The sequence below is a fragment of the Episyrphus balteatus genome, chromosome 2, assembly GCF_945859705.1.
Source record: "Episyrphus balteatus chromosome 2, idEpiBalt1.1, whole genome shotgun sequence".
Lineage (NCBI taxonomy): Eukaryota > Metazoa > Arthropoda > Insecta > Diptera > Syrphidae > Episyrphus > Episyrphus balteatus.
Window position 1 is genome coordinate 23,369,730 of NC_079135.1, and position 72,089 is coordinate 23,441,818.

The 72,089-nt window shown below is 29.6% G+C and overlaps 1 protein-coding gene and 5 non-coding genes across 6 annotated transcripts; 4 read left to right on the forward strand and 2 right to left on the reverse strand.

The window, feature by feature from the left end:
• The first annotated feature begins 3,093 nt into the window (after positions 1-3,093).
• LOC129911016 (uncharacterized) lies at positions 3,094-29,711 on the forward strand. The gene is made up of 5 exons (XM_055988657.1): positions 3,094-3,994; positions 27,971-28,429; positions 28,503-28,764; positions 28,834-29,075; positions 29,150-29,711. The coding sequence occupies exons 1-5, from the start codon at positions 3,905-3,907 to the stop codon at positions 29,357-29,359; spliced, it is 1,263 nt and encodes a 420-aa protein (XP_055844632.1). The 5' UTR covers positions 3,094-3,904; the 3' UTR covers positions 29,360-29,711.
• Positions 29,712-35,427: 5,716 nt separating this feature from the next.
• On the reverse strand, positions 35,428-35,621 carry LOC129912811 (U2 spliceosomal RNA). The gene has a single exon (XR_008771909.1). It is a non-coding gene; the product is annotated as a U2 spliceosomal RNA (small nuclear RNA).
• Positions 35,622-37,513: 1,892 nt separating this feature from the next.
• LOC129912813 (U2 spliceosomal RNA) lies at positions 37,514-37,707 on the forward strand. Its single transcript, XR_008771910.1, has one exon. It is a non-coding gene; the product is annotated as a U2 spliceosomal RNA (small nuclear RNA).
• Positions 37,708-39,263: 1,556 nt separating this feature from the next.
• Positions 39,264-39,385, forward strand: LOC129912833 (U5 spliceosomal RNA). Its single transcript, XR_008771929.1, has one exon. It is a non-coding gene; the product is annotated as a U5 spliceosomal RNA (small nuclear RNA).
• Positions 39,386-41,936: 2,551 nt separating this feature from the next.
• LOC129912814 (U2 spliceosomal RNA) lies at positions 41,937-42,130 on the forward strand. The gene has a single exon (XR_008771911.1). It is a non-coding gene; the product is annotated as a U2 spliceosomal RNA (small nuclear RNA).
• A 2,294-nt stretch (positions 42,131-44,424) lies between these two features.
• LOC129912824 (U2 spliceosomal RNA) lies at positions 44,425-44,618 on the reverse strand. The gene has a single exon (XR_008771921.1). It is a non-coding gene; the product is annotated as a U2 spliceosomal RNA (small nuclear RNA).
• Positions 44,619-72,089: the final 27,471 nt, after the last annotated feature.

Here is a 72,089-nt window from a genome sequence, read left to right on the forward strand (position 1 = left end):
CAATTTTGGAAAATTTTTATTTTCTCAAAAACGGTATGAGTTTTAAGACAAAGGTTATGTTATTTTATTTTTTTCAGAAATCCTTATTTCCTATCTCCCAAATAACTGGTTAAATTTAAACAATTTTTTTTATGCGAAAGTATTTATTTCGTCCAAATACAAATCTAAATCAAAGTTTTGAAAAGCTATATGTTTGGATTCTTAAAACAGTTTAATTTTTATTTTTACTAATTTTCAAAAACGGGACTTTGATTTTTTTTTGTACTGTTTAATGTTTATTAGCAATTATTACAATATATAGATACATATATACAGATATATGAAAAAATTAAAAAAATAAAACAAAATAATTGGTAATTATTTTTTTAAGAAACGGCTCTTACGATTTTCAATTTTTTTTTTTCTAAAAAACGCAAATTAATAATAGAAACCAGATTGCATATTTTTTTGAAGCTCAAATTCAAATTCGAATTTAACAGTTTTCTTCAAATTTTTTAATGTGAAAAGTTTAAGCAAGTTCGTACGTTCATGAATTTTATTTTAAACTGCTGCCTTGGAAAGATTTTTCTTAATTTCTTAATTTGTAGAAATATTTATCCAAATCACACCCCAGCAATTTGTATCTTCTGAAATCGGTGTTAATGCTGAGGTTTATCTTTGTTTCAAAATTCAGCCGAATACACTGAGAAAAAAAAAACAATTTTTTTAAATTTCTATCAGACTTTAGTTTTATTAGTTACAGTTGAGCGCAGTAATAATCACAAATTTTTAACAGTGAGATAGTCTTTTTTTTAATGTTTGTATTTTTTTTAAAGTTGAAACAATTTTGATTTAAGGATTTTTCACTTTGATTTTAAAATTATCGTCTATTATCGCAAAATCATTCCAAAAAATGGTTAAACAAAGAGGTTGTTGTTTATTTTAAGTTGCTTTTAGCTCAGATTAAGTACATGCTCGGGGTTGTAAAAAATCATTTTTTGAATGCATTTGTTTCCCATTACAAACTAAAAATATAAAATATTGATTGACACTTAAAACTTACAAAAAAAAAATATTTATTGCAACTAAAAAAAATGCATTAAAGAGAAATTATTGCAACTGAAAGATACTTACATTGAAAATAATATTTTTTTTTACAAGTAAAAATATTTGCATTAAAAAATAATTTTATTGCGAATAAAAAATTTTCTGCTTTGAAAATAAAATCTAAATAGCCAAAATTGTAAGAAATTCAACGAATATAAAAATTAAATATTTAATGCACACATTTTGCATTGATTTTTTTTTTCAGTGCAGAAAATTTTTTATTTGCAATAAAATTATTTTTTAATGAAAATTATTTTTACCTGTTATAAAAATTCTATTTTGAATGCACTTGCAATAATTTTTTTTTTAATTGATATTTTTACAACCCTTTTCAAAACAAAAATTGTTATAGCTTTGCAGGGATGTTTAAGGGTTTAAACAGAAGTTTAAAAATAAAAACAAAAATTTTAAAAAACTAAAAACTTTTGAGTCAGCCAACACTATACATTAGGGTGTCCGTTATTTCCCAAAGTGATGTTTTCGGGGGTGACACCCCCCAGATCGAAAGTTTAGGGCCTAAATACGGGGAATTTAGCAAAAATAAATTTTTTGGAGGTCATTAACCCGTGCCTCTAAGGTCATACTTTCCCCATACAAATTTGTATGGGAAATTTTTAACTCATACACAAAATTTTTTTCTCTCGAGTTAAATCATCTATTTTTAAAATGTGTGTTGTTTCTGGTTGGAAAATAGTTCCTTTAAAAGATTACATTCAAAATTTCCCGTTAAAAAATTTTTTTCTATTTTTTTTCGGTTTTTGAAATTATTAGCTGTTTTCGTAGTTTTTGCTTTCACCTATCACATAATTTTAAATGCAGTTTTATTGGTTTTTAATTCTTTTCAAATATTGCATTCAAAAATTTGTGCATAAATCAAAAATTTTAATTTTTTTTAATTTTTTTTTGAAATTTTTGCCGTTTTTATACGTTTAAATTTATTTTTTTTTTTCGAACTACAAAAGATATGTTTACAATTTTTTTATGGAATTTTGTTTAAAAATTATTCACCTAAAAAATGACATCAAAAAAGTTGCAAACAAGAAAGGGTAAAGTATTTAATAATATTTATTTAATATAAAAACGGCAAAAATTTCAAAAAAAATTTTAAAAAATTAAAATTTTTGATTTATGCACAAATTTTTAAATGCAATATTTGAAAAGAATTAAAAACCAATAAAACTGCATTTAAAATTATGTGATAGGTGAAAGCAAAAACTACGAAAACAGCTAATAATTTCAAATACCGAAAAAAAATATAAAAAATTTCTTAACGGGAAATTTTGAATGTAATCTTTTAAAGGAACTATTTTCCAACCAGAATCAACAAACATTTTAAAAATAGATGATTTAACTCGAAAGAAAAAAAATTTTTTGTATGAGTTAAAAATTTCCCATACAAATTTGTATGGGGAAAGTATGACCTTAGAGGCACGGGTTAATGACCCCCAAAAAATTTGTTTTTGCTAAATTCCCCGTATTTAGGCCCTAAACTTTCGATCTGGGGGGTGTCACCCCCGAAAACATCACTTTGGGAAATAACGGACACCCTACTATACATATATGTACCTCGAAATTTAAAACTTTTTCTCATATTTCATTCCAATAAGCTCCAAAAACAAATCCCTTGTTTGTATCTACTATCATCAGCTTCAGCATTTGTTGAATGGCAATACTACCCCTTTAACATAATGCACATGCACTATGCAAAATGCAGTGCATATTGCACCCTTTTCAAAAAAAAAAAAAAAAAAAATTGTAAAAAAAAGATTGACAATCGGACAGACGAAAGAGGCAGCATAAGTCGCATATGACCTATGCTGCCATCACCGTACGTACGGTCTCTCTTCGTCATTATCGTCATCGTCATTTTCATCGTCATCGTTGAGTTTTTAAGCCTGTGATGAGTGAAACTAAATAAAGAACAAATATAAAGTGAAAAAATAAAAAAAGAAAAATTATAAAAGAAAAATAAAAAAATAAAAAAAAAAAATACCCACCCGGATAGGCCGGGTCGGGAAAAACTATAACAGAAGTTCCACTCAGTAATTCGGAAAAATTATACTCATAGTGCACAGTGCATTTTTGAAAAATAAAAGTGCCCGAGTGGAATGAGAACTTCGTCAGGAAAAGTGTGGACGAGGAGGGTTGGTTTGCTGGCTTTTCTTGCTTTATGATGACGACCGACTGACGACGACGACGACGACGATGAGTTGCCTTTGCACCGCACTGTTGCTGCAGGGGGATTGAGTGAACAGTGAACACCACAGCCAGCACCACTGTGTTATGTCCATATGAACTGAAAAGTGCCTCAGCCTATGCCTGTGCTGATGAGTTTTATGTTGAACGTTGGTCTTGGGTATATTATAGAAAACCAAACCGAAACAACAACAACAAAAAAGAGCGATACGAAAACGATTGTCGACAATGTGGATTGTTGCGATGAAAACATTTCGTGTCCGATGCTTGATGTGATCGTACGGTTCCGTAAAACGCCGCTCTCTTTTTGTACCCTCTCGAAATTCAATCCCAATTCGATAAAATTTTCAAAATATTTTTTTTTTGTTACGAAAATAAACAAAGTTTTTCAAAAAATATTTCGATAACAACAAACGAAAAAGTGAAGTGATACATAAAATTTAAACGAGATTTGTCAGCAACTGTCATATATTTGTGCTGAATTAGAAGAAAAGTATTTGCTTTGTTTCTTTGGTGATCTTTGAAAGTGAGATATTTTTAAGAGTTCTGATAAAATTGTTTGATAACGAAAGAAGTGTGTGTTCTAAGAGATAAAAAGAAACAAAATAAAAACAAACAAAAAATGGGTCGACAATTTGAATATAACCGATTCAGCAACGATGAGGATATCAAACAGGAAGTTGGTGGTGCCAGTGATTGTAAACAAAAAGAGGTAGGTTATGTTTGAGAAATTTGGACTTTATAAGATTAGGTGTTTTTAGTTGAATGAAGTGCCAATAGTTCTTGAAGAGATTAGATTAAATGTGACAGGATACAAGCATGTCCTTAAGCTGATTTGTGGGTGAATAAGATTTGAAAATATTTGATGAGTCAACATAAGAACGAAGGGGAAATAATACAGGCTTTAAGTACCTACTTCTCGATATTTAATGACTAATTAGAATTCTTAATGATTGTTTAATGATTAAAAGATGATCATATTAAATACTCTAGGATTACTAACGGCAAATATTTCATTCTTTCAAGAAACTATATCAAGTTTTAAATAACTTAAATTTAGACGTTATGAAAAGAGTAAATTTATGTTATTATTTTGACCTAAATATTTGACTGCTTTCAAAACAATAAAATACTAACTGGGAGCACTTGTTGTTTTATTCAAAAGGTTTAATAACAAGGAATCGATAGTTAAACAACAAAAACCAAGTGACCATCATCGAAACGTCAGTGAAAGAGAGCTATAACACTGGTCTGCAAGGAAATCTTCCTTTAAATAAAACTATACTTTTCTAAAGGATTGACCTAGCACGTCACGTTTTTAAAATATTCCCGTTAGAAAATCTCAAAAATCCATTTTTTTGCTGTTTTCGAAGAAATATTTTGGCATAATGTAATCTTTTTCAATTGAATTTGATACGGTTTATGGAAGAACTTATTTTCTTTCAAACTCAATTTCAATCTTCTCAATATCTCTTTTCTTCTCCGAGATATCTTAATTTAAGTAAGTTTAGAAGGTTTGGCATATCTTACCATAAAGAAACTGATCTCTAAAAATTAATATATCTTTCTCTCTAGAACAAAAGTATACTTTTCTAATGGACTTTAGTGTGCTGATTTTGAATCCGAGCTCAAAAAATTTCGGCCAGCTCTGGTTTTTGAGATATAGTAGTTTTTTTGAGATTTTCTTAAAAAAAAAAACTTGATTTTGTGATACTTTAATGCAAATATCTTAAAATCCTGATGTGATAGAATTTTTTTGACTTCGGATTCTAACTCAGCATATCAAAAACTATAAGAAAAGTGTACTATTGTTTCTAGGAGAAACAAATCTGAAGCTTTACAAGGCAGTTTATCGAATAGTTTATTAAAAATAAGATATTTCTAAATAGAAAAATAGTACGTATATAAAATTACAAAACACGTAAAAATTTTGTTTAATGTTTTTTAGTTTGGTTTTCTTCACATATTTGACTTTTTAAATATAATGGGCATTGATATTTTACATTTTCCTTAATTAAGGTGCTTTTGTTCATGTAGGATTTACTAAAAAGCGAAGGATTTCGAAATGTCTGCTTTTATTGTCAATCAGTATTTTAAAAAATGAGTAAACATGAATCTAAAAGAACATATTTGAAGTCAATCGATGGGTTATATTATGAAGAATAAGTCCTCCAAATTTGAGCTCAATGCGACAAATAGTTTTAATTATATACAAGTTCAAATGAATCTAAAAAAGGGATTTTTTTTAGAAACTACTCACATTTTTCAAAAATCATATTTACAAAAATGGTACCTGATAGAATTTTTCTGATACCAGATTTAGATTCAGAAAAGTCTATAATCTTTCATAATATCAAAAAATTATTTGAAGGAGAAAAAAAAGTTAAATTTTGCAGACCAGTGTAATTTATCGTAATACTCTAGATTTTTATATGGTAGGAATATAATTCATTTTCGGATACCTACACATTTAAGCTTGTTTGTGTTGTAGTAACTTTTGAGCGATGTTACTGAAGAAAAATATATTCTAATATAGCATTGATTAAGTTGAGACAATATGGTCACTAGTAATACAAAATTCCGGTAGAGGACGCAGTCGAAAAAGTTTTTGAAAACCCACATAAGCGTTTGGAAGATCATGTTCATACACAAATTCCTTCTTTTATGACCAAAAATAATGGTATCTATGTTATATTACGATTTCGGAATAGCTTAATTTTCTCGAAAACAGCTCCAACGAGTTTAAACAAATTTATGATGAAACATTTTTTTATCTCCCTAACTTAAAGTTCAGTTCCAACGATTTTATAACATTGGTAAACAAAATTTCAAAAAAATAGTTTTTGAATTTTTACATTGATTGTTTTAAATTTTTTTGCTTTAGTTTTTTGATTAATAAACTGCTAAAAAAAGGTACATCAACTTAATTTTTTTAATAAAAATTTAAAATTAAAAAAAATAGTTTTAACTATTTTAAGTTTTTTAACTAACTCCAATATACACGGTTTCTTTTTACTGCCTCTGAAATATTTCGTCAGATACCTAGTTTACAGGTAGGGGACAAAAGAGATTCTTTCAACGCTACCTCATTTGTTGTGTTGTGATAAGTAGGTATGATGTTGTGAAGGAACAGATGAACATACATACTAACCCTTCTTAAATGGAATAAAAAAATAAAATGCACGACTGGGTCGCACGTACTTGCTCTTGTAGTTCAAAGCATCTTTATCTTAAATATCTATTGGAAATTTAAGATTTTGTGAAGAAAAAAAAAATAAAAACAAAAAAAAAAAATCGAAAGTTAAAAAAGTTCACTTTTTTAAAAAAATTTTGAAAAAATTTTTTTTTAATTTTTTATTACATTTTACACTTCAATACCTATGATGTCTGTAAATTTTGAAAAAATTGACTTATGCTTTGATGAAATATATGAACTTAAAAAACATGTCAATTTTTGAAAAACGGCAACGCCATATTTCCGCTCTTGGCATTTTTTGAGAAAAACTAAAAACGCAGTTTTGTTGGAATCAATAAGAGTACTGCGCACACCAAATTTAAACGAAATCGTTAGAGCCGTTTTTGAGAAATTTGAAATACCTCGAAAACGTTATATGGGAGATATGCGTTAAATTGGAGATATTAAAAAAATAAAAAAAACGAACCTAGGGAATTACATAAAAATAATCTGTACCAAGTTTCAAGCAAATCCATCCACCCGTTTAGGCCCTAGCTCGATGTACAGATGGACGCACAGACGCACAGACGCACAGACCGACGGACGGCATGACGAAAACCACTTTTTTGATCTTCTCCATCATCGTAATGTTGGTTTTGATTAAAACCTCGATTTTTTTTTTCTACACGAAACCAATACTTGCCCTATAGAGCAAGTAATAAAATGCACGACTGCGGTCGCACGTACCTGCTCTTATGCTAAAAGTAACTCTAATGTTAAAGCTTTTAATTCAAGAAAAACCGTTTTAAACTATGATTTACAAAAAACCAAGTATGCCATTTTATTACTTGCATAAAAAGGTATTTTTACCGACTTCCAAAAAGGAGGAGGTATTCAATTCGTCTGTTTTTTTTTTTTTTTTTTTTTTTTTTTTTTTTTTTTTTATGTTTGTTACCGCATAACTTTGGACTGAGTGAATCAATTTTGATAATTCTTTTTGTATTGGAAAGCTGGTGGCTGCAGTTTCATTTCAATTTCGTTCACTTTTAGCCATAGGAACTATTTTAAAAACAAAAAAACCCAGTTTTGATCCATGGAAGTCGGTTTTGTTTTTTTGCTAAAAATGATTATTAGAAAAAAATTTTCCAAAATCGTTAGAGCCGTTTTTTTAAAAAATAATTTTTTATATATAAAATATTTCTAACATTTTTGAAAAAAAAAGTTGGTATGCCATTTTAAAGAAATAATTAATTAACACATAAAAACGAAATTTCAAAATTTTTCACCAACCCGTTTTCAAAAAATTGATTTTTCAAAAAAAAATTTTGAAATATTTTTTAAAAATGCACTTTTTGAAAATTTTCTAAAATTTTAATATTACCTTTATCTAAACGTTTTTGTATAATTTAATTTTTTACGAGATATTACGAAACCAAAAAAGCCGTTCTATGACAGGTACCCGTTAATAACCGTACAAAAAATATTTTTTTTATTTCAAAAGTTGGCTCTTATGTGTAATACTACACACAAAAATTTTAATCAAAATCGTTAGAGCCGTTTTTGAAATAATTAAACTTTTCTATTTCCGTTATATGGCAGGTACCGTTAGTTTTGGTCATAAAAAAAAATTTCAATTGCTCCTGTAGGGAATCACCAAAAACTGCTAACTACCAAGTTTGAAGAAAATCATTTCACTCGTTTAGGCTCTAGCTCGAGGTATATACAGACAGACAGACAGACAGAATTGCCGGACCCACTTTTTATGCATTCTCCATCATCATAATGTCATGTAAAATTGTTATCTCGAGTTCGATTTTTTTTACGAATCCTAAACTTGCCCTATAGTACCTATACCGCACCAACACAGCTACAACTCCCCCTGAAATTTAATATTTGTCTGCCAAGAAATTGCCGTGCAAATGATTTTTGACATTAAAAAGCGTAAAATGCACCACTGTGTGACGCCTCAATAAACGAACAGGAAAGTTTTGCAAATATGTAAGTTGTAAGTATGTTTTCTATGAGTGAAGCAGTTTACGTTATATAATAGAATAATTCTTTTAAAAAATTGGAGGAGATGTTTCATCTTGCCATATTTTTCCTCATAACGCTTCATTTAGTCCTTAAATAAAAAAAAATTCGAAACTTGTCGCATAAAAATTGTTTAAAAATAAAATTTTTATTCGTAGTGATTGCATGACGAATTTCGTCACGGAAATTGAAAAAACGCTTTTTTTTGTACTCTTTTTAATTTCAGTTTAGTAAAATCTAGACAGATATTATTGTGAAAGACGAAAATTAATTATTTTTGCCTATTTTTTTAATTTTTTGAAAAAAATTAGTACGAAATTCAATGTTTTCGAAAAACTTAAAAAAGGAACTTTCGAACCACAGTTTTCAGCTTATAATAAAAATACTGTATTTTAAATTATATAAGAAAAGTCATTTTAATAGTTCAAGAGCAAATGTTCTTAAAGTTAAATTCGTTTACTTAAATAAAATGTGCCCAAATAACCTGACATTCCCCTAAATAAAAATTAATACATTTTACATAAATCTTGATCTTAAATTTGAAAATTGATTTTAAATTGTTTCTTACAGGTATTTATCTGCCTACACAAGCTTAATCCTACACAAAAAATATATATTTTTCAAACATAAAACACATAAATTATTGTTTTCTTTTTTACAAAAAAAAAAAAAATAAATTTTTCGTTAAAATTTTAAACAAAAATATTCTACTCCATTTAAAATGCATTTAACAAAAAAGTAGATCAAGATTTCCTTGAGAAAAAAAAAGAAAACAACCAATAAATTAAAGCTCTTTATCAATTTTAATTATAATTTACCGAGGGTCGATGTATTTGATCATAATTCATTTTCGTAATGGGTGGGAATTGGAATACATTTTTTTTTTTTAATTTTTGGGTGGCAATCATAAAATTATTACATCTTCATTTGCCAGAAATGAAATTCAACTTAATTTATATAATTGAATTATCATCAGGCTTAAAAGGGGCACCCATCAAGTGACCTATTCATGTCATTGTGTCATTTAAATTCATCGATGGTGGTAATAATATTTAAATAAAGTTCATATCGGCAAATGAAAGCTTATTACAAAGAACACAAATAAATGATATAGAATTGAATTTGATAACAATATTTATGTAATTTATGAACAAAACAAAATATGTATATGAATGATTTACATTGATTGCTTGTTTACTTTTGTGTCGTAAATATTTGATTTATTATCATTTTTTTTTTTTTGTTTGATTTACAGCGACGACGCCAGTGGTGGTTTGATAGTGTAACAAGGGCTTATCTGGCGCGACAGTTATTGTTTTAAAGTACACATTACACATTTATGTTGTTTATGACAGGCTTTTACTTTAGATGGAAAATAAATCCTGGAATTTCATTTTCATTGTCTATGACACACACAAAATAATGGAAACAAACGAAACAAAACAATTGTATAAATAATTTTATCAGTCAATGCTCCTTTTTCCAACTTTATGAGTGGATTTTATGTCATTTACAAAAATTTCATTTAATTATTTTACATTTACTGATCTTTTGTGTCTAAAAGAGGAAAACAAAAAATATACAAATGAAGCAAATGTTATAATTTAGCCAAAAAATAAATTCCTTGTTTAAATCAGGGTTATAAAAAATCATTTCTTTTAATGAATTTGTAAAAAATAAAAAAAAGTGCATTAAAAATAATATTTACTGTAACTGAATAAAAAAAAATGAAAAAACAAATTTATTGCAACTAAAAATATTTTGCATTAAAAAAAAATGTTTATTGCAACTGAAATATATTTTGAATTAAAAAAAAAATTCAATTCAAAATGTGTGCATTAATTTTTTTTTTTAATTCGTCGAATTTCTTACAAAATTTTTAATTTTTGCAATTCATTTTTTTAAATTCAAAATATTTTTATTTGAAAAAAAAAATTTATTTCAGTTAGAATAAATATTTTTTTTGATTAATTTTTTTTTTAATTTATTTATACAACTCTGGTTCAAATATTAGTGGAGTAACTAAAGCTAAAAAAAATGGCAATATTAGGGAACCCGGCCGAGCAGCTTAGATTTTGATGATCTTTTTTCAAACATAGGTAATTAATAATACTTTAAAGTCTATAGATTAAAAATTGCCAGTGTTGCCGTTTTGATTTTTTAAATTTAATTGAAGATTTTTGTGAACAAAAAAATTTTGCTTAAATTTCATAAATTAATTGATGCTAAAAGATTTTTTAGAAAATTCAAGGACAAAAAATATATGATAGTGAGGGACAATCTTCCATCGTTCAAGCGATAGATGCAATTTTCTTATTAATTGACTTCAAACACAAAAAAAAATATTTGAACATAACGGCAACACTTACAATATTTAAAAATACATTTTTAAAAAGCTAGAAGCTTAGTAATATTTGTAAAATTTAAAATTATGTTAATTGAATAAAGGGCTTTTGAAAGAATGGTAATTGAACTCAGAAAAAATTGTTGACAAAATTTTAACATGTTGTTTTTAAAACTTTTTCGTAATTTAAAATGCATTTTTTTTTCAAATTTGTTTGGCCACATTTATTATGATTTGAAATTATGAAAGGAAATGTCAATATGTATTACGGTTTATGAAAAAAAAAAAAAATAAAAAATATTTCATTTTTGAAGAACTTTTTTTAATAGAAGTTTTAAAAAAAAATTTAACTTATTTATTTTTAAATATAAAGTTATTTTTTATTCATTTAATAATTTAATAACCTTCACTGTTGAAAGTTAAATAGCAAAAGTTTAAAGTTCTCATTTGCCAAAGTCTTTGAGAAAATTAATTATTTCAATGCAAAAATTTAGTTTTTATCAAAAAAATCCAATGAAATTGAAGTAATTTTTATTTATTTTTTTTTTTTTTCAAAATTGTAATGTACATATATTACCTTTTCCTCTTCGGAATTCAACTGATAATATTTAAGGCCAAACAGTTTTTTAAAAATAAATTCATATTTTGCTACGAAAAAGTTTGAAAGAAAAACATTTAAAATTTTTTGATAACGTTTTTTTTTCCAAAATTCGGAGCTGAGGACCATTCTTTCCAAAACTCTTGATTAAATTTAGTGGATTTAAATTTTGACAGATAGAAATGAGGTTCTGGCTTTTTAAAAACGTGTCTGTAAATATTGTAGGTGTTGCCGTTGTGTTCAAAATATTTTTTTTTTGTGTTTGAAGTCAGTTTTTGAGAAAATTGCATTGTCCCTTTTCCGATATATTTTTTTTTCCTTGAATTGGCTAGAGAATCTTTTGCTATCATTTGTTTTTTCAAATTTAAGCAGCAAAAATGGTTTTGTTAAAAAAAAAATTTAATTTTAGTTTTAAAAAACAATACGGCAACTTCGGCATTTTTTAATCTATAGACTTTAAAGTATTTTTAATTGCCTAAGTTTGAAAAAAATCGTCAAAATCTGAGCTGTTCGGCCGGGTTCCCTAAAATTTGCTTTAGTTACTCTACTATAAAGCTTATTTGTGTTCTTGATTCAAGAGCTGTGACATGACCTTGGTAGCCTGTCTTCATATTGCTTCAAACCAAATACCGCCACCCTATTTCAATTTTCTTTTTCATTGTAATATTATTCAAATCATTTCTAATTTAAAAGTTCGTAGTTCAAGTCCTTGAATATAATTTCTTGACAAAAGAACCCTTAAAAAATCATATCAAACTCAAACTGCACACTTAATCAAACATACATTGGGTAAGATGGCATTGTTAGCTATTTAATTCCATGCAAGGTATAAAGCTTTCACATAACATTTCACATTGACTTCATCAAGTGTCAACATTTACGTTAAAAAAAATATACCTACTTGCCCACCTCATTATTTTTTTATTCCACGAAAACAAATGTTACCCCTAATTCAGTTTGATTCATTAGCGTTCAACAGCCCATCAATTAATTTCCAACTCAACTCACACTTTATTCAAATATTTAAACACAAGCGATATAACAATTCCACTCAAAAAGAAAATGAGAATTAAATCCTTTCATCAATCATTTGAGTTTGTAGAAATAAGAACAAACAAAAAAAAAATCTGAAAAAAACTGCTAAAATAATACCCCAAATAGCGATGACATCGCATTTCAATTGTGTTTTTGAAAAATTTAAAACAAAAGAAAAAGTTAAATAAATATAAGAAAAGAAAAAAGAAATTAAAGTAAAGAGCTTAACAATATCGGAAACCAGACTGTTGACATTGCATTGGCTTCACATTCGTGTAGAGAAAATTAAGGTCTAGGAATTATATATTGGCGGACGAATGGAAGGATTTTTTTTTTCTTTTTCTTCTTTTTGTTTGTCTGTCGTTTTTTCTATTAATACTCTGCCATGTTTTATTTTTGTATTTAAAAGTGTAAACCAACTCATTTTTTTTTTATTTTTACATTTGCATGCCAAGAAAATAACGCCTAGGATTATTTGCCATAGACACGCCATCGTCATAGCCATCACTTCAAACAAAATACCCCCTTCTCCCCTATTTACTTGTTTCTCATAGACTAACTTTTAAGTGGCCAGCGTGTCTGTGCTTCAAAATACTACCTACCACGACAACAATGTTAATAAGTTTCAAATCAATTATGTTTATTTTTTTTCTTTTATAAAGTGTTAATTATACGACTTTTGAAAGGACAAAAATAACTCCCACTTTCTCTCTCTCCCGCAGTCTTTTACCACGCCATTTTCATCACCACTATTATTTTATTTCCTAATAAAAAAAATTTTGATTATAGGAAAAACTTTAGTAAAGCAATTATCGGTATTCAGTGTAAAGTCCCTTTAAATGTGCCCATAAAATATATTTTTTTGACTTTTAGTTAGAAGATTTTTTTTTGTATTCCCTCTGGGATGATCATAAAAAAAGACCCAATTCGTATTAAGTTAACACCGATTACGCCCACATAAGTTAAGTGTTTGAATATATGGAAATGGAGAATGACAGAAATGAAATAAATTAAAATAAATATTTCATAATAGAACATGAGCATTTTCTTGGAGGTTATACAAGATATTAGGTGAGACACACGCCACAGTGGGACAATGATTTCTTAAAATAAGGACTAAATATAAAGAATTGGAATAGACTTAAAGGGAATACTTCGTTTTTCCTATTCCTATTGGCGAGTTGATAAATTTGTTCCAACTTCGACACATGGCTGTCCCACTGTATGTGACTAAAGAAATTTACACACTGACGATTGATATACTTTGAACTGGTGAAATCAGACAAGAAAACAAGATCCAATAGCACACATTACTGACACTTTTAATTGAATTGTTTTTTAGAAAATCGTGTCTGTCACTTCTCATTAACACTGTCGACAGAAAGACACCTATAATACGACGTACATAGTTCTGTCTGCTTTGATCTATCAGTGGTAGGTTAGATTTTCTTTTTTTTTCTACTTTTCATGTTGCAACAAAGTATTAAGAACTGATGAATGAGTGGATCCAATTGATACAGTAGCAGAAGCTGACCCAAATTATTGCCCATTTTATTGGAAGATATTCAGGTTGCGTTTACAGTTCTAAAACATAAAACAAATTTCCAAATAAAGCATAATTGGCAAATTGAATTCGTCTTAAAAATGATTTTGGAAAAGTTAGGTCCTCACATTGGGCGCCATATAACACTAATATTAATTTTAAATTCAATCTAGAAAAATCGTTTCAAAATGTCTTTACAAAAAAAAGAAATATATATAAATATGTATATTCGCATTGGGCGCCATTTAAAATCAACATTTCAAGATATGTATTAATTTAGTTGACAATTCAGGATAACAAAAATCATTTCTACCAGATGATCTCAAAATTCGTTTTGAAACTTTAATTGGGAAACATTCGAAATATTTTATCTTCACGTTGGGCGCCATTTGGAACTTGGTTCTTAGTGTGCTATTCTCGTTTTTAATTCGGTGTTAAAAAATAATCATTACTTTTAGCTGGAGTCAGAAAACAGACAATTTGGTTAGTCGAATCCACCTTAAATACAATTTAGTTTATGAAGTTGCGGCTCAATGTTGGGCGCCATCAAGACTTACATTATGTCCTAATTTTGATTTAAGTTTGAGACACAGGGTACAAGTACACTAAAAAGATGTATTAAACTAAATTGGCAAATAAAATCCGGATAGAAAATATTTTCTGAATTAACCAGCTCTTAACCAGGATCTGTCAATGTAATGCAAGATAATGAATTGATAGATTTATCAGAAATTTGATAAATTGCGAAATAACAAATCACAACAAAAACATTACTGTTAAAAAAAGAGCCAAGTTCTCCTATGTTGAAGTTATGCTGGCACAAAAAGTACTGAAATGTAAAAGTGTACCAAGTTCTAAAGCTTGGCTTTAAATTTGTACAAGTAAAATGTTGATTGTTTACTTGGCAATTTTTCAAATAGCTATAAAAATTGGTAATTTAAATAAAAATTGTCAAGAGAACAATCAACATTTTATTTATACAAATTTAAAGCCAAGCTTTAGAACTTGGTACACTTTTACATTTCAGTACTTTTTGTGCCAGCATAACTTCAACAAAGGAGAACTTGGCTCTTTTTTTAAAAGTAATGTTTTTGTTGTGATTTCACTACTTTTTGCAAGGTTTTGCTGTAGAACTTAAAATCTCTGTAATTGATGAACACTCAGAGAAAATGGGCCTTGTCTAAAACTCTCAATTAAAAATTTTTCTTTTGTTTAAACTACCAGGTCTACCATTCTACCAAATTTTAAGGTTCTACGGCAGTTAGAAATGCTCTATAATATTTGATGAAAATTCAGCAGAAATGGGCGGTTGCCACGCCCCCTATCCAAAATTCTCAAATTTTAGATTTTTTTATTTGGTATAACTTACTAGCTTTACCATTCTACCAAGTTTCAAGATTCTACGATAATCAGAAGTGCTCTAAAAAATTTGATAAAATTTAGTGAAAATGGGCGGTTACCACGCCCCCTGGCTAAAATTCTCAAATATAAAATTTTTTCCTTTATATAAACTACCAGCTCTACCATTCCACCAAATTTCAAGATTCTACGATAGTCAGAAGTGCTCTATAATATTTGATGAAAATTCAGCGGAAATGGGCGGTTGCCACGCCCCCTGGCTGAAATTCTCAGATTTTAAATTTTTTTCTTTGTATAACATACCAATTCTACCATTCTACCAAATTTCAAGGTTCTACGATAGTCAGAAGTGCTCTATGATAATTGATGAAAATTCGGCGAAAATGGGCGGTTTCCACGCCCCCTGAATTGAAAATCTCAAATTTTTGATTTTTTCCTTTGTATACACCACAAGTCCTATCACTATGTAAAATTTCAAGTTTCTACGATAGCGGGAAGTTCTCCATAATTTTGATGATCTGTCAGTGAGTCAGTTACGGTTTTCGCGATTTTTGAAGTCCTATATCTCAGAAACTACTTACATATCGTAAGAATCTGAAATTTTGTGAGGAATTTGGGTTCAGCCAGCTCAACAAATGTAGCGAGTTTGAATATTCTGGCATCTTTGGTGTGGAAGTTAGAGGGGGGTCGAAAATGGCCTGAGTTGTTTCCTGTAAATAAGGGTGTAGTGCCAAAGTTGCTAGAGAACTTGGCTGGGCACTACCGTGCCCCTTGATTAGTTTGAAGAAACTTTTCCCCCAAGCCACTTTAAATCAACACACTAATACTTATATGTAATTCAAGTTTGAAATTTAGAATAAAAAAGTCACAAATGATGATATAACCAAAAATCAAAAATACTTTCATAAAATATAAAACATTTACCTCCACACGTTGGGCGCCATCTAGAAAGTCTTTAGACGGAGTCCGTCAGCTTAGTTCGTAAATCAAATAATTTTGAAAATAAATTACTTGACTCCACTATGAGCCACCATATAAAAAGTCTTCTATCTAGTTTGAGATTCTGCCACTATAAGTGAAAAATTCAAATCTGTGTTGAAATATGTATTTTATGGAAAAAATTATTTAAGAACCGTAAATTCACGTTAAGCACGACTTAAAACAAATATTTTAAAATGATATTCACCTAGCAATCCAACATAAAAATTCATTATTATTTGACCTGATAGCAGGAACTTAGATCGGCTAAATTGGTAAACCTTCAAATTTTTTCTTTACGTTGGGCGCCATATTAAACCTCCATCTCTAGATGTAAAAACCTTTGTAATGAGATTTTATGATGGATTGATTCTCTGAGAAAGAAAAATTCCCACGTTGGGCGCCAATTAAAACAAATGTCAAAATATTATTTGAGATTGCAAAAAAAAGGCGTTTATATAATATGGACCTAAAAGATAGCTTAACTGGTACACAAAGAAATAAATATCCACGTTGGGCGCCATCTAAAACCAAGATTCACAATTAAAATTAAACTACTGGCTATCTTTCTAACTTCATATTCCGGAAATGTAAGAAATAATATACATGTATAGCAAAATTGTAGGAAAACTCATCAGTTTTTCTATTTTTCTAAAGTTCATTAATAACTCCACTTAACAACGCTACCAAAAGCCACTGTGTCTATATCCAATAAATAAATTCAATTAAATGCCACTTTTTGAACTCACACCACTTGTCAGTAATAAATTTTTAAATAACAAAAAAAATAAAAATTAATTCTCTTTTTCTTTTTCCGGGATAACAAAAAAAAAAAAAAAAAAAATAAAACACAAACTTGGGCACACATTTCAAATTAAATAGACCATTTACATCCATTAGGGGGTTGAAAACAGTGGGGTACCATATAAAAAAAACAACTATAACATTAATCCAAAGCCAAATCCACTACAAAATGATCATGCTTCCCCCTTAATTAGTAAACTAGCAGAGTGTATTTATTTCAAAAAAAAAAAAAACAAGAAAACAAAAAAAGACCATTTTCCAAATTTGTATTTCAAAAGAAAAATACGAGTTTTCATACAAAAGATACACAACAACAAAAAGAATAACAAATCCTTTTCTTTCTGATTTTATATGCATTGAAGTATGGCATCATTTATCATTCAGCCACTTAAGTATAGCTTATTTTCTTTGACGAAGATTTTGAATGTGTGGTTTTTCTTGTGCGTGATGCAAGTGGAGCGTTACATTGGAGTCTCTTTCTTTTAGATACAATTTAACTATCTGAATCACTCCAAATAATTACCCTTGCTTGATCCTCTCTATGATGTCACGTCCTCCAAATTATTTTCTCTATATAATGATTCTAGAAAAGGCGCGCGTGATTGTCGTTGCAGATGGTTGAAGATCGCTGATGATCCTCTCATAGCAAAGATCTTTTTGAAGATTCAACCCCAAAAAGATCAGAGAAGATTGTTGTTTTTTCTATGGTTCTTTGAATATATGGATAAAGTTGAAAGAGAACATTACCATGATGGAGCCTTAAGTGGATTGTAGTTTTAAAGATAATGGAATGAAATTAATTGTGTCTTTTTTTTTTTCTTCATCTATTTGAAGACATTATAAAGTATCTTTTATTTTTGTCTGCAAGTGCAGACAGAAATTTCGATCAAATGCTTAAATTTATCTCTTTTGTTCAATTGGTAAGATCGTGGAGTATCTATCTATTTCAATATGTGGGATAAATGGGATGTGGAGGTCATTCTTCGATAATGAGCTCAATTGGTCTGGTCTGATATGATAAATGTGAAGAATGCTTATCTTCAGTTTGAAGAACTTTATAAAAGGGCTTGGTTTTATCTTGAAAATATTTTAACATATTACTCTTGACAAAAGAAGACAAAAATTATGAAATACTTATCCACTTGAAAGGATTATATTATTTAGATAGAAGCAGGTGATCAACATAACAGCAAATATTCAAATATTATTCAATTGAAGAATTTTAACATCAGCTGCAATTTGGATTTCATATAACAATCCCCATAACCATCCTCATTTTATGAAATTTTGAAAAATTCTTCAAATAACTCTCAAAATCAATTTATGAATTAATTCGAAATTGAAACGATTTTTCATTTTAAAATATTCCAAATAGATATAAATTCCCCCCTTAACAAGCAAAATGCATGTCATTTTTCATTTATATTTGAATTTTTCAATAAAATGTATCTTTGTATCTTATCAAAAGAGGAAATTCTTCTTTCTTTTCAAAATGAAAACAAAAATTCCAAATCGAACAATTTGTTTAAGATTTCTGAATCGATTTTGGATGGGGACTAAAAAAGATTTTGAATGATTTGAGAAATTATAACAACAAAAAAAAAAAGAAGAAAAGAATATTCTTAAGAGTATCTATCCCTTTTATTTATTCTTGGAACTGTCTTTGGTTATAGGAATTTATCATTCATCATTGGAAAATCAATTCGTTTAGATATTTGATGAACATATTGAAATTGTTCAAACTAAAATAGATAGAAACAACAAGACAAATATTCGAAATGTATGATAATCCTCTTGTATGAGGAATGTAAATATTTTCATTTACAATGTTGATGGACGGATGTGTGTATAAAAAGATACAAAGAGGACACAACCCTTTGTAGGTATCTGTAAATATCTATAGGAGAAATGACCAAGCAAAACGGAAGTCTTTATCTTTTGGGTGAAGGGGTTTTGTTTTCTTTTTTTTTTTTGTGTTTTTGTATATTTTTGTATTTAAGAGATAAAAATATATAAATGGATGGACGAGAGACTTTTTTTTTTGTTGTTGTTTTTTGACAGAATATTTTAGAAAAGAGAACAGATGTTTTTTATGATAAAAAAATATACCACTAATATACTTTAAACTTTATCATTTTTTTTTTTGACTTTGTGTTTCGATGAAGTTCCAGCTTTAAAGTCAAAAAACGTTTTTGACCTAGCCTATTTTTTCTTAAATTGAATTATCTTAAGTTTTTTTTCGGATTTTAAAAGTTGTTCCTGCCAATGTTCTAAATTTTTGGACCTCTTAGAGCCGTTCGATTAATATCAAATTATTTAAGTTTCGTTTCAGCAAGTGGCACTTGGTTAAATATAATATTTCGAAATTTAGGGACAAATAAACAAACAAAAAATCTAGTTTTTTTTTTTGATTTTTCACGTTTTTATATTTTTATTTTTCAACTTTTAATAAGTGCTTTAACCATTGAACAGTGGGTCACCTCCCATACAAAGTGCGGTCAAAAATATAATGACCATTTTTTTTTTAATGAAACACCTGTATTATCATTTTATATGATTTATTATTGCAAAAAAATGCATCAAGTCAGTTTTTTAAAATTTTGGTTATTTTCAAGAAAAATAAAAATAGGTAAAAAATTTTTTTTTTGAAAATATAAAAAAAAAAATGGTTAATGCCGGAAATGGACCTGCCTGTCAGTCGAGCACTTTACCCTTACCCTCTAGTTCAGTCTTTTATAAAAATAATAGTGCCAAAAAGGAATTTTTTTAGTTTTACGTTGTAATTTTTTTTTCTCCGTGTATCGTCATTTAAACTCGTATTACTCGAAAAGGGGAAAAAACGGTGCTATTATTTCGAAAGGCAGAACGGTATTCTTCATTTGAGAACTTAAATGGTAGAGGGCACTCGAAGGCAAACCAACTAAATCTCTAATTTAATGAAAATTGAGCTAAATAAAAATGGTTAAAATTGCTTCGTTAACGAGCCCCATTACAGTTAGCCTTAATGTTATTTAACAATATAATTTATGTTTTTAGAAAGTATTAACCTTCTCGTTAAATATCCATAACAATTTAATACTGTTCACAATTTTTAACACCCGCTATCACTATCGCAAGTTCACACCTTATAACTGCAGCGATAAAAAAAACTGTACCTTTTTTTATATACCGACTTTGAATGGCTATTAAGAAATGAAAAAAAGGGTAACCGTCAATTTTTTTTTGGTTTTGGTTCGATGGGAGATTGTAGAACGTTGTGTAATCATTGGATTTTAAAAAATTGACATTTACCTACTTTTTTTATTTTTGACCTATGGCGGGACCCACTGTGCATTGTTCCAAAAAAATTAAATTTTTAATATTTGTATTTTTAAAGTTATCGTTTTCGAAACTATTTTTCGAAAAAAAAAATTCATCCCCATTTTTTGTTTTCCATACGTCATTTATATTTTTTGACTTTGGATTCGAATTTAGAATCTTAAAATCTATCAGAAAATTATGTTTTGGACTTTTTTTTTTTATTATTTTGTGTTTTTTAAATCATTGTTGGCAACAATATAACAACAACAAAATCAGTGTCTTATGAAAATAAATAGGAAAGATGCCAAAATTATGCTGATTTAAAAAAAAAAAAAAAAAAATGGAATAATTAAAGGTCAAAAATTTGTTTTATTAAAACTCACAGTCTGGACAAAAAATAGTAATAAATGAGTTTTTTAAAAAAATTTTTCGCCTTTTTTTAACTTTGAAATTGATTATTTCAAAAACAATTGGTTGAAATATATTGATTTAAAAATAAGAAATAAACATAAACCCCTGCCTTTCGGAAATGGTATCACTTATCAATGTAAGTGATACATTGATAAAAAGGGTTAGATAGACAACCCTCTTATAGTTAAAAATGATTGTATTGAACTCCTCTACAAAAAAACCGAAATCGTAAATTTTTTTTTTCTAAGTCAATTTTGAACTGATTTTCATAAAAAAATATCTCGTTTCATTTGGAAATAAATATCACAACAATATCATTAGGTACTGTTAAAAAAAGAGCCAAGTTCATCTATGTTGAAATTATGCTGGCACAAAAAGTACTGAAATGTAAAAGTGTACCAAGTTCTAAAGTTTGGGTTCAAATTCTTATCAATAAAATTTTGATTGTTCTCTTGACAATTTTTCTTTTAATTACCGATTTAAAAAGTTATTTCAAAAATTGCCAAGTAAACAATCAAAATTTTATTGATACGAATTTGAACCCAAATTTTAGAACTTGGTACACTTTTACATTTCAGTACTTTTTGTGCCAGCATAATTTCAACATAGATGAACTTGGCTCTTTTTTTAACAGTAATGTTTTTGTTGTGATTTCACTACCTTTTGCATGGTATGGCTGTAGAATTGAAAATCTCTATATTTGATGAAAATTCAGCGGAAATGGGCGGATGCCACGCCCCCTGAATTGAAAATCTCAAATTTTCGATTTTTTCCTTTGTTTACAACAGAAGTCCTATCACCATGTAAAATTTCAAGTTTCTACGATATCGGGAAGTTCTCCATAATTTTGATGATCTGTCAGTGAGTCAGTGAGTCAGTTACGGTTTTTGCGATTTTTGAAGCCCTATATCTCAGAAACTACTCATGGTAGGAGGCTGAAATTTTGTGAGGTGTTTGGTTTTGACGAGCTCAACAAATGTAGCGAGTTTGAAATTTCTAGCATCTTTGGTGTGGAAGTTAGAATGTGGTCGAAAATGGCCTGAGATGTTTCCTGTAAATAAGGGTGTAGTGCCAAAGTTGCTAGAGAACTTGGCTGGGCACTACCGTGCCCCTTGATTATTTAAGAATATATTTTTAAAACAGCATGTTGTTTTGAAAACATATACTTTAAATTAATGTCGAAGTTGGGCAAATGACGAAAAAAATGGAATTTTTGAACTTTGACAGGTTATAAATTGTAGGTGGTTTAACCGAATCACATGTTTTATAAATTTTTGAAAAGGTATAATTATCTTCTATCAGAAACTATGAAAAAAAAAATGGGTAATTAATAAATTTGACGAAGCTAGAATTTTTTCAATGGGTGGAGGTCTAAAAAAAACGTTTTTTTGCCTCAAACTCCAGTATTTGGGGGTGTTAGGGACTTTTAAAATACCGTTTCGTAATCAATGCGACAAGCTCTACAAAACGTGATAGGTCCTTCTTTTTGTAACACAGTGTAATTAAAAAAAATGGCTTTGGATGAAAAGTCCTGAATTGGGCTGTTCGATGAAGGCATTACAAAATTCGAAATTTACGTTTTTTCTAGTCAAACCTGCAACAATATTACTTTTATTACAACAAATTTAGTCATAGAAATTAATAATTAAAGATTTTTTTGTTTTCACCTGTCGATAAATTTTGTTGATGAAGGTTGCCAATTTTTTTTCCAAAATTGATCCTTTTCAAAAATAACAATAATAAAAATATACCTACCGTTATGCCACTTATGGAAAAACCATTACAAAATTGACAGCTACTTAATGCTTCTTCAGGACGAAACATAAAAAAAAAAAACACACAAAACAAAACAAAAAACCAATATTTTCCCAGTTGCGAACAAAGGAAAAGTCAAACAAATGTCCATTGCGAATCGTCTGAATAAATTCAAAATATATAAAACCACTCCTCTAAAACCATAACGAACTTCCACATTATCGCCACCTTTAGCTATGGATCCTTATTTTTTTGCATTAAAAACCTTCACCTCCCTATACCACATTTTTGATATGAAAAAAGGATAACAATCCATTAAGTACCAATGTGTACACAATGTATGTACTCGTACATTATAGGGAATATGAATCAAAATGTGCCACTCCATGTTCAGTTGTTGTATGTCTTCAATATACATATAATGGAAAATTGATGAAGCGTAGCCGAACTTGAGCAGACACCTCGAGAGTGAAGCAATACCATACCGATGCCGCGCCGACCGGATCATCAATAAAATGACGAGGCACTATAAAAATGCCATCAGTTTTCAACAAAAGGATCCTTCCATATACACAAAACAAGAAAGAATGAAAAAAAAAAAAAAACACATGTACCTGGGATTGCACATTTTTCCTATATATTTTTCCAGCGTGGTCTTTATAAGTCCTTTTTTCAAAAAAAAAAAAAAAATAAATAATAATAAAAATGAATTTCAATGGATTCACAATTTTCACTCCATCTCGTCCTAGTTGAGAATTTTGTCTACAACTGGATACCTCCGTACGAGTAAAAGGACCATAATATTTCGTCCTTATAATATCCCTTAACTCGGTGCTGCTTCTCAAGAGTTGTTATATTTATGATGGAACTCCTTCAAAATGCATTTTATTTTTATTTGTACAAATTTTCAATTTTTTTTTTTTTTTTCATTTGCCTCTTCTGTATTATCCTTTTATGCTCCTTCTTTTGAAAATCTGTTGTATAGGTATTTTTTTTTTTCGGTGGCATTTCCAATGAAAATTGAAAAATAATGAGAATCGAAATCGAACTCGAACGAAAAGTGCCGATTGTTGTGGTTCTTTCAGGTAACAAAAAAAAAAAATTTCAAGAGATGAGTGTGGCGCGCACTTTTCATTCGAATTCGATTCGAGATTCGATCAATCTATAAAATTGATGAACTCCTTGGCAGGTATATTAACATCAACAGAAAAGTAAAAAAAGAGAGAAATATTTTTTTGAGAAGTGATGCCATTAAAATTTGATGGGTAAGCAGCAGTCAGTCGAGTTGAAAGGAGATCCTTCTTCAAGGATGTATCTTATTTATCCATCAATATGTTTTTTTTTTTTTTTTAACTATTTCAACACACGCAGCAGCCGTTTTCTATTTATGTATTCATTGGATTACACGCACCAAGGTTATCAAAAAGATACATTTTATTATCCAATGTGTGTTATTATCGTGTTCCTTTTAGATAAATTTTTTTTGTATAGGTATTTTTGGGGGAAGAATTAAATTAGTTTCAAATTCTTCTTTTTTTTTGGTTTTTATATTTTTTCTAGCCTAAAGGCGATAGGAATCAATGAATCAACGGAATTGAATTCAACTTAGTTTTTTTGATTGAAATTTACGATGAGGATAGTTTGAAAAAAGGTTTAAGGGATGTATTTTGTTGCGACAGCGAAACTTTATGTCAATTGATATAAGTAAATTAAAATGTTTTACCGATATGGCAGATGTTGATAGTTTTTTAAAATGTGGGTAGATTTTTTTGTAATGATAAAAAAATTGCAAAGCAATATATGAACAGATGTGGAAGTGTGGTTTGACGTAAGCGCCTTGGGATATTACACAAAAGGGGTGTCGATACTGTTATGCGGGTTAATCTCTAGTATCATGTATTTATCTAAACATATGGATCAAATTATGACAGTGTTCAATAGTATGAATATTTTCGTACTCAAAAATTAAAAATGTCTTTCATACATTTTTAATTTTTAAGTACGACAAATAAGTAAAAAATTATGTAAATTGGTATCAATCCAGTAACCATTTGTGTGTGCATCATTTCTTACATGATTTTTTATATTTCTAATTCGTTTATGATCAGCGAAATACTATTTTTTTTTTTGCTTAGTTATACATTCAGAAGCTGATATCTTTAGAACAAAGTCTCGAAACAAGTTTTCATTTACAGATATAAGTTCAGAGTGAACAGATCAATGCATTTAGCTACAAAAATTAAAAATTTATTTTTTCAGATTTTCAAAAAATATTCAAGGGGTACCCCTTGCCAAAAAAAAATGTATTTTAAAAAATTTCCTCCAAATTCATCGAGTGAAATATCAAAAGAAAGGTCTTTTTAAACCCTATTCATAACTGAAAACCAAAATTTTCTTTGAGGTTTTACTCTAGTCAAAGCGTTGGAAAAAGGGCATAACTTTTTTGGGATACTTTGTTTCTAAGCGAATATCTTTGCTCCAGTATGTCGTAGACCAAAAAATTAACATACATTGTCTTTCTTATAATATTTTCTATCGTTTAAACGTAATTTCATTCTTTTGAAGAGAGTAAATACAAAATGGCAGTCACTTAAATTCAAATTTTCGTTATTAGGTATTTTGAAAAAAGCTTATACATATTATGATTGACATTCTTCTAACTAATTTTGTAGCCATTTTAATTTCAGTCACGGAATAAGTAACATTAACATTTTAATTTCCTCCATTTTAAATAAAAAATCAAGTCCGCTGATGGGCGATTTCGTGTAAAAAACTGTTTTTTACATTTTTTGTGTATAAAAACCGTAAATAATGGTAAAAAATTGTAAAAAAAAGCGTACGGTAGAAAACGGTAAAAAATAGTAAAAAAAAAAAACTTAAAAAACTTATTCATTTTGATAGCTTGCCATTCGAAGTAGGTACATAATATTTTGTATAGAACACCTGATTTTGCGGCATTGAATTCTAATAAACGTTTATAAATCATAATTAAAATATTTCCAATCAATAGTGATCTGTTTTTTCTAGGACTTTAAATGAGATAATTTCACAAATAATCTCATTTGAAAGACATTTCCTTAGAGCATAATCATAATTTCGAGCAAAAAAGTGGACTAATTGAAAAATGTGATGTTTTTAGAACCACGAATGAAATAAAATGCGGTAGGCTTTCCAAATAAGCTTTGAGGTTATTAAATTTGCCCGTTTCATTAACCCAAATTGCCCAAAATTTAAATTTGCTGAAAGTCCATTAACATTTAAAGGTCGAGGAAATTAATTTTAATGAATTAATTTTAATGAATTTAAATAAGTAACCATCGTACAAAAATTTGTAGTGTTTTTCTTTTCCTCCAAATAGTTGGAAAAAATCATAAAAAGAACTTTTTATTTTGGTTTTCTACGGAAATTTAATTTTTTACATCAGTGAGTTCTTTTACATGTAATTTTGAAGTTTTTTGTACGTAAAAACTCGATGTAAAAAACAGGTACAACACTAATCAAGTTTTTATCGCTAAAGATGGCCGAGCAATTTATAAATGAACGCAAGTAAAACTGATGTGATGACACCCAAAAATATCGTTTTTTGACAATACCTGGGCTTAAAGATGTCTTACGTCAAAAAATAAATAAAATTAATTATTCGTTACAAAATTTTCTATCACTTTGTCAACCAATAAAAATAAATAATTTGAATGTGATCGCAAATAATACGAACAGAGATTTTGTATAGCTTAAAATTTGATGATAATGAAATGAATTGAAAAAGAAGACAGCTCCACTTTTATATTCCTGAAAAAGACTTAACCCAACAAAAAGGTTATACAAATCGGTCTCTTTTCCATGAACTATTTACACATTAGCACTGTCAAATTATTTTTACGCTTTTTGAAAACAGCAGTTTTTCACATAATGATTGAATAAGTACTTTAATCTTCCTTGTTTACTGCCATAAGACTTAAGTGCTATAATGTAGATTAATAGTTATGTCTTACAGACTTCCTTTTACCCAGATCCTAAAATTGAAATACGACATATTTCTTGAGACATTTTATTCATAGATTATAACTCGTGTGATTTTTCTTTCAAAATGTGTTTTTTTTTCGGCAGGTTTTGTGTACCAAAATTTTCTTAATACGGGTCAGTATTTACTGTATCTACTCTTTAATAACTGGCATTTCGAAAAACTTAAGATTTCTTTGTGAAGTCCTTAGGGTGGCTCCATATCCGCATATAACTAATTTCACTCTCGAAAAAAGGTCATCGTGTGAAAACATTATGGGGGTTCATAAAACTAAAACTATACTTATTCCAATAATTACCATGTCCGCTTATTTCACATTCCGAAATTGTAGGACAAAATTCATACCCATTTTAACTAATTTTAAATTTCCTTAAATACGTGCCTTATCCTCTAATTTACTCCTTTTGTCTTAAAAACGTTTAAGACCTTGTATTCTATTGTTTCATAACTAAAAACAAACTACTGATAATTCCAAGGCCGCACGCACATTTTTCGCAAAAATCCACAAACTCTTAAAAATCGGCTTCCTTAAGATCTCATTTTATTCCCCTTAAGAAGTCACTCCTTAGAAAAAAAATCCTAAAAGATGTGACATCTTTTAGGAAAAACCAATCCACCTTAAAGAAAATCCTAATATTTCTTTTCATACTTAAAAACGTGTAGGTATACAAAGAATTAAATCCAATGAAGGTGTGTTCCATTAAATAAAAACGTTCATCCTAGAAAATTAATGTCCTTTTTCTCTATTGTCATTGTAGACGATACAAAACTGCACCAAAATGCTATACATTCTTTTACCGCACGTAACAAATTTTTGTAACACCAAAACAAGACTATGGATATTCATGTGAAGTACACATTTTTGTACGAAATATATTTCAAGGACCTCATACTGTGGTATTATTTTCATTTCAAGGAATTTTTTTTCTTTCGAAGAAGAAGTTGAAAAAAGGACGTGTTAAGTGGCTTAGGTCAGTATAAAAATGTGTTCATGTAGAGGTATAGTCATTTACAATAGAGTACCAAAAAAGCCCATAAAGGTCTTTATCCTTAATGCATTTTCTTACCTCTCCCTTACACAGGACTAAAGATTCGAATTAAAGTGTAAAAGAAATAGATATATCCACTTAACTTAGGTAGAAAAACTCAATTCTTGTCGTTAGCAGACAGAAAAGGATCAAGGATATCTTCTTCTTTTTCTATCACCTTTGATAGGGATCACTGTGACTTATGTTTAAGAAGTAGGGATGGTATTTTTACACAAAAACTTGTTTACTTCTTCTTTTTTTTTTAATCCTGTTTTTTCATCTTCATCTTCTTGTATTCCTTCGCAGTTCATGCAGAAGAGTCAGAGCCCTCAGACAAACAAGAAGTCAAAAACGCTAAAAAAATACGACACGCGTATTTGTCCACCATATTCCGAGCTGTATCCTGAAAACGATAATATTCCATTAAAGGACGAAACAACGACAACAAAAAGGACAACAACTAAATCGACAAGAAAAAGTGTTGAAATCGCCATCAAGACATACCATCAACTGTCTAAATTTTTAATACAAAGCCAAAATAACGAAGACATCATAACGAGTGACACTTCCACCGCCACTACGGAATCCTCTAAAACTCTAGAAAAGGACGATTGTGAGATGATTGCTTTGGCAGCTTCAGTTCCAAAAAAACCAAAAGTCTATGATTGTATGAGGGATTTTTTGAGGAAAAAATTCTTCCATCATGCTGTCGTCTCTGTCTCTGAGGAAGAATCATCTGAAGAAGCTGTTGAGTATGACGATGAGGTAAGGAACAAAAAAGTCCTTTTTTTTTTTGAACATATTGTTTTTTAACAACTTTTGATCCTTCTTCTTCTAGGTGGATTATCTAACGATGATGGAGGATTCCTATGACATAAAGGATGTTGACGATGATTTTGTAGATGATGACGATGAGTGTTTGCTTGTTGTGACATCGAATCATCAGCATCAGACGAGGTCGAAGTGCATTCGTCTGGTTGAAGGAGGATGTTGGCCTAAAAATGAATTTTACCTTGAAGATGGTGATGATGAAGTTGATTCGGATGTGGGGATTAAGGATTGTTGTCAGCTGTTGGGAGGTTCACCGAAAGCAGAAAAGAGTGAGTTTTTTTTTTTTAAATCCTTATTTCAAGGACTTGCAATTACAATATCCTTTTTTTTCCATTTAGATACTAAAAGTCCTAAAAGAAAACTGAGTGAGTTACAATCTGAGTTACGGGATGTGCCTTGGTTTCAGCCAAATATTTCGGGCAAAGCTGCAGCTGAAAAATTGAGCAAGGAAGATCCTGGAGCGTTTATTATTCGTCAGAGTTCCAGTGTCAAGCCAGGCAATTATATACTTTCCCTTCGAATGGAAACAAAAGTGAAAAAGTTCATAATTCTTGGTTCACCAAGATGCTACAAAATTAAGGTAATTATTTAAAAATCCTTATTTTTTCGTCCTTCAAAAATTCTTATCAATTTTCTTTTTTTTTTTTCTTCCAGGGAGCAAAAAAGGAATTTTCATCTCTCAAAGCTTTGGTTACTCATCATTCTGTTATGGCAGAACAGTTGCCAGTGACACTATCACTTCCACGAACAACAGTTGATGAGAAATTTTCACATCGTTACATCGATGATTTTGATACATTTGAATCATTGCAAATTTTGGGAATATTGAAATTTTTACAATCGAAAAATTTGGAGTTTTCTTGAGGAGAAAAAGAAGAAGAGTATTTGTGAAGTGCGTTTGAAAATGGAAAACGCTATTAACTACTTAAAAAGCGCTAAGAGGCTGCCGACTTGTCACAAAGGGATTTTACAAAAATGATCCTGTGCACAACATTCCAATAATAAAATTAATGCGAAAAATTAGGAAAAATTAAAAAAAAAAAAATCCCAAAGTGCTTGGAATAATAAAATTGGCAATGAGATACATAGAAAATATATCTAAAGCAATTAATTGAGAGCCACAGAATTATTGATTGGCAAACTTTTTTTGAGCTTGAAGTTTTTGAATGAAATTTGTGTAAAATTAAAATCAGTGCATAATAATAATTTGAAATACTGCCAGAATATTTTTGTAGATTTTTAATTTTTAAAAATTAAATATAAATCTTTAAATTTCAAATTGATGTGTTTTATGTTATTTGTGATAATTATACTGGGAAACTTTAAGTGGTTCTTCAACATAGATATTCTTAAGTATAGTTTAGAAAAGACTTATTGAATTAATGAATTGTGAGTCATAGGTATTGTATTCCTAAATTAATCTTAGAAAAAAATGTTCCTAAAAAGAACAAGAAAATATCAGTTTTAAGTGGGGTGGGTGAAAAAGTGGGGTGGGTGTCAAAAATCATGGTTTTTTACGATTTCTGTCAAAATTAGACGTCCTATTGAAAAAAGTCAAATACAAAAGTTGTAGGTAGTATAAATGTCTACAACTTTTACTCAAACAATTTTTTTCTATAACCTCAAAAATATTGAAAAAAATGCAAAAATACGATTTTTTTATTTTTTATTTTTATCTTTTACAATAATAGTTGGATCTTAACAAAACTTATTTAAAAATTACTTTGTTATGTTTTCTATCTATTAAAAATGTTTTTTGACCAAAAAGTTAATTTTTGACGAATTTAATTTGAAAAAATAGCCTATTTTTCAATCAAAAAAGTTACCGAAAAAATTTTTGATTTTTGAAAAGTTTGGAATGCAATTATTTAGCTTAAAACCGTTTTTTTAAGATTGTGTAGAAAAACTATACTTTTGTTTTAGAAAATATTGAGAAAAATTGAAAAAAGCAAAATAAAACGATTTTTAAGATTGATTTTTCGATAAATTACAGTAATATTGGCGAGAAATAATTTTCCATAAAAACCAAATTATTCTTTTCTAATGGTCATTGAGCTTTTTAATTCAAATCAAGCACTAGAATAGCTCTAACGTGCAAAGTTTTTGAGATATTGATATTGAACGTCGCAAATACTATTTTTCTGATTTTTGGCATGGCAATATGTCAAAAACGTGAAAATGTTTAGAAATGGCTAATCAGAAAAGGTTGCATGTGTGAGTGTGAATTTGAGGACAAAAATCGTACCTACCCACCATTCAAGAACCATAGAGAGAATTTTAGACGGTATCTATAAAGAGATTGCATTTCAAAAGTTGATGATGCAATAAATTGGAAAATGGATCAGACATTTTGGAAATTGTTCAGATAGCTATGGAAAATAGTCAGAAAATAAAATGAAAATAAAGCCAGAAAAATAGTATAGGTACCTATTTTGCCCTAATTCCCAAAGTATATTTTGGAAAAAGTGCCAGAAGACTGTTTTATAGATTTTTAGTAACATAATTTTAATGTAACAATGTAGGTAATGTAATTTAATTTTTGTAATGGTTAGATAAAATGCCACGAAAAAGATCTTAACTATACCTACACAAATTAACAAACAAATGTTACAATATATTACGAAAAATTATTAAAAATTTAGTAACAGTTTTCTTAGGCGTTTTGTCTGGCATTTTTTTCAATTAATTTTGTTCAGGTTCATATTCCTGTTTTGAAAATAAGAAAGCACAAGAAGTTTTTTTTTTGGTAAAAAAGCCAAAAATTCTGTAAAATTTCCCAAAAAAATTTTGGCGTAATTTCCGTGAGTCTATTGTTCTTCACGATAATTGACACTTAGCTATTTTTTTTTTAACACATCTGAAGTGACTAATTTTTTTTGTTTTATAAAATAGACCAAAATCTATCTTAGAGAAAAAAAATCGTATCTCTTTTTCTGTGCGACTTCTGCATAAAAAAAAGGACCACAATAAATTTTAAGTGCTTAACCAAAGACCCAATTATAAACCTGAGGGCAAGACAGCAAAGTCGTGGACATTGTAGCAACGCTATTGTCTACTCATTTAATACGGATTTAACCCTTTATATCACCTTGTGACATTTCTGTGAGAAAAATTAAAACATACGAAGTGTGTACAGTACATACGTACAGTCTACCTCTACAGTGTACACTGTACATGGTTGTAAAAAAATAATTTTATTTTTAATTGCATTTGTTTTCTATTAAGTACAAATTTAAAAAAAGTGTATAGCAAATACAAAAGATTTTACATTGAGAAAAAAAAATCAATGCAAAACGTGTGCATTAAATATTTTTTTTTACATTCGTCGAATTTCTTATTCAATATTATAGTTGAAATAGTTTAGGTATTGACAAATAGTCAAAATTGTAAGAAATTTGACGAATATTAAAAAAAAAATATTTAAAGCACACATTTTGCATTGAATTTTTTTCTCATTGTAGAAAACTTTTTATATGGACTAAATTTGTTTTTTGATGCAAAATATATCTATTTGCACTAAGAAATTTAATTTCAATGAAAATATTTTTCTGTTGCAATAACATTTTTTTAATGCAATTTTTTTTATGAGCAGTTAATATTTTCTAAATGCAAGTTTGTTTTTTATTTGCAATAAATATTTTTTTTTAGTTTCAAATGCTTTTTTTTAATTAATATTATTTTTATAATAGGTAGGTACTGGACTGGTGTATTTTTGTTTTTTTTTTTTTTTTTTTTTTTTGACTTTAGTAAATTTATTTTATCGAGAAAGCACAACATATTACACGGAAATTGCGAAAGTATTCTAGTGACAGAAATTCAGAAAACATATTTTTCTCTCTTAACTTTCAAAGTTTTCTTCTTATATTTTCGGAGATTGTCTTAAAGTACATTATTATAGTACCTAATAGTTTTCTGTTTGAAGTTTTTATTATTTGGTCCAACTTTCGTCAGACCTTTCAAAAATTTTTATTTTAGACTCATGCCCCTCTACACAGAAATTCAAATGATCTATTCGATACTGTGAAGTGAAACCAGAGTGATTTTGTCAGTGCTTATTTCAACTCTATCATATCTCAGCAGGAAAGAATGAATATGAATTGTATATTCTCAAACAGTAAAATTATATGCAATATTCTCACATAAGAGGGTAGCTTTTTAAATGCTTTACCCCTTTATAAACTTTGCTTATGATATTCAGGTTTGAATCAATAATCAGGTTTAAAAAAAAATCATTCAAAAAAGCAAAAGCTCTTAAGGATATTTTTATTCCTTAAAAAAAAACTCTTGTTCCTCTTGCATAGCTGTTCGAAAAAAAAAACAACATATCAATTCAAAATCTAAAACCCTAAAACACTTTTTTTTTAACTCCCTCCCACCAATAAAAAATTGAACAATGGTCTCATTAACACTCAGCATTTTTTAAGGACTAATTCCATTGACTTTTTTTAATGGAAGAAATTTGTACCGAAAATTCAATTGAAATTCATTCAAGTCCCTATTTAGTCCTCTACACATGCAAAAGAGTCACTTCAACATCCCTTCCCTGTTTTTCAAAAAAAAAAAAAACAAATGTTACAATTTTTTTTTATTCAAGTGTCTTTTCAAAAAACAAAATATTGAACATTACATTATTCATGTTGGTTATACCAACAAAAAAAATGGATTTCTAATAATTTCATATTCAAAAGCATTTACACCAAAGGACTCTTTATTTTTTTTTTTACATTCGTCCTCTTTCCCAAATAAAAAAACGATTCATCTAAAATGTAAACCAGCCCACTTTCACAAAAAAATTACCCTACTCCAATGGCATTTAATTCAATTAATGGAGGACGAAATCAAGTGTACACGAGTTCTTCCAGCTTAAGTGAAGTGCATGCTCTTGTATATTTACCCACAAGGACACAAGTGTCATACAGAAAATACGGGGGGTTGGAGAGGAAAGTGGGTTTCAATACATAAACAAGTGCTTAGAAATCGAACACATGTGTCGTCGTTCGTCGTAGATGAAGAAACAAAAACACTACCAACAATTTCTCGATTGCTTTAAAGTTCTCTCATTTAAATCGAAAGGATATATACGAAGGATAATCCATTTGTGTGATAAATGGATGCGAATGAGAATCGAAAGGATATATTATGTACCTTACATATACGTGATGTCCTTGTGAGAGGATGTTGTTAGTTGTCGCTTTTAAAGCCATTTTCCACCACCAGGATATATCATGACATTCGTCGTGTGTCGTCCTTACAACAAAGTGTGAAACAGCAAAGTTTGAAGGAAAGCGATATGTTGTTCGGGGGGCCATCATATATGTGAAAGTCTCCATTGACTCTTGTATATTTATCTCTCAGTCTCATATTGTAAATGTGTTTCTGGTTCGAAAAAAGGATAGGTGTCCTGTTTTTTTGTAAAGACGATGTTTCATCTTGTGACAGGATGAAAAATAAGTTCCTTCAATCGTGACAAATTTTTTTGTATTACTCGTTCCTGTGAGCTACTTTTTTTTTTCTTTACGAATGAGAAGTGTTTGCTGCTTGCTTTCTTGTGTGTGAAATTGCCCAGAAAAATACTCAAACCTTTAAGGGAATTTTATAAGAAAAAAAAACAGAAAAAAAAGTTAAAGGAAGAAAAGGAGGAATGAAACGAAATTCGTGCTCCACTTTGGGCAAATAAAAATCTCAGCGTATTATATTCTGAACACGTTCAACAGTAAGAATCTCAAGGGTCCTTCCGGCAAATACAAAAATATACACACTTCTTGGAAATGGAATACTTCACAAGTGAGAGCGGCAAACTCCTGTTGGACTTTGAGTGTAATCGAGAAGGTCCTTTCTTTCATGAATGTGGACTGCATAAATAATTAGAAGGATGAACAACAAAGAACAAGAAAAAAAACCCTTATAAAATACTTTTCTGTGTTTATCGGACAAACGGCCACAATCAGAAATCGATTTCTGTTTCACAAACAAATAAATATTAATATTGACACGATTTTAATCGTTTAAAAGGAAAAGAAAAAAGGATTTTTTTTAAATTCAATGTTAGATAATTTAATTTGAAAGAGTATACTGATAAATTTTGAATTCAAAGCAAAAATAAAATAAATTGATGGTAATGCTGTTAAAGGAATCTATCATCGACCCTAAAATCACGCTTGGGTAACAGCAATTATTGCCAGATTTTAGTATTTTTGTGTTGCATACTTTCAGTCGAATCTTCTCATTACATTTTCTGCTGTTTTAAGAATTTATTTTTTTCAGTTTACAAAATTCATAAGAAAATATTTAATGGAAGAAAGAAGGAAAACTTTTTTGTGATGAAATATGTATGTAATTTTGTTTTCAAAAAATATGACAATTTTGTATATGTGGCACTCAGAATAATAATGGTTCAAGTCTACTGGTTTATAGGTTTGGATGTTTTAAGGTCTTAAAAATTAAGGGTTTCGTTATTAGAAATCGATAAAGTATTAATTTTTTCACTATACTCAATTCTTTTAAGGGAACCTTACCTGTGAAATCGTACTAACACAAAAAAGAATCTTTTTTTTTATAGACGAAACAAAAGAGCTGATCTACGAACCTTAGAATCAGATTATAAGATTCTTAAATAATATAAACTGGTTGTTTTATTTAATTGGCTGATCCCGGAGGTAGGATGCACCTTTATGTATAGATTGTCGCAAAGAGTGACGGACGGCATGGCGAAAACCACTTATTTTATCTTCTCCATCGGCACTGTTGGTGTTGATTAAAAAAAAATTGTTTGAAACCAGTCAGGTTGCAGCAAAAAAATTGTTAAAAAAAAACACATATCACGTGAAATTTTATTACAAAAACAAAAATGTAAGAATTGAAACAAAAGAGTTGATCTACGAACTTTATTATATAAATTTTTCTACTATAAATTAACTAAATATTTGTTTATTATTTATTGGGCCGATCCCGGCGGTACTGCAATACCGGGCCAACCCGTGACAGAGGTGGAGCAAGCCCCTAGCACTCCGTCTAATTCCAAAAATCAGTTTAACATTTGTTGTCCCCCGATGGGGGATCTATCAGATGTTAAGCTGATAAGAACAGATACTACACTTTGATCTTAGCCATAAGGCCGAGAAGCGATAACTTAACGGTAAAAAATTACTATTACTTACAAGATATTCTGCTAAAATCAACTGTGAATTATATTACGGTGGAGAGATAAATATGCATTTCCTTTTTTTGATGACAAGGGTGAAAATGACACTACCATACGATCACTTCCAGCGAAAATGCACACACACATGTAAAAGAGATCTTTTAAATAGGGTAAAAGCGGGTGAGATGGCATACCTTTTTTGTTTTTGTCATATTTTTCAAAGTAAACCACATTTCATATTTCTAACAATGCAAAAATGTTCTATATTCAATATCCAACGTATCGTTTGTTTTACAGAATTTTATATTTTAAATTTATATTTTTAAATTAATATAGAAAAAAAGTTTAAAAAAAACCATCTCCCCCTATAGGGTGGGTGAGATGGCGCATGAGTTTGTTTTAGGTTTCTATTGCCAAATTCATTGCAAAAATGGTTGAACGATGTGAAGGAGTCAAGCACCAATGCATGCTGTATAATAGATAGCAACTAGTCGTCTTTTTTATAAAATTTGAACTTGGCTTAATTACTTAAAAAAATATTTTGAGGGTGATATGGCACATGCTAAAACTATACTCAATTAAAAAATTCTAGTAGGGAATGCGCCATTTCACCCTCAAAAAACTGCGCCATCTCACCTTTTTGTGCATAACTTATATTCGTAAGCACCCATAAAAAGCAGATAGAACTAGAGCTCAGATTTCACACGCAATGCATAACTTATACTTTCTTGTATGTATTGGTGTATCAAGGGCATCTAAGATCCCAACAACTCACAAAATATCGGAACAAAAAAAAAAGGGAGAAAAAAAAATTCGAAAAAAATCATCACATGATTTGCTTTGAAATTTTTTTTTATTTTTTGTATCACAGGTAAAGAGACGATTACTGGCTACTTCGATTCAAAATATTTAAAGAAACCTAAAAATATTTTTAGTACATTTTTAGAGCAATAAATGTAAAAGATATTTAAAGTGCGCCATCTCACCCGCCGCGCCATATCACCCGCTTTTACCCTACCTGAATGTTAAAGGTAGAGTATTTTTCAATTTTTTGCCAAATTGATTGCTGATCGTTAATAGGGATTGATTTTCAGTCTAACATGATTTTCTTGTGTTCGTTTAAAGTTTTTTATTTGCGATTTGAATTGGTTTACTGTAGTGTTTTCCAATTTATTAAGACATAAGGAATTGCTTTTGCAATTGCAGCAAAACATAGGAAATATACTCTGTAAATTCAGTTATTTTATCGATATGAAATTATGTACCTATTATAAACTTATTTATTCGAAAAATCTGAACTAAGACTAAGAATTTGGAATTTTGAATAAAAGTGAAATATGACACTAGTTATGAATTGGCTTTTGAAGACCGACCGATAAGAATAATTTGTATGGATCATCGAGAAGTTTCAGCCAAATGAATCAAAAAATTTTTGAAAAAAAAAAAATTTCAAAGGAAATTATAGAAAAACAAATAGCAGGAAAGCTTCAACCTGCGTAGCCAAAATTGCCTTTATACCATCGCTCTGGCAGTTTTGCAGTGACCACGCTCAGTGCAATTTAAAGCAAAAAACGTTCGGGGTGAGTTCTATAGTGAACTCATTAAATACTTTTATGCGTCTCAATGGAAAACCTTGAAAATTTAATTTGTTAACAACCGCTAAAACCTTAAAGGCTGTGTTTTATGTATATCATAAATCTAGTTGATACATCCCTTCAAAAAGAGAGTTCAAAATTCAGTTCTATAGTCTTTTGAATATTGTTTTTGTAATTATAGGTCTTTATAAAGAAGATCGTTTTTTTTTTTGTCAGAATATAATTCACAGTGAATTTCGACATATTTTCTTGCAAGTAGTGGTAATTTTTTACCGTTAAGTTATCGCTTCTCGGCCTTATGGCTAAGATCAAAGTGTAGTATCTGTTCTTATCAGCTTAACATCTGATAGATCCCCCATCGGGGGACAACAAATGTTAAACTGATTTTTGGAATTAGACGGAGTGCTAGGGGCTTGCTCCACCTCTGTCGCGGGTTGGCCCGGTATTGCAGTACCGCCGGGATCGGCCCAATAAATAATATACAAATTTGAAACATTATCTTTTTAAATAAAAACACTCATTGTAATATCAGGTTCGTAGATCAACTCTTTTGTTTGGTAAACAATTTTCATTAAAAATGCTTAAATTTTCGCAAACATTAAAATAAACATATCAACTATACTTTTCTTCATAAAAATTCATTTTGATTATGTCCATCAGTCAGCATAGTCAACTCCATTAAAAGCTTTCATTTTGACGTCAAGCATTTTGCTTTCAGTCTTATTAAATTTATTATGATAATTAATCCCGTTACACCATTAATTTCATGTTATTGTTACACATTCGAAATAGGAGCCATTTTGGGTGGCCATCAACCGAAGGATAATCATCATCTGATAGCTAGCTACTGCTGATGGTGCTGATGGCCAACAACATTATATAAACAAAAAACCCCAGCAACCCGATATACTTTACCCATTCGCATACAATTTCGAGTATTTATGCAGTCGCTGTGGATGAAAGTTCTTGCTGTTAAAGCTTATATTCGCAGTAAAAAAGGATGGTGGGGATATGTAGAGCGAAAAAAGGACTATAAGTCTTTTTACGTTTTTGATACGATTCTCTTAATAATCGTTTCAGGACTTATTGTCGTCGTTCTCGTTGTTGTTCATGTTGGTTGGGTCGTTTCCTGCAATGCACGTCCCTGCCGATACGAACATTCTCATAATGAAAACAGGCAAAGCTCATTATGTTCGCATGTGGTAGTCGTAAGTATCGGATTAAAAGTAAATAAATGGACTCAAGTAAGTTAAGGCGTTTGAGATAAAATATTTCATGGGCGTAAATAAAATCCAGGCCAGTATTAAAACTTTAATATGATTGTATAAATGGGGAAAGAGGTGAAGTTGCCATGTACGTTAAACAACTTGGTTGAAAGGTTGAATCTAAATGCAGCTGGATTATTTATTATCCTTAAAATAAGTCCAAACATAGTGAATCTCATTCGGTTAATGTGCAAGAATTTAATCTTATTATTCGCCGAAAAAATGTTTACGAACTTGTTTTTTTTTTTTTCTTTGACTGACCTGATTTTGTTACATCATAGATTTGAGGAGTCAAAATAAAGAACATAGATATGTTTGTATTTTTGTTGCTAGCTAAAGCTAGATAATAACTTCAATCTTAAGTGAACTTTTGTATTGTAGGTACTCATTGGGACTTTCACAGGTAGGTAAAAGGTACAATATAAATATTTCTCCATTGAGTGATTACAAAATGATCTAGTGCTGATTATTGGCGAAGATAAATACTAATATGTGTGATGCGTGTGTATGTGTATTCGAATGACATCATGACACATACCAAACAAAGAAAAAATATTGATGTACCTATAGTGAATCATCTTCACATAGTAACCAGTTTATCCTTGTAGTCCATTTAATTACCTGGACCAAAATATTGGTGGTTGGAACATTTTGGGTGAATTTGTTACTATCAGTATTATTCATTTATTTTTATTGTAGGTATTTATAATTCACAGTCAGTTCTTGATCATAATTTATGTTATAATTGCGATTTGTGCTGACAAAAATTACTCTGGCTTCTCTTCAATGTCGAATAAATCTTTCGCCTTTTACTAAAGATTTCCGTGGAGAGGGGCACTCTAATGAGTCTAAAATAAATTTTTTGAAAGGTTTGATGAAAATCGGACCTAATTAATTATTATACAAACAAAAACTAAGATTAAAAAAATGTTATGATAGAAATTGAAAAAGAATGTGAATTCCGGAATTTTGCATTTTCTTTACCTTATTGAAGAAAACTCATTTAGATAATTTCGATTGTTTGCTACGAATATTTTTCTTGTCTATGATAATTTTTTTTTCAAAATGTCAGTGAAGGGCTTAGAATTAATAATGTTTTCTTTATTTTTTATAACTAAAATAATTCCTGATTGTGGGAGGATTTAACACTGAATTTTTTTTTTAAATTTCTACTAAATAAATTTTTTTTATATTATCATATGAATTAATTTTTACTTTAACTGATTAAATTGGGGATTCGAAAAATTGACAATTAAAGAGATACCTAATTATAAAAATATATAAGAACCACAAATTAAAAGAAAATCTGCAAAAATTCATCAATGGCAGCTGCAGTCGTAGATTATTTTTTTCTAACTTTGATCTTGAGTAGGATGCATTTACATTTTTGAAGTTATACTTCTTATGGGAGGGTGAGTATGAAAATTTACTTTTTGACAAGAATGTCAAAGGGATTATGACGCGATCACCCTGGGTAGCAGGGCTGTCGTTTCACCTTTAGAGTAGGCAGTACTTTAGTATTTAAAATAGCAGTACGCCGCAGTACGGCAAACATAAAACACACAAAACGTTGCAAGTAACATGTTTCATGTGGCAAGTTGCATGTGGCAAGTTGTATGTGGCAAGTTGCGTGTGGCAAGTTCTAGTGGGAAGTTGCATGTGACAAGTTGCATGTGGTAATTTCCATGTGGCAAGTTGCCAGGGTTGCAAAAAGCTCACATTTCAGCTCAGCTCACAGCTCAGCTCAAATTTGAGCTAGGTACCATAGCTCAGCTCATTTGAGCTGAGCTGAAAGTGAGCGCCCCAACTTCCAACGCCTATATCTCGGAATTTTGAAGAAAATGGAAAAAAAATTTGTTGATGCCAAAAGGTAGCGGGGACTCTAACATACATTTGGGTACAACTCTCATCCCTGTAGGTCCACGCGTTCTCAAACCGGGAGAACTTAAAAGTAAAAAAAAAAATACGCACGATTCTGAAAAAATAGGCATGATGTGGCGGTTTAACATGGAAGGCGATTTTTTAAAAGTCTGACAATGTGCAAAGCGTAGGCCCATGACACAAGCTATTATTTGGCATCACTCCCAAAAATTGCTCTCAAACGGTTTAGCTTCCAGGAGCGTTCAAAGATTCGGGGATTTTTCGAAACAAAATTTTACCCCAATTTTCAAAGGCGATTTTCTCGGAATTTTGAAAAAAATCGAAAAACCGGATTATACCATTTTCGGGTAGCTGAGAATATAAGCTTTCATATGGCACCACTCCCCTGTCTCTAGATCAAAGCGTTCGAACGCCTATATCGCGGAATTTTGAAGAAAATGAAAAAAAAATTTTTGATGCCAAAATTTAGCGGGGACTCTAACCTACATTTGGGTATAACTCCCATCCCTGTAGGTCCACGCGTTCTCAAACCGGGAGAACTTAAAAGTAAAAAAAAAATTAGGCACGATTCTGATAAAATAGGCATGATGTGGCGGTTTAACATGGAAGGCGATTTTTTTAAAATCTGATAATGTGCAAAGCGTAGGCCCATGACACAAGCTATCATTTGGCATCACTCTCAAAAATTGCTCTCAAGCGGTTTAGCTTCCAGGAGCGTTCAAAGATTCGGGGATTTTTCGAAAAAAAAAAATTACCCCAACTTTCAAACGCGATTTTCTCGGAATTTTGAAAAAAGTCGAAAAACCGGATTATACCGGAATTCAAATGAGCTGAGCTATGGTACATAGCTCAAAAGTGTGCTAGCTCAAAATTTGAGCTGAGCTGTGAGCTGAGCTCAGCTAACTTTTGAGCTTTGTAGCAACCCTGCAAGTTCCATATTGCTACTACTTGTGCTGAAGCACACACAATTCTCATAAAATTACCATATCGCACATTTAATGCGCAATTCATTTACTTTCGTTAACCATCAACTGTACGTTCTGAACCGCACAACATGAGTAAATTTCACAGAATAAATTGAAAACTACATGGACGCAAGGAGGATGAAAGAATTAATTTATTGTTCACTTGATAAAAAATAAAAAAAAACTAAGTGTGGATTATTTACTTCATAATAGAAATTAAAAATATCAAATAAAATTAATTTACATAATACTGAATGAGAAGTATAACTTCAGTCGCGTGTACATGTGCACACACACTCTTTTTTTTTAATTAGAAAGTTTTTTTTTCCTTGTTTTTTTCTTTTTGAATATTTCTTTTAAACTGTTTAATGACTGATACTGCATTCCAAATAGTCAGACTAAAAATCAAGCCCTATGCAAGATCACTTTGATTCTAATAAGAATGGAAATATCAATGGCAACTTTTTCTTTACTTATCGTTTCATTTTTCATTGTTCTTGTGAAAGTATATGATTTTTTATATGTTTCGATATAATTCACAGTGAGTATTGGCAGATTTTTTGCCAAGTAATGGCAATAATTTACCGTTACGTTATCGCTTCTCGGCCTTATGGCTAAGATCAAAGTGTAGTATCTGTTCTTATCAGCTTAACATCTGATAGATCCCCCATCGGGGGACAACAAATGTTAAACTGATTTTTGGAATTAGACGGAGTGCTAGGGGCTTGCTCCACCTCTGTCGCGGGTTGGCCCGGTATTGCAGTACCGCCGGGATCGGCCCAATAAATAAAACACAATCATACAAATTATATAATTAAATTTAATTTTATAAATTTAATTCTAAGGTTCGTAGATCAACTCTTTTGTTTTAGCTATAAAAAAAAGAAAAATTACGTTTTGCGTGTTTTTTAGTTAGGTACCTTCAAATGTTAGGCATTATTTGTAATTCGAAAAATTTCTAGCTTATGCTTGTATAAATTGAATGAAATTCACAAATATCAACCTTTAGAATAAAAATAAGTAACCTAAAACCACCCCCACATAAAACCCCAACTAAGGCGTAGAAAATAAATTCAAAATCCCCCGCATTCTATTCAAAAACTTTTAAAATTACAAAGAAACAAATTCGTATTTTTTACCCTCTTTTAAAACTGTCCACTTTATTGGCACATTTTTCAAATTATATCCTTAAGTGATATAAAAGGATATACAACACACATCAATTTAAATATTGTTTCTTATAAGAAAAAAAAAAGCATTTCCTTTTTATTTGCCCACTCAATTCTATAAATATCAATGAAATTCTTGTTAAAAAGTTAAAAAATAAAAGCAACGCAAATAATAAAATTAAATAAGAAAAAAAAAGAAACAAGAAAAAAAAAACATCAACAATGTCCTTCCTCTTTGCAAATATTGCCTCCGGCTAAGTAAAGTCGTAAATAAAAAAAAAAAAAAAATGAAAAAAAAATTGTCCAAAAAGGAAGTCCGTTTTCTTTTGTGTAATTTTTAATGAATTTTTCCCAACACACAGCTCTTCTCAAATAGACAAAAAGAAAAAAAACGAAAAATGGGCAAGAAAAATGAATATCTGTGCGATGACAAACTTGCTAAAAAGTTTTTTGCTAATTTTTTCCAAAAAAGGCATAATAATAACAAATAATAGACATTGTTGGTGTTTTTTTTTCTTCTTTTTTTTATTCTGTCGTCCTTTTGAAATAACACAAAAAATGGGTAGCAATGTTTACACAAACACGTCATACACCCTCTCTTTCTGGAATGTGGAGTATGTATATAAAAATGTAATGTTAAATGGAAATCATCTTCTTCCACCACTTTAGATAGACACCATAAAGTAGGAATGAGAGTGGGAGACTGAAAAAAAAGTTAAAAAAAAAAAAAACGTCCTGTCAGGATATGAAAAGTCCTCCATTGATAAGAAGAGCAGTTAGGTTTTGCAGCCGCTCAGAGCGATATTTTAATGTTCCTCTTCTCGATATCATCAGGCTCGTCTCTGGATTTGGATGTATGTATGTTTGGAAAAGTGTTCTCTGCTATCAGTTTTGAGTGAGTACGATGGATGTGGGGGAGTTTGTCGGTGGCGACAGTCACAAACGGAAACGAAGGGAAAATATTATGATGATGATGATGATGATGACGGGACAAATATTTATGGTTAAGTGGAAGAGTAGCTGCTGAAGGTCCTGTCGTGTTTTTTTTTTCTGTATTTTTGCATTCATGAGTTTTTGTACTTATAGATTTGTTAATGTGTTCGACGATGTGCCTATTTTTATGAGACAGCCGGACAAAGTTTTGGACATTTTCAATTTTTTTTTTTTTTTTTTGGGGGGGAAATTGAGGACATTTCGTCGCTTAGTGAAATTTCATGTTGTGTCAGGAATTTGAAATGTGGTTGGTGATTAAATCAAAAGAGAGATAAAGGACGAAATGCGGAAGCATCATTATAAATTTTTTGGTTGAATTGACTAAAAAGTTTTCTTATCTTAAATTTAACAACAACAAAATGTTGGATGTGTACAACTGAGTTGATATTTCAGTTTAAACAAGAAAACGTAATGCGTTGACTTTGGTTCACACTATAGGCGTTTGGTACAATTCCAAGAAATCTATTACGCCCTTCGAGCCATTGATCTATGAATAATTGTTAGATGATTACTTGGTGTATATATTGCACTAAAATACCTCGGGAATACTGATCAAATTGTAAATGTGATACAAAGTCATCAAATAAATCATCACATTCTCACACATCAATTCATCAATTTTCACTTGAAGGTAGTTAGGCTAAAATAACTACATATCAATCAAGTTGATCATGATTTGATTTAACGTTTCTTGGGGCTAAAAATCGACGAAGATCACAACCTGCCAGGCAAAGTAAAGATTCAACTAAAGATCTTTTATATATGGTATAAAAACAACAAGTTCGGACATTCCAGTAAAATTTGATGTTAACATTGACATGTTGCTATTGTGAGAAACTGCACCAATAATGTAGGAAACAAAAGAGCTGACCAACGAACTTAATTTTAAAAATTCCTCTTTAAATTTTAAGATTTGTATTATTTATTGGGCCGATCCCGGCGGTACTGCAATACCAGGTCAACCCGCGACAGAGGTGGAGCAAGCCCCTAGCACTCCGTCTAATTCCAAAAATCAGTTTAACATTTGTTGTCCCCCGATGGGGGATCTATCAGATGTTAAGCTGATAAGAACAGATACTACACTTTGATCTTAGCCATAAGGCCGAGAAGCGATAACTTAACGGTAAAAAATTACTATTATTTACAAGAAATTCTGCTAAAACTCACTGTGAACTATATCCAAACTAAAAATATTCTATTACAAAAACAAGGATAAAAATAAAACCATGATCACTTCCTAGAAAAAATGCACCCTTGTTAAAGGGATGTTTCAAATATACCTGGTATTTCTATTTATGCATTTCCATCGTTATGGAAAATAGTCTTGTATAGGGGTTGATTTCCGAGGGAACTTCTTTTTAATGTATACTCAATCAATAGTTTCAAAATGTTGCTTTAGAAGAAGTAAAGTCACCAATTTTTTCAATAAAGTAAGCAAATCTGCATTGGTGCCTTTAACTTTTTGAGAAACAAAATGACAACTTTTCCATCATCAAATGAACCATTTCAATCATGTTCATCTAATTAGAAAATTTGTTTTGTCAACAAAAAATCTGATGAAAGACTGACCTAGTTAAGCAGAAAGAACCTCAATTCCATTTTCATTTCATCATCTCTGTCATTATGTTGATTCTTAATTAAACCCCAACTTTCTATAATGAAACACAACACCACTGTGTCAAGGTTTTTTTGAATTCAAAGTTTCACAGAACAAACAGAAAAAAATGGAAAGTTTCAAAAGTACCCCTTTCTTCATAGGTACTCGTACCTACGCGATTTAACCTGATAATGATGCTGCTGACAAGGACAACAACGAAAATGACGTGTGTATATGACAATAATGTCAAACTCATTCCACCTGTTTTTTTGGGTAATTGAATTCCTCAACTAGGTACCCAAAACCAAAACACACATAAAATTGAAGAGATCTGTATTTCGCTTGGAGACTGTTGAAGACATATGTGAGATGAGAAGTACGAGAGTACCTTTAACACACAACATAGTTTGATTTCCAGGCAGCGTTGAATTATTGTGTTTGACGTGGTTCGCTTAGTTTGCTTTTCATTATTTTATCCATGTTGTCATCCTTTGTGGTGGAATTGTGTGTGTTGTTGCTTAGTGAAATGTGGTTGACATTATATTGTGGTTTTTTGTTAAAGCTTCCCTCTTCTACTTATACCTATAGTGCCTATATCTCCATTCATGTTAAGGAGAATTTTGGAAAGGAGGAGGCATGTGTTCCTTGGTTGCAATGGTTTATAATAGTAGAAGTGAGAGATCCATATTTCATCTTGAGATTAATGAAACTGGCAACATAATGTGATGGGAGTTTGATTGTGGGTATGAAATTGTGGTTTATTATTTTGAGTGACAAATGCTATGCAATATTTGTAAGCTCAAAGTGAGATTTACAACATACAAGTAAGGGGTGGGGGGATAGGTTGTATAAGAATTTATAAGAAAATATATCAAATTGAATGGAATGTATCTGTTAGATGTCAACAGTGAAATATTTATTTAAGATAAAAAAAAAAAATTTATTCAAATAAAAAATAAATGCTGAGCTATGTATGTACATATGTGACACATAAAAACTAGTTTACTCCAATTCGATAAGTCAAGGGGAGCGTTATCGAAGTTAAATTCAATAAGAGTGTTTTCATCGTTACGGGTGTGACAATTTTACTTTCTTTGTAGTCACGGGTGTGACATTAAAATCAGGAAACAATTTTTTTACGATACAAAACTTTTCATTGTTACTTCATCAGTTCTTTTTCAAATATACATAGATGTGACAACGTTTAGGGTGTGACTTTAAATTTGGTCATAGGTTATCATATGAAGTAAAACAAATAAGTTAAGTCACTTATGGTTAGTTAACATCGTTACGGGTATGACAATTGTACTTAAAAGTAAATTAATATAATTGTGGCACAACAACACATAAAAAAGCAAGACCTAGTGACTTACAGCTCTCAACCATTCTTGTGAATTTTTGGGAGGCTTAGTCAATTACTGGGAAGAGTACTCCTGTACTAATAATTATATTTAATTACATGTAAAATACATAATATATGTACTAAATTAAAGATATATCTGACTAAGCTTCATTATCAAATTTAGTTGTGTTACGGGTGTGACACAAACAAGAAACAGGTATGAAAAAAGCTGTCTGTGTCACACAAGTATGATATTTTCCCAATATATAGTTGAGTTAAGAACTTTTATGGATGTGACATATGAATTTTTTTTTGAAGAGTCTTATGTTAAATTATTTTGAGTCCAAATTCCTTCGTTACGATTGTGATACTATATTAAGTGATGGTAATCAATCATAATAATATGGGAAATAGTAAGTTCAAGATATACGTGAAATTTGTTGAGCTACGGGTGTGACATTAACAAAAATCAAACAGACATTACAAAATATCTCTATGGAACAAAATGATAAATATGTTTTCAGTTGTATATTTTTCAATGACTTAAAAACTGTAACGGGTGTGATACATGATAATTTTTTTTAAATATTTCATTTGATGTTTCTTGCTGAAAACTACTTAAATCCAGACTTTATCGTTTTTAGCTTAGGTATAATTTAATGATGTGAATTATTTTAAAATCAGTAATAGTTAGGTCAAGATATACCTAACTATGCTTTAATATCAAATTTTGTTGCGTTACGGGTGTGACATTAATACTAACAGAATTTGATATTAATTTACTATAGGGCACAAAATATTAGATGATGGCTTGTTAGCAATTTTCCATATATTTAGTTGAATTAAAGACTGTTACGGGTGTGACCAAAAAAAATATGGGATGCTTCATCGGATATTTTGATTTTAAATTTTCATGTGAAGTAAAATTATGAGAAGAAATTAAGGTTGTTTACTTAAATTAATAAAAAAGTAGTTTCTATTTTTACGGTTGTGACACTTTAACTCTTTATTTTAAACATTTTTATTATAATCACATGAATAATTTCTTAAAGACTTTACTTGGATAAATTTCAATACGTTAATGAGTTCCATTTTGGGGGTGACATTCGAACATGAAGAAATTTGAATATCTAATTTAGTTGCGTTACGGGTGTGATATTTAAAAAAATAGCTTTTTTTAAATGTTGAACGTGTTAATTCGTTAGTTCTTTCCAAATATACATGTACCTGAATAAAACACAGTTGAGATCGTGACAATATACAATTTACGGGTGTGATATTTGATACTTTTTCTCAAAATTTTCAAATAAAGTCAAAATTATTTTTAAAAATTTGTTAGGGTTGATTACTTAATTTATTTCAAAATCCAATGTGACTATGATCCAGCAGCTTATTTTGAGTTTCACGGTAAAACCAAGACCAAATGCTGATTAATAAGTAATTGTGACACAAATCCACAACAATTAATTCAAATGCCATTCCAAAGTGCGTTAAAACCTGAATAGTTACACAAAAAATAAATCTCCTTCACTGCTTTGTAGAGATGACATTTTTTCACAAAACCAGGTTATAGTATCAAACTGTCTGATAACAGTGTTTTGTAATCTAAAATGTTCTTTCAATTAATTACACGGTGCGACACTGAAAATACACCCGAGAAATAACATAGTGTAGGCTGTTCGTATGGTCGAATAATGCATAAAAATATTTTTGTTATATTTTTGGAACCCTCCATTTTTTTTTTTATTTACAAAAAACCATTTTTACAGATCTTACGATGTAATCTATCAATATTTCAGTCATTTTTCTAACAAATCTCAATATGTTATATGTTTTTGGAAAGAGGATTTCCAGACCTTTTGAATGATGTATAGAAGTCTATTGTTTAAACAAATTAAGTGTAGGTTTTTATCCCACAAATCTTGAAAAAGTGATTTTTTTCCCAATTTTTTCAACTTTACCCAATTTTTTTTGCAAAATAAAACAAACAAAAAAATAAAGTAAGGTTATATTCTGAGAGAATATACATTTAGGCACAAATTGGCGTATTTGTTTTTTAAATTTGACCAAAACTGCGGAATCTATGCTACTTTTTCGTAAATAGAAAATGTGGCTTTTCATGATGTGAATTGCAAGGTGCACAATAGGGTGTTCGTTATTTTAAAATAATTAGAATTTCTATGCTCCTAGGATCTTATATGGTTAAAAATTAACTAAAAAAAATATTCCCCAAATTTCAAGTCTCTAACTTAATTCTAACCCGTGCCGCCAAGCGGTTGAAGTTTCTTATGGGAATAACATGGAGTTTCTTGGACCTTGTTCCATCAATTTTAAATTCCAGCCAAACCATTCGTTTAAAAAATTTAAAACTTTACAGACTCAAATTTAATAAGTGTAGCTATCATGTGAAAATTTTTCAGATTTTTAATTGTTATAATTTTAGAGATTTAGCTTGGTAAAAAAAGTCATTTTTTCAGACTTTTTCAAAAATCGCTTTTTACCCGTTTAATGTCAAAAAATTAAAAAACATACGTTTTTATTCACAAATAAGCTTAGTATGTATATTTAAAACTTATATTTAATTCAAAGTTATATAATTAACTAGTTTTTTATTTATTTACTACAGTACTTTTTCTTAAATCGGGAACACGTTTTTTGAATATCGATGTGACTTGAAGAATGAATACACAACAAATATTTTATATAACTATGAATTGAATTTGCATTTTAAATATACATGCTATGCTTATTTGTAATTAAAAATGTAAGTTTCTTAAAATTTTGGCATTAAACGTTTAAAAAGCGATTTTTGAAAAAGTCTGAAAAAATGACTTTTTTACCAAGCTAAATCTCTAAAATTATAACAATTAAAAATCTGAAAAATTTTCACATGATAGCTACACTTATTAAATTTGAGTCTGTTAAGTTTTAAATTTTTTAAACGAATGGTTTGGCTGGAATTTAAAATTGATGGAACAAGGTCCAAGAAACTCCATGTTATTCCCATAAGAAACTTCAACCGCTTGGCGGCACGGGTTAGAATTAAGTTAGAGACTTGAAATTTGGGGAATATTTTTTTAGTTAATTTTCAACCATATAAGATCCTAGGAGCATAGAAATTCTAATTATTTTAAAATAACGAACACCCTATTGTGCACCTTGCAATTCACATCATGAAAAGCCACATTTTCTATTTACGAAAAAGTAGCATAGATTCCGCAGTTTTGGTCAAATTTAAAAAACAAATACGCCAATTTGTGCCTAAATGTATATTCTCTCAGAATATAACCTTACTTTATTTTTTTGTTTGTTTTATTTTGCAAAAAAAATTGGGTAAAGTTGAAAAAATTGGGAAAAAAATCACTTTTTCAAGATTTGTGGGATAAAAACCTACACTTAATTTGTTTAAACAATAGACTTCTATACATCATTCAAAAGGTCTGGAAATCCTCTTTCCAAAAACATATAACATATTGAGATTTGTTAGAAAAATGACTGAAATATTGATAGATTACATCGTAAGGTCTGTAAAAATGGTTTTTTGTAAATAAAAAAAAAATGGAGGGTTCCAAAAATATAACAAAAATATTTTTATGCATTATTCGACCATACGAACAGCCTACACTATGTTATTTCTCGGGTGTATTTTTTTTTTTTATTTTGTAGCACAGTGTATTACTGACTTTTATATATGAAATGCGTTTCATTTCTGCTCTGTAATAAGAGCTCAACAGTTTTTTTTTGTCTGTTTAAAAAGAGCAACAGGACCAAAAGAACCGTAGAAAAAAAAAAACCAAATCAAACTTTTTCCCCGAACATATTTTTTCGATTTAGTGCAATTACACACGGGGTATTACTGTGAAAAGTTGAACGGCATTTTAATAGCATTTTCAGTAGAAACTCTACACAAACACACATTCATAGATATAGTGTCCTTTTGCAAAAGTGGCAAAGGATCAAAAGAAAACTCGTTAAAAGTTTTCCTCTACACACAGTTTAGTTGTATATATGTATGTATTTATCCACTTTGGTGGCGGCCTCTGACTGTTAGTTGGAAAAGCTTTTCCTTGTTCCTTTCGATGTTCGCAAGCAGCATCACAGCACCAGAGAATGGCAAGTTACATGCTCTCAACTGCAATTCATCTCCCATCTGCCAACCAGCCAGCCATTCGAGTGCAATTTCAATCCTATGTGGAACGGCTCACTGCTTTTCGACAGTGTAGGTAGGTACTACTCGACACTATAGTTCTATAGGTTCTCTACCATTTACAGTTTGGGGATTGCACCTTTTTCTCAGAATCATAGAGGGATTGAAGCAAAATCATCACACAGGGAACTTTAACATCCTGTTACTGCCGCCATCACAAAACGGTATACCTTCCACTCGTCACTACCGTCTAATATATTTGTGTTCGATCTGCGATATGGTTCATTGTAATATGGGTTTCCTTTGATTTCAGTTGCACACAGATTTTATGATTGTGCAATGGCTTTTGATCTTTTGGCAGGAGTAAGAGAAATATGTTACATGTTAACAGAAAGTGATTGGTAAGTTTTGTTCAAAAAGGATATTACAACTCCAATGGTGTTTATTTATTTCACAAAGGACAGAAATAAAAGAATATCAACAAACAAAAAAATCATTTAAAAACTTATTTGCATTTTCCTTTTTAAAATGCGGTGAGTTTTGTTAAACAAAACAATACTCTCGTCGTGATACTTGTAGCTTTAAGAAAAAAAGGAGGTTATGGATTGTTGGAATATAAAAAGGAAATTGTTTATCCGTTTTAATGAAAAAAATACAATCGGGACTTCAAACAAATTTGGGACACGTTCGGGACACATTCGGGACACGTTCGGGACACATTCGGGACACGTTCGAGACACCTTCGGACAGGGCCAGATTTAAAGCTGTGGGGGCTGTAAGGGGCCCCCTCTCAGCTAACTTATTTCCAAAATAAAATTAAGATTATTTTTGATAGTTTTAAATTTATAGGAAATAGCAGATAAATGCCATAAAATTGTATTATTTTGTGACTCAAAGGTGGTTTTTATACCAGCCCTGTTTTTTTTACCTTCAATTCCGTTTTACCAATAATTTTATTTAAACATGGAATTTCTTTAAATGTGGAATTGTACTGGGATACTTTTCCAATCATTTATTTGGGAACAGAATAAATATAAAATGACTATATTAAAATTAGTTTATATTAAGCGTTTAAGTCATCAGGGATCTTTTTCTTTTACTTTTTATGAGCTTATTTTTAGAAAGCCGCAAATTCATCTGGTTAGTTACTTTGGGCAAATTCAATTGCTAATTTATTTCACACAGAATCTCAATCAAAATATTTATATCCATTTAATATTGAAGGAGACAAGGTATTTCGTAATATTAAACTCTTCAAGTTTAAATTGTATTGACTCAGTAAGAAACTTTGTTGCAAAAAAAAGTCTATCAGCGGCTTAGAAATAACGTAGTAATAAAAAATACTATTCTCTTTGGATGTTATATGGTTTACCTTATTCTTAGGAGAGATTAATTACAAATCTCATTTTGACTGGATATCGTACATAATTTCGAATTACTTTGTGACAAAGTTTGGAGACTTCCAGTTGAAAAAGGGAATTTCTGAAATATTAAGATAGTTTTTTTTTGAATTGCTAACGGCCATATTATTTACTAGCTAAAAAAATATATCTGGATATAAAATTGTCAAATGTCAAAAAATAAATCCAAATCCAAAATAGTTACCTATCCCGATTTTAACTATGAAAATAACGCACACATTTTTCTTCTGAAGTTATACCCCTGCATCTTATTTTGAAAGGCTTTAAAATTCTTTGGTGCATTTTTTTGTGTTTTCTTATTGCTTAGCAAGTCGAAAAAATGCTAAACTGCAACAGTACCTATTACACTGGTCTGCAAAATTTAACTTTTTTTTTTTCCTTCAAATAATTTTTTGATATTATGAAAGATTAGACTTTCCTGAATCTAAATCTGGTATCAAAAAAAATTCTATCAGGTACCATTTTTGTAAATATGATTTTTGAAAAATGTGAGCAGTTTCTAAAAAAAATCCCTCTTTTAGATTCATTTGAACTTGTATATAATTAAAACTATTTGTCGCATTGACCTTAAATTTGGAGGACTTATTCTTCATAATATGACCTATCGATTGACTTCAAATATGTTCTTTTACATTCATGTTTACTCATTTTTTAAAATACTGATTGACAATAAAAGCAGACATTTCGAAATCCTTCACTTTTTAGTAAATCCTACATGAACAAAAGCACCTTAATTAAGGAAAATGTAAAATATCAATGCCCATTATATTTAAAAAGTCAAATATGTGAAGAAAACCAAACTAAAAAACATTAAACAAAATTTTTACGTGTTTTGTAATTTTATATACTATTTTTCTAATTATAAATATCTTATTTTTAATAAACTATTCGATAAACTGCCTTGTAAAGCATCATATTTGTTTCTCCTAGAAACAATAGTACACTTATCTCATAGTTTTTGATATGCTGAGTTAGAATCCGAAGTCAAAAAAATTCTATCACGTCAGGATTTTAAGATATTCGCATTAAAGTATCACAAAATCAAGTTTTTTTTAGAAAATCTCAAAAAACACTACTATATCTCAAAAACCAGAGCTGGCCGAAATTTTTTGAGCTCGGATTCAAAATCAGCACACTAAAGTCCATTAGAAAAGTATACTTTTGTTCTAGGGAGAAAGATATATTAATTTTTAGAGATCAGTTTCTTTATGGTGAGATATGCCTCACCTTCCAAACTTACTTAAATTAAGATATATCGGAAAAGAAAAGAGATATTGAGAAGATTGAAATTGAATTTGATAGAAAAAAATAAGTTCTTTCATAAACCGTATCAATTTCAATTGAAAAAGATTACATTATTTCTTCGAAAAACAGCAAAAAAATGGGTTTTTGAGATTTTCTAACGGGAATATTTTAAAAACGTGACGTTCTAGGTCAATTCTGACTTCGGATTCGGAATAAGCATACAAAAATCCTTTAGAAAAGTATAGTTTTATTTAAAGGAGGATTTCCTTGCAGACCAGTGTTATCAACCAAAAAAAATATAAACCAAATTTAACAATTCAAGGTCTGAAAACTGATTTTAAAATAATTTTTGTTTTTAAGAAGAAAAATTTAAAAAAAATGGAAGCTGGTGACGGTTCTTTCCCATAATTGTATGCAATACTTGGTATAGTCTCCTCTAGCGCATATGACAACCTGGAGTCGTTTGTTCATTCCACTAATTAACTTTTTGAAGGTTTTGCTGTAACACTTCTTTCACTGAAGTTTTCAGTTGATCAACACTGCTTGGAGGTGGATTTCGGTCGCGAATGCATCTTTTCAATATTTCCTACACATGAATCAAGGGGCACGGTAGTGCCCAGCCAAGTTCTCTAGCAACTTTGGCACTACACCCTTATATTTACAGGAAACTACTCAGGCCATTTTCGACCCCACTCTAACTTCCACACCAAAGATGCTAGAAATTTCAAACTCGCTACATTTATTGAGCTTGTCAAAACCAAACTCCTCACAAAATTTCAGCCTTTTACGATGAGTAGTTTCTGAGATATAGGGCTTCAAAAATCGCAAAAACCGTAACTGACTGACTGACTCACTCACTCACTGACAGATCATCAAAATTATTAGACCGAGAGCCAGCGACCTAAAGTTTGCAGGTAATTGCTTAGTATTCACCCCTATGAAATATGTTTAAGGACATCCCCAGGCATGTTACTGCAAAAAAAAATAAATATAAATATAAATTTTTCTTTTTTACTTGAGAAAAACTGAATCTGCGAAAAAAAAATAGGTTCAAATGGCCATATTTTGGTTAATTTTCAATGAAAAAATTTGATGAGACCAGCATTTCAAAGAAAATTTAATCTTCTATGTTTTATTAGAGCAATGTTAATGTCTATCTCAGCCCAAATAAGAGACACAACCAAAAAAGTAAAAAAACTAAAAAAATTGATTTTGTTTGATTTTTTTTTTTGTTTGTTTTGACTGTTTTGTTAAGAAAATTTTTTTTATAAATTTTTAAAAAACATTATTATTATAGGAAATTTTATTCTCTACAAAATTTATTAAGAACAATATCTCAAAATTATGCTTTGTTTACGAGATATATTGAAAAAACCAAAAAGGGGGCTTTTGCACCCCTATCTCCAGTTCCCACCCTCTCATTTAATAGCACTCCGCGGTTTTATCGTTTTTATAACCCATTGAACGATTCCTGCAATAAAACCCGTGAACATCTTACTTCCTTTCTGAAAGACATAATTAATAGCCGTAATTTTGGCGTTGGTGAAAAAATAGAAGGTTTGGTAATTTTCAGTTTTCTCGAAAAGTAAAAGAGATTTTGACTTTTAGTTTTCGGTGTTTGACTCAAAATATATAAGAGAAATTAAAACAAAAAAAAATAATACTTGATTGGGTAAATTTTATGAAAAAAAAAACTGTTTCAACTTTTTTTGAATTTTTTTTCAAAATTTTGTGTTTGAAATTTTTTGTTTCAAAAACTATTCATCAAAAAACATTTATATAAAAACCAAAAAGTAGTATAACTTTTTAGCTTTAAAAAAAGGTATCGTTTAGTTTTGTAAGTGTTGCCGTTCTCTTTAAATATTTTTTTTTTGATTTAAGGTCGAGTTCTTAATTTAAAATTTTTTTCACATTCAAGTGCTTGGCAGACCGTTTTTGCCACGTCTCACGGAACTTTTTTTTTTGCAGTAACATGCCTGGGGATGTCCTTAAACATATTTCATAGGGGTGAATACTAAGCAATTACCTGCAAACTTTAGGTCGCTGGCTCTTAGACTATATGGAGAACTTCCCGATATCGTAGAAGCTTGAAATTTTATACGGTGATAGGGCTTGTGGTGTATACAAAGGGAAAAATCGAAAATTTGAGATTTTCAATTCAGGGGGCGTGACATCCGCCCATTTCCGCTGAATTTTCATCAAATATTATAGAGCACTTCTGATTTTATCGTAGAATCTTGAAATTTGGTAGAATGGTAGAGATGGTATTTTATACAAAGGAAAAAATTTAAAGTTTGAGAATTTCAGCCAGGGCAACAACAACTTAACTGTCCAATGAGTCCCATATGACTCAAAATATATGTTTTGTCACAAGCCTACAGAGTCCCATGTATCATATATGACTCATATACATATTTTACTAAAAAAAACTTCACTGTCCCCATAAAATCTAATTAAAAACCCTCTCTATGTTCAATATTATTTTGTTTATTTGAAGGATTCATCACTCTACGTCCCATGAGTCCTATTTGACTCATAGAATATTTTCTGTATCGTGTTTCTAGAGTCCATGAGTCATATATGATTCATAAAGACGTGTTTCTAAAAACGTGTTTGCAATATGAAAATATGGCTATAGAACATAATTTATTCATGAATGTGTAAGAAAAGAAAAACTACTTTCCCAAACTGCAAAAAAAATTGGAAAAATGTTTCAGGAAAAAAAGCTATTTCATAAAAAAATCTTTGATTTTTTTGAAGATTTTTTTTTTTATTTTGGGAGAAGTTATATATAAACCTATGGAAGAATATTTTTTCAACTACGATTCACAATTATTGTATGGGTAGGTACATAATAAGAAAATTAAAACACCATTAATAGTACAGCGACTGAAAAAACAAATCTAGTCAAAATTGTAGAGGCATCAAATTTGGTAATTAAAAGAGGCTTGATAATGTGTTTTGTCTAGTACGGCTTTCCACACGCCAGCCTTTTTGAAAAATACGTTTTGATCAATACCTCGAAACCGACTCGTCTTACAGAAAATTTGCAGGGACGTTTTTGACATTGAATTATATTATCTTTCTTTTTTAAATTCACAATTTTCCTATAGAATGAATACTTTTTAATTAGAGAGCCAAACAACTAATACGAGCTTTTAATTTTTATTTTTTACTCGCCAAGGCTGTTGTAAGGGGTAAGAAGTAAGGGAAACATACACAATTTCCAAACAATTTTTTTTTTTTTTTCTTTTTTGTTTATTACTTTTTATCTCAATGTGTACATTTTTGCACTTTTTTTAGACAATCCGTATAAAAATAATAATCATAAGTAAATGAGACCAACAAAATATAATCAGCTTCTATAAGAACCTCAAAATTTGAGCAACCAAAAAGATGTGTTTTTTCGTATGTAAGTATGCAATCTAGTTCATCTTCTCTGCGCTCTACACCCGAAACGGTTGATTTTAGTGAGAAAATTATATTGTATATAGTTTTACGACGAACCATGCCCTCTGATGACCTCCGAGAAATAGGTCGCGAAATATTTGTGAAAAACTGATTTCCGTGACCATTTGACCCTTATAAGTTATAACTTTTTTTGCCTATACGGTATTAGACTGATTCAAAAAATTTTTTGTTCAAAGCATTGTTGAAAATATTGTTGGAAATGACGAAAAAAAAATACTGTAAAAGTTTCAGCCATTAATGTTAACATTTAGTACCGCCGCATCGCAAATTTCTATTTCCCATACGATTTGTATGGGAAAGATTGTGTATTTGTGTTTACAATTTTTTATCTTTTTAATGGTTCATCCAAAAGGCTTGAAAAAATCATTTTCTTTTGTAAAATTCCGCTCTACAAAAAAGCTCTTATTAATTTTTTTGATTTACCCCCGCGTTTCGAAGTTATTCAACTTTAAAATATAAAAAGTAGTTTTTTCTCATTTTTTTTCCGATTTTTGACGAAATTATTAAGTTTTTCAAAAAATTTGGCAAAATTTTCGAATATTTGTATTCTATGTTGTGTTTTGGTTTCACAGATCCTTTTATATAACTCTCAAACCCCTAATACTATCATATTAGATTTCTTCAATAAATTCGAATTATTCATTTTTTCAACTAAAAATTATTTTAATCAATTTTTCGCGTCCTTTTTTTTTAAATTTTATAAATGCAGTTTTGTAGAGCGTTCAATTTTATACAAGAAAATGATTAAATCTAGCCTTTTTGATGAACCATTAAAAAGATAAAAAATTCTAAACACAAATACACAATCTTTCCCATACAAATCGTATGGGAAATAGAAATTTGCGATGCGGCGGTACTAAATGTTAACATTAAGGGCTGAAACTTTTACAGTATTTTTTTTTCGTCATTTCCAACAATATTTTCAACAATGCTTTGAACAAAAAAAAAAATTTTTTTTTTGAATCAGTCTAATACGGTATCAATGTCAGTTTTTCACATTTTCATTACAAAAATAAGCATTACTATTTACAAATAATGCAATTAGAATTGGTTTCTCACCTGAGTAATTGGTAAATATAGTTAAAAAAAGGGTTTATTTTTATGCTCCAATATGATTCATTGGACTTGTGGCGATGAAAATCAAATATCATACGTCCATGAATCATATAGGAGCATAAAACTAAACCCTTTTTTAAACAATATTTACCAATTACTCAGGTAAGAAACCAATTCTAATTGCATTTTTTGAAGGAGTTTGTATGGGGACAGTAAATTCTATTTTATGAAAATATGTGTATGTATCATATATGACTCATTGGACTCTGGTGGCAAGGGAAAAAATAAATTATATGAATCCAATGTGCTTCATGGGACTTATACAGTTGTTGATGAGAATAATGATGGACGTATAAGGTTTTATAATGAGTTTCTATGGGGACAGTTAAGTTGTTAAAAATCGGTAATTAAAAGAAAAATTGTCAAGAGAACAATCAAAATTTTATTGATACGAATTTGAACCCAAACTTTAGAACTTGGTACACTTTTACATCTCAGTACTTTTTGTGCCAGAATAATTTCAACATAGGAGAACTTGGCTCCTTTTTTAACAGTAATGTTTTTGTTGTGATAGGAATAGCAGGACTTTACTTTAAAAAAAATAGGATGTGCGTTAAATTTGAGCAGGAGTGTAGTTAACAAATAGTTGAAAATGACTTTTTTTTCTCTGTGTGATAGTGAATATCATGGATTTGGATTAATTTTTGACATTTCAATTTCTTTACATCCAGATGTATTTTTTAAACTAGTGAATAATATGGCCGTAATACTTTCAGAAAAAAACTCTCATACTAGGTTTTTTTTTCTTTATGTACGTTAAGGTGAGCTTTCTAAGAAGATTTTTAAAATTTTGGGATTGGAAATACATATAATTTTCGTTATCTGAAATTTATACTATTGGCTTTGTTTTTTTAAGATCTTGGTTTTCGATATTGATTGAAAATTACAATATTGTAAAGAAAATTTGTTTTTATTCGTGGACTGTTAACTAAAATTTTGCGTATTATAAAAATGTACCACATCATCTGACTGATGAGCGTTCCTTAGCGAAACGCATTGTTGAATTTATTTCAAACTGACCATACAGGCCCTAAATCCGGCCCTGCCTTCGGGACACATTTCGAAGATCCGGGTTGTTACTTTTGAAATTTTTTTCATGGTTTTAAATTTTTATTAAATTTATTGTCAACGCAAACTATGAGTAATTAAAGCAACAAAATGTGATTTTTAATCCCAGAATCCACAAAAAAAAAAAACTGAGTTATCAGACTGAAAAAGCCAACATGACATCACACTTCATTTGCAATCCAATTACAGCGATAAACTCAAACAATGCGCCCCAGTCCAAACATACATTGCCACTGAACAATGCACATAAATAAATCACCATGAAATGACTATTATGATCTGTCAGGAATTTCAATAAGCTTCATTCACCTTCATCTACTCGAATGTATATATTTGGAATCCGCTGAATTCAGAGATCCAATAATAAATCTCTTTAAAATCTGATTTACGTAATGTTAATCATCTCTTACCTCCATTACAATTGGAGCCACCATTTTATACCTTCTCCTTCCATTCACAATGTTAACCACCAGGAGCCCTTTAGCCTGAATTCATGCATATAGCCAGGATCTGTCATTTGTGCGTTGCTCTGTGTCTGTATGGGTGGAATTTGTATGATAGCAATATAACGGGGTTTGCTGCTGCTGGTGGTGGCTTCCTGCTTTATTCTGGCTTCCTCATGAATAGGCAGCAAAACCTGAGGTGAAATAATTACGTTCGTGTTCATAAATGGAAAATTATTATAATTCCACGTCAGAGCACTGAGATAATGACAGAGCCCGGCCAAATGCAATGAAATAATCTATAAAATTTGCATCAATGCGTTGAATTTAATATATATTTTTTTTTTACTTTTTTTTTATTTTATTTTAATTATTCGCAATTTTCATTGAAAAATTAAATAAATATTTTAATTCGCTATTTTTTTTTTGCTGAAAATGAAAAAAAAATGTTGTTCGATGTGAAATCCTTTTTTGGGAAAATAAAAGTGGCCTTCTATTTGAGGATTGATTTAATTAAAATGTCTGGACATGAATTTAATGGAATCTCTCTGAAAATGGGAAAAACATGATTTTGAATTAACCCTCAATAGCTAACACGTTTATAGTAAAAAGTGTTGGGTGGTGGAAGGATATGAGTAACATAATAATTGGTGGTTTGTGTTTTTTGTTTAAAATTGTAGTATTTTTTTGTTTTGGTTGATGTTTTATCAGATTATTGGTTTAATTATTATCAAGTGGATGAATTACAAAATCAAATAGAAATATCTGTGGTAAATACACAGACATACAACACAAACACACATAGGTAATTATAATATAGAGTCCTTGTAACCAAAATGCATGCGATATGATGTGGTTGACTTTAGTTTAACGATTTGCTTATTTTTGTTTTGCCTAATTGTGTGGTATTTGAAAAATATAATTATAATGAAAATATATATTTTTGGATATTTTATTCTAATTAAATTGACCTCAAACTCTTTTATTGTTTTAATTATAAATTCGTGTGGGATAGAAAGTAATTAGAAATCGATTGGGATTTTTTTTTTGTTGGTGTTATTATAAAATCAACAAAATTTGGTAAAGTTAGAATATATGGTTGCATGAAGTTTAAATATCAAATTTCAATTTCAGCTATCACGTTCAAACAGTTTTAAAAGTGTCTAGCAAAATATTGCGGAGGTGCTCATCTCATTGCGACCAATATTGTTAGTAATATAAGTTAGGTAATTCTTCTAGGTCTTCGTTACACCGCCCTTTGAAATAAAATTCAAGACCGGTTAGCACGTCTACTTGCTCTTAAGAGATTACTGAAGAGATTACTTTGAATATTAAAGCATTTTATGAAAAAATAATTGAGAATATTTTTTATTTAATTTTATGAGAAACTTAAAAAAAATTCTTAAGGGGTTATCCACAAAATTTTTACTATTGCTACGATCACTAACATTTCAATTTCGGTAAAGGTAATACCAAAGCTATATTTCAGCTTCTTTTAAACTTCGGTAAGGTTTTTGGGTTTGGAAGAAGAAGAACGAAGCTCTATCAAAGCTTTGAAATTTGACAGATGGCTTCGGAAGAGCTTGTATAGCTCTTTAATACAAGTCATATCAAAATTATAGAAACAACATAAAAAAAGGATTTTCATTTTTTAATTGGTTTGATTTTATATCATGATTATTTTTTATCTCTAAAAACAAGCTTTCTTCGGTTAAGCTTATTTAAAAGTATTTCAAAATTATTGGAAGTTTTAAACAAGTTGAAACTTCTATAAGCAAATTGAATTCTGAAACAAGCTCTATAAAAGCTATTACCTGCGCGACTTCAAATAACAGAAGCTGTTGTGTCGTTGGACAGACACCTTTTTGTGGAGGTCATCTAGAAAATCTACTACAAGTACGTCGGAATCCAAAAAAAATTTAAGTCCCTCTATGTTGGTTCATTCTATGTATTTATTTAGTAAAAAGCCTTTTCAAAATATTCCGTTTTTCGGACCAAATATGCAATTTAATGTCTTCAAACACAACAAAATTTGACATATGCCAATTTGAAATTAAATACTAATCGGCACATAAAATTAAACTTAAAAAATTCATTGATCCGTTTCTGAAAAATTGATTTTTTTGGGAGCGGGTCATAATTCTGCTTGTCAAAATTCTGTACGACAAAATTCTGTGGGGTCAAAATACTGTAATACCATAATTCTGTACGTCATTATACTGTAAATACAAAACTCTGTACGTCAAAATACTGTATCAACAAAATACTGACATGCAAAATTCTGTTTTGTAAAATTCTGTACGGCAAAATACTGTATATATCTATACTGTATTGATTTACAGAATTTTGATGTACAGAATTTTGAAATACAGTATTTTGACCAACCAGAATTTTGCTATACAGAATTTTGACTTTCAGAATTTTGTTCCTACAGCATTTTGCATATACAGAATTTTGACATACAGTATTTTGGCATACAGTATTTTGAATACAGAATTTTGCAACATACAGAATTTCGACCCCAACCCTTTTTTAATTTGTTGATTTTGTTGGATATTGACTCTATTATCAACATCCTCAATGTTTTTTTTGAACAATGTCAAGCATTTACGTCCTTTCCTATCATTTTCGAATGTAGAAACAAATCAAAATTGACAGAAGCAATTAAGCTTGTAATTGAATTCGAACCGCCAATTAGAGAGGTGTTCATTTAAAAAAAAACCGCAAAAGAAAAGAACTTCTATCCTCCATTAAGAACCAACAAAATGTCCAACCAGAAGGATATTGCTTGAAAAATCTAATCACTGTGATTGAAAAGAAGATACGAAGAAGGAAAGGATATATCCATTCATCCAACAGATTGAACGTATAAAGGCTTTCCCTCATTATTTTTTTTTTTTTTTTTTTTGTATTTTCAATTTGGGTTAATTGCTTCTAATATCTGAGAGAGTTGGTCTTAAATAAAGTAGTCCTGTCCACAAGATAAATGAGGCTATCATGACCTCAAAGATTAAATTAATACTTATTCTTCTATACAAAATGTAGAGAAAAAGCAGTCCGCATATCCTTCGTCTAATTCTCAGAGTCAAATCGATATTCTTAATTCAAGAGACGTCTAGATCTTCTAGGGTTTATTGTGTTTGGAATTTCCAAGTTGATTGAATAGAATTTTTGAATAATTATTACTTAAAATTGTATCTATTCTTGTGTTTTTGTGTTGAAAAGTTACCAAAATAGTTCAAATGAGCGTAAGAGCAAATAATTTTGAATAAATCACTCAGAAAGACTTGAAATGTTATACAAATTTTGCCAAATCATTGAATATCTTATGAAATCATGATGAGAATGGATATCAAGAATGTTGGTTTGTGGTTCTAACCATATTTTGATTGAAGCATGTTGCTTCAATTCACACACAAAGAAGATAGTAGAAGAATAACAAATGAAGAATGAATTTTATGGAAAGTGTAAACTTGCCCAATTAAAGTTTCAAAATAGAAATGAATTTCGAATTTCATTTGAATTTCAAATTCTCTGATATTGAGTTACTCTTGTATTTGAATATTGTTTTAACAAATTTTTGAATGCTTTTTGTTTCATAGATAAATCATTTATTGTCATTTGAATAACAAAAATAGATACAGAAAAAAAAAGGACGAAGGATATTCTATTTCAAAAGAAAACATTTTGATTTTCTCGTCTGTCAAAAATACGAGTGTAAAACTCCTAAATGTATGCTTCGTTAAATTCATTGTTCATTTTAATGCCACGTAAAGAGAGATGAAAGAGTTAATAGGAAGGACATTAAAGAGGGGATTGAAAAGTATAAAGACACTGATGATTGAGGAAAAAGCAGTAAAATAAAAAATAAGAAATAGAACAACCTGAAAACACTCATCGACTTTTCGTTCTACTTTTTAAGATTTGTTTTCCTCTCATTTATCCAACTTTTTTTTTTTTTTGTTAGCTTTTATTTTTATTTTCATTGTTCGAACGTCGAAAGAGAGAAAAAGTTAATCAAAAAGTCCTTGCAAGTGGCTGTTTTCTTGAGAGTCCCTTTTTTTCCGTTGTATAACTCTTCAGCACCTCCATGGGCTAGAGGCATGAGTAATTTGTTGTTGTGGACCAATTTTCTTTATTTTTTGTATAATGTTCCGGTTCTTGTTTAGTCCTTTTTTTTTTGTTGTTTTATTGTCTCCTGTTCATGGCTGGCTGTAAAATTTATCTGAAGTAAACAACAAGTGCATTCTTTGAGTTTATAATGGGTGTATGGAAAACTGAAGAAAAAAAAATATAGTATAGAATCTTCAGCTCTCTAAAGCTCGACCTAGTTGTAAAAGTTGTAAAGAAAAAGTTGGAATTAATTTTTAAACAAAAGATAGAAAATTATTGAAAGTGTAGAACTATACTACTCTTGAGTCCTGACGGCGACATTAATTTAAGTAGCATTTTATCGTAAAAATAGACAAAAGATAATGTAAAGAATAAAAAAAAAAAACGATGTCAGAAATTAGGTCAGTCGCTGGGAAGTTTATTTTCCTTATTTATTTGTTCTATAGGGATGTAAGGAAAAGGGATACAAAATTGGGCCAGACGTTTTTGAAAGAGTCTGCTGAAAATGGTTTATATTGTATCCTGATGAAAAACTACAAGTGACACAATGTTAATGAGTAATAACATGAAGTTTGACGTTATTCTCACAGACAAGGTTTTTGGTTGTAGTAAATGTTATTTTCTTGACTCTTTGTCGGTTATTTTATAAGAAAATATTGAAAAATGATACAATTAAATAAAAGCGTTTTTTAGTGAGAAAATACTTTAAAATGGTTCTCAGTCTTAATGAATTTTAATTCTTCATTTAAAAAAAGCAGTTCGTTGGTGTTCATCGGGAATAGTTATCTCTATAGTCTATTATTGACGTTTTAAATAGTCACAAATTAACTAGGTATTTTCGTAATTAAAATTGACTCTATGAATAGAGTTAATTTGGAGAATATGAGTACTTCAATTAACTATTATAATAGTCCCAAATAACAATCTTTTAACTATATAAAATAGTTTTCCCAATTTAAACTATTTTTTTTTCTCTGTGCACATGACAGATGTCCTTATTATTGGCTCTAAATAACTCCATTAGTCCTTCTGGTAAGTCCCTGAAAATAAGCCCTTTCTACATGAAATGGATGAACTTTACAATTAAATAACTTTTGGCCAGTGAACCATTCCAGGCAACTCAAATAGTGTGACGTGAGCTATATGTGAAGTTGGTACCCCTAAATGCTTACTTTTTTTTCAAACCTGCCTGGTTCGATTGCCCAAGGTTAGCCCAGGATAGCCTAAGATTTTTTTTCCGCCAGCCCACCCTTAGTTCTAAAATTATAACGAAATAATTTTTTTTTTTTTTTTTTTCAACTCAAAAATCACAAAAAATATTTTTTTTACGCATTGTAAAAATTGTTGGTTTTGCATTGTGGTTCGTTTGCCCAAAATTATCCCAGAATAGTTCAACTTTGTTTTTTCTTTATTTCACTATTTTTTCAAAAGATACACTTTTTTTCATATAAGAAACCGAAAAAATTATGATTTTATTTTTCTGTGAACAAGTTGTTAGTTGAAAACCGTGGTTGCCCAAGGTTATCTCAGGATATCCCAACTTTTATTTCGCTATCCTACCCTTAGTTTAAAAATTATAAAATCATTATTTTGTATTCATCTCAAAAAAAAAAAAAAAAAAATTATTCGCAAGCACCACAGTGACCTCTTTCATTTATAGTTTAGAAAAAGTAAATCAACTATTGTAGGCATTGCGCCTCAAATGTTATTTATTGGACTTAGAACTCTTACTTGATTGAATGTAGTCTATATGGTATAACATTGTTGTTAAAAAAAGCTTAAGTTGATTTGTTTAATTTAATATTAAAAACCACAAACTACAAAAATATTTTTCTCATTCGTACAAATCATTGATACTTTTTTGAAAAGTAACAACATATAAAAATGTTATGAGAGGTGATTTCTTTTTCAATAATAGCACCTCTTAGACCTTTCTCAAGTAACCATGGTAATTCCAACTTACTACATCATTTTTTTCGTTAGCCAAACTCTAGTTAAAAAATTATTACAAAAAAACTTTTATCAAACTATTATCCTCTTAAAAATCAAATAATTTTTTTCAGTGTAAAAATTGTCCTTTTTACACTTTTTTAAGGTGAAATAAAAGAAATCAACTTAAGCTTCTCAACCTTGGGCAATCGAACCAGGCAGGTTTGAAAAAAAAAATAAGCATTTGGGTGTGCCAAGTTCGCAAATATAATTACAGTTTGGATCCGACATCTCACCCAACGTCAACCATACCACCAATTTTCCATTTATCGTTCTAAGAAGAGTAAAATGCATCGGACTTAATCTTTGGGACAAACCTTTCCCAAATTATGTAGTTGAAATATTTTCTTGATATCTTAACTAAATAGCTATATTTTGACAACAATAATTTTTTGAGCATAATCTTGTTTTCAGTGCCACTGTGGCTTTTCAACAATAACATTGATAAAATGCTTTAAAATATAAAAACGGAGGTATTCTTCATTGGTGAACAATGTGGGAAGTGGTATGTCGTCAAATTAGTGTCGACACATTATGAATCTGTTAGGCTGATGTAACATAAAGGTTGTAAGGATTTTTTTTTTTAAAGAGTTTTAACTAATTTTTTCCTAACACTGAAAAGTTCTTAAGTGTAAAAAAACAATAAACGTCCTCCTTATTTCCATACATTTTTACTTTCGATATAGGTACTATAGGGCAAGTTAAGGATTCGTAAAAAAAATCAAACTCGAGATAATAATTTTACATGACATTACGATAATGGAGAATGCCAAAAAAGTGGGTCCGGCAATTCTGTCTGTCTGTCTGTCCGTCTGTAAGTACCTAAAGCTGCAGCTTAAACTAAAGGAGTGATTTTCTTCAAACTTGGTAGTTAGCAGTTTTTGGTGATTCCCTAGAGGAGAAATTGAATTTTTTTTTTATGACCAAAACTAACGGTACCTGCCATATAAAGGAAATAGAAAAGTTAACTTTTTTCAAAAACGGTTCTAACGATTTTGATTAAAATTTTTGTGTATAGTATTACACATAAGAGCCAACTTTTGAAATAAAAAAAATATTTTTTGTACCGTTATTAACGGTACCTGTCATAGAACGGTTTTTTTTTTAATTTATGAATATCTCGTACAAGACTAACCCAATTTCAACGAAAATTTTCATACAAAAGCGTTCAAGTAAAAATAATATCAAAATTTTAGAAATTTTTCAAAAAACACATTTTTGGATTTTTAAAAAATATTTCAAAAATTTTTTTTGAAAAATCAATTTTTTGAAAACGGGCTTATGAAAAATTTTTTAATTTCGTATTTATGTATAAATTAATTATTTCTTCAAAATGGCATACCAAAATTTTTTTTTAAATATTAGAAAATTTTTATATATAAAAAATTATTTTTTTTCAAAAACGGCTCTAACGATTTCGGAAATTTTTTTTCTAAATATTATTTGTTATACAAAAAATGAAGTACTTAGTTTTTTGTAAAAGATCATTTAAAACGGTGTTTATTTAATTATGAAAACAGATTTTATTTTTTTTTTTAATTTTCCCTAATTTTTTTGAATAAAAAGCTGTAACATTGAAGTAACTTTAAGCATAAGTGCAAGTACGTGCGACCCCAGTCGTGCATTTTATATTTTGCATTTTCTTTTTTCGATTTGTATGTTTTTTTTCATCGAATTGAAAGAAAAATCCACCATAAGCTCTATTTTCGACAGAGACTTTTTCTAATTAAATTTGGCCAGATACCAGGACCTCCCATAAATAAAAATTTTATATTACAATTTCAAATATTTTTATCCAAGATTAGGTAACTTCTTTACTCTTATTCTTAAAACTGTCAGAAAGTAATAGAAATAATTACAATTTATGTCGCGATTTTGCAAAAGCAAAAAAAAAAAAAACACTTTAACAATTTCAAATAAAAAGAGGGGATAAGATGTTTTTTTTTTGTTCAAAAGACAATGAATTCTTACAAATTGGAAAATTAGAAAATTATTGAGAGTGCCAAAGCTTATAAGTGTCAAACTTTATTTCTATTCTTTACTTTATGTGGACATACTTTTTGTGAATCCTCCCTTGTCCCATTCTGAAAAAGAAAGATAAAAACAAGTGCCATCAATGTCTAAAAACTTGTCCCTTATATTTCAACAGCTAATTCTTATTATAAAATTTTTATGAAGGATACAAAATTAATTACATAAGATAAGGATCTAATAGAAGATGGGAAACAACTCAAGAATCTCAATTATCCAAAGTAGACAAAAAAAAAAAAAAAAACAAAATCATGGAAACGAAAGAAAATCTCAAGTTGATTCTTGAATTGAATATTCATCCTGTCAAAAGAATCATGACACTTGTTCTTTCAGTATACTCATCTCCTCCCCCTCTTAGGCCCATTTGCTCATACGGGTCATAAATTTGAATCCTAACTAGGTCAAACATAGTTCTTAAGTTCTTCTCATTTTATTCTACGTTGCTAAAAAATATTTATATAGAACTCAGCAATGATTTACTTTCATGATATAAATCGCTGAGAACTTCAAATCCAAATGTCAAATCGATAGACAAGTCAAAAAATTCGAATTGTTTTTGAGAAAATTAAGCAATTAGAATGCAACAAATTTGTTGTTAAGAAAAGTTTGTGTCTTTTTATTATAGAAAAAAAAAAGATTCAATAGTGAAAGTGACCAAAAATATATGTATGTTAAATTTAATTTTGAAAAATATTCATTTGAGGCCCATTTGCTCATACTAGTCATAAATTCTAATCTTAGATAGGTCGAACATAGCTCTAAGGTTTTACTTAGTTTATTCTAAATTTCTACAAAATATTTATGTTTATCCTAGCAACGATTTACTTTCATGCGAGAAATCGCTGAGAACTTCAAATTAAAATGTCAAACGACACAAACGTCAGTTTATTTGAATTGTTTTTGAGCAATTTACCGGGAATAATTCAACAAATTTATTGTTTTGGCAATTTTAATTGCAGAAAAAAGTGTAAAATAGTGAAAGTGGCAATAAAAGTGTATTTAAATTTAATAAAAAAAATATTTATCTGACAGAAATTGTTTTGTAAATATTTTTGTTTGTCAAAAGTTAATATGACCAATATAAAAACAAAAAGTGAACAGTGTTTCAAAAATGTGTGTTGTAAATTTTACCATCGGTAAATGCTTAATGCTAATGAATGTGAGTAAATTTATATTAAATTGATAATTTATTTCGTTTTTTACCACAAGCATACATTTTTCAAGCCGCGTTCATTCTGTTTTGGTCAATAAAATACTTTAAGTAAAACATAAAATCCTTAAGTTCTACTATTTCTTCCACCTAAGTTATGTCAAACTTAGAGCAATTTACGACACAATTTTAAGTTCGTGCAAACCACTATGTAGAATTTAAGGGTTTATGCTTCACATAAATATTTAAGACTCGTTTCAGCAAATGGGCCTTAGACTCTTTAATCAATTCATTCAATAATAAGAACAAAAACACAAACTATCGATCGCTTAAGGCTTTGGATATAAAAGAAGAAGAAGAAGTCCCCATCAGCGCGTGTAGGCTGGAGGACAGAATCTTCAATTGAATCTTTAGAAAATTTAATGAAAGTCCCTTTTTTATAGGTTTCCTTCGATATTTGTTGTGTCCTTTTTCTTCAAGTCGAAAGGATTTCGACGATGATGATGAGAAAAAACGACCTAGTTTGTTTGTATGTCGGTAGGAGGTATATTCTGAAGATAGACGCGCGGGTTTTACGTTTTTATGATTGTTGTGCTTAACGTTGTAGTTATTGGGATACTGAACAACAGCCAGCAGGACAACAACGGAAGCACGTAGTTGGAATTACTGTGTCACTCCAAGAGAATGGCACGAAATAACGTTTTTAAAAAAAAATACAGCCTGCAGAAGCTAGGTATACAAGAGGAAATTGAAGTGCTTCCATTGTGTCCGTAGCACGTTCCGCTAAAGTGACGCTAACAGATTGTGAGCTTTACAGAATATATAGGCGGCTTCGACGGAATAAACACTGCTAACCCAGATGTTGCTGTAGGAGTTAATTAAATTTACAATAAAAGTTTATTCTTGATTTTGCTGTAAATATAACTCAGATAGATGGTTGTTTAATCTCAGAATAATTGAATATAATTGAAAACTTTAAAAAGTTTAATTTTAAGATTAAAACGGATAAGGCACAGATTGTTTGCTGATAGTTTTTTTTTCAAAATTTTGAATTGAGTTTTGAAGGTCAAACGGTCTTAAGAAAAAAGAGTATCTTTAAATATTTTGACTTCTAAGAAATTCGACAAATATTAAAAAAAAAATGTAATTTACACATTTTGCTTTGAATTGTAGAAAATTTGTGTGTAAAACGGTTTTCCTAGAGACTCTAGGCTAGAATCGAATTTCACTTGCGGAAGCTATATATGGTTTTGGCCTCAAAACGAAGTATGACACTTAAAATTGTGTGGGTATAGCAATTAACAAGGAATTTTTAGAAAAAAAAAAAACTTTCAAAATAGTGAAATCTTTTTTTAACTAGTTTTTTTCTTATAAAAAAGATTTCTAACATTGAAAAAATGAATATAAATTGATAAATAGACAATGCACAAAAAAGTGGGTCCCGGAAGTCCGTCTGTCTGTCTGTCTGTCTGTCTGTCTGTATAAGGAGCTACAGCCTAAACGGAAGGGCCGAATAATGTCAAACTTGGTATGTAGCGTTATTTGGTGACTCCCCAGAGGGATTTTTGGAATTAGTTTTTTTGGCCCAAAAACAACGGTACTTGTCATATATCGATTTTAGTAAAATTGAAATATCTCAAAAACGGCTCCAACGATTTTGTTTAAAAAATTCAAATCTTAGTTTTAAGTTAAGGTCTATCTTCTAATGAACAATTTTTTTTTTGAAAATCGAATCCGATTATCTCCGAAACTGCTTATTCGATTTCAACAAAACTTTTTGTGAAGAAGCATTTATATAATTATAATATAAGTCAAAAATAAAATTTCGAAAAAAATTAATTTTTGATTTTTAAACAAAATTTGAAATTTTTTTTTTTGAAAATTTTCGAAAACGGGACATTTAATTTCTTTGAAATTTTGTTTTTAGATGTTGATTAGTGATTTCTACAAAATGGCATACCAATTTTATTTTTAAACTTTTTTTCCAAAAAAAAAAATAATTTATAAAAAATTAGTTTTTTAAAAAATGGCTCTAACGATTTTGAAAATTTTTTTTCTAAAAATGCATCTTAATATATCAATCAAAACTGCATTCTTGTTTTGTGGGGCAATTTGATTTTAGATTTTATTAAAAAAAAAAATTTAATCAACTTTAACTCTAAGAGCAAACCTGCCTGGTTCGATAAATCGAACTTCGATTGCCCAAGGTTAGCCCAATATAGACCAACTTTTATTTTCGCTATCCTGCTCTTAGTTTAAAAATTACAGAAGCATCATTTTCTATTCATTAAAAAAAAAAAAAAAACGAAAAAAATGAAGGAATTTATTGAAATTACCATGGTTAGATGAGAAAGTACTAAAAAAGTACTATTTATGTACTGAAAAAGAAATCACATATTATGGACTACATTCAATGATGAAGTAAGAATTAGAAGTCATATAAATAATATTTGATGCGCAGTGCCCACACAAGTGGATTTAATTTTTCTAGTTTATAAATTAAAAAGATCACTGTGGTGTATGAGTACTATTTTTTTTTTTTTTTTTTAGACTACCTAACACACAAACATTTTCCAGACCGTTGTTAATCATTTCTTACGTAGAAATAGAAATTCATACAATTTTGTTAAAAATTTTTTTTTTTTTGGATTTTTATTTTACTTACTGAATCGAAATACATTACATTCGAAACAAATTGTTCCACCAAAAATATAAAAACGCTTGTAATAATAAAATCTAAAAAAAAAAAATACTATGAAATTATCCCAAAAATGTGAAAATATCTACAAAAAAAATAGAGCTCCTAGAAAGCAACCAGTGTGATTTTTAGGCTAAGTGAACCCAAATGCATTAGGTTCGATAAGAAAATTTCTGGAAAATTTTAACAAACAGTTAAAATAAGCATAACTTTAAAATAAGTATGAAATTACCTCCAAAATGTGGAAAACTAAAATATTTTAAAAAATAGAGCTCCTAGAAAAAAATGAATGTGATTTTTTAGGTTTACTGACCCCAAATACAATTTTTCTAGAAAATTTTAATAAACGCTCAAAATACGAAAAACTTAAAAATTAGTATGAATATTTCCCCAAATATGAAAAATTATAAAAACTAGAGCTGCTAGAAAAAAACCAAATAATATTTTTAGGCTTACTGGAACCCAATTCTATAAAATTTGATATAAATCTTTCTGGAAAATTTTAAAAAGTTGAAAATTGTTGGCCAGTGTAACGTCTATCAATTTTAAACTAAGAGTAGGATAGTGAAAATAAAAGTTGGGCTATCCTGGGCTTACCTTGGGCAATCGAACCAAGCAGGTTTGAACAAAAAATTTACATTTGGGGGTGGACACCTCACATAGCCATTAATACAAAAGTTAATCGATCGAAAAACAAGATATTTTGGGTTCATGAGATTAAAAAACTCAAAAATGTTTGAATGGTCTAGAGTTT

Excerpts from the sequence above, each read along its gene's own strand:
- LOC129911016 (XM_055988657.1), top strand. The coding sequence starts at position 3,905 with ATGGGTCGACAATTTGAATATAACCGATTCAGCAACGATGAGGATATC. Across the intron at positions 28,765-28,833 it reads TTCACCGAAAGCAGAAAAGA|ATACTAAAAGTCCTAAAAGA; the intron begins GTGAGTTTTTTT and ends TTTTCCATTTAG. Across the intron at positions 29,076-29,149 it reads CAAGATGCTACAAAATTAAG|GGAGCAAAAAAGGAATTTTC; the intron begins GTAATTATTTAA and ends TTTTTCTTCCAG.